At 31.6% G+C, this 72,089-nt stretch overlaps 1 protein-coding gene across 1 annotated transcript; it reads right to left on the reverse strand.

The window, feature by feature from the left end:
• Positions 1-18,537: 18,537 nt before the first annotated feature.
• On the reverse strand, positions 18,538-44,089 carry LOC146531350 (uncharacterized). Its single transcript, XM_085198241.1, has 6 exons — positions 43,900-44,089; positions 27,151-27,321; positions 23,483-23,627; positions 23,047-23,157; positions 19,975-22,967; positions 18,538-19,325 (listed from the first exon to the last, which is right to left on the reverse strand). Exons 2-6 carry the CDS (start codon positions 27,317-27,319, stop codon positions 19,039-19,041), a joined length of 3,705 nt encoding a protein of 1,234 aa, XP_085054367.1. The 5' UTR covers positions 27,320-27,321; positions 43,900-44,089; the 3' UTR covers positions 18,538-19,038.
• Between the last annotated feature and the right edge of the window lie 28,000 nt (positions 44,090-72,089).

Below are 72,089 nucleotides of genomic sequence, written 5' to 3' on the forward strand. Positions count from 1 at the left end.
TTTCGTAAAAAAAACGATCACAAAAATTATGTTCTAAAAAGGCTTTTATAGCGCCTATTTTTTTATATATATATGTAATATAAGAAACTCATTAAGTGTCGGACTCATCCATCGACTCTTTTGTACCAAATTCAAGATTGTAGGCCTACTTCCTATTGAAGTCAATAGGAAGTAGGCCTATAAAAGGGTAGAATAGTTATAAAAGAAGACAAACTTAGGCTTGTGGGAACTCATTTTGTGTAAAATAAATTACAAATATATAAATACAAAATAATTACAAAATAAAAGAAAAATTCTGAAATGTGAAAATTTACATTTCAGAATTTTTCTCACAATTCAATTAAACAATTCTCACTTAGTGTTAAATTTCAGAACTTTAAGTTTACGGGATATCTTATAAATTTTGATTAATATAAATATTTTTTGGATTTTGTATATTAATACGGAATATTCCGTTTTTCAATTCTTTTTTCACGATTCACTCCTTTATAATTAGCACAATTTAATTACTTATTAATTGTTAATAACTGAACGCCGCCCTTCGACTAACCTAAATGAGCAAGCAAAAATATTAACATTCTCACGAATGGGAATTGAATTCATTATCACCACGGGTTCCATGCTATGCTTATAATAAATTATAATAAATTATGATATAAATTATTTTAGAGAAATATATTTTACAGTGGCTTTACAGTAGGATACAGTCATATTTGATTGGCACTAATTGGTTAGTTAAATGTTGTGAGTCTCATCACAGCTGATTACATTTGGTCTCGTGAATCGATGCTGTGAACATATAAGGTTCTCTAGATATTATATAGAATTAATATATATATATATATATATATATATACATATATATAATTACATATATATATATAATTATAATATATAAAAGGCCAGTTAACGCGACAGGTGGTAGGTTCGATTCTCTCTCAAGGAAATTAAATATTTTTTATTTTCGTTTCCTCGCTCTGGTGAATAGGTAAAGCGCGGCGTTGACTTCCGTTACTCAATACGCAATGCATCTACAATTCGGCGGAAACTGGGGGACGGAAGTGTCTTATTACTAAGTTCCCAGGTCCCTTTGGTTACCCCGCTAAGTGCGGGATACAGCGTGAAACTAACCAAATAATATAATTTATTTTGGAAATATCAGTTCTCAACAAAGATATAGACACTCTAAAGATATTATATTATGCTTATGACGCGATGTTTGCAGGTTCAATTCCTATTCGGAGAAATGTTCATTAGAAAATTGTTCTGAAGTTGCACCTATATTTTTTTTTATGTAAATAATATAAGGCTTTTATGCATAGTTAATAGAAATAACTGAAGTGTTATTGAAATTGAAATTTCTATAAAATTTATCAAATTTATTTTTTAACTAGTGGCTATCCGAAAATTCATTTGAGTGGTTTTATGGCTCTTGCCATGTTACTTCCGAATATCACCCGTTGCGGCTAAAACTTGCAGCAAGTACTTGCACAGACACATTTTTACTTTTTTTTATACATAGATTATAAAAGAAGATAAATCTGAGTTTACTTAACTAGTTTCATTTATACATTTACACAAATATTTTTATTGTTAGTCTGTTATACAAACCTAACAAGTTACTAAATAATTGTCACTTTAAATAAATCTAAGTTAATTGCTTTCAATTTGGTACTAAATTTTGTAATGTCGGATTAATAGCAGCTTTAAATAGGCTGTCAGCGACAGGACAGTTACCATTTATCAGAGTTATCGGTGTCCCGTCAATACAGGTAATTACTAAACGCTTAGAAATTTGACAAACTATATAATACTAGTGGACCCGGACGCGGCTACGCCTGCTTCAACTATAAGAATATTTATTAAATATATTCATGAAATTATTTTCAATTCTCAATAGAATTAGTAAGAAAATATAAGCTCAAATAATCAAAAAGAATAATAAGTAGATACACATTATTAGAAAAAATTATCTGAGTTATTGAAATGAACTAAAAAAAGGATTAAAAGTAACTAAAGGATAGGTATTCTTAATATTAGAAAAAGTACCTAAAGTTTTCCGTACGTGCGTACATAGATATCGACTCTACGAAATAACTAAACATTTCTCTCTATTAAGTAGGATAATTTTAGCGGGCAATATCAAATAAAATAAGAAGAAAATCAAAGTGTATTTTAAATTAATTATAAACAACAAATAAAGTTCGAAAATGTATGAAAATTTATAAAACCGTCAACGTCATCTGCCCGTTCGCGTCGGTCATACTGTGCCGCCCGCTAGGTGGCTAGGTTTGGAATCAGTGACATCTCCTTAATTATTTATTAGTATGTTATACAGTAAACTATAATTTCAATCTAGATAAAATGCTAAAAGTGACTATTATATTTATTTTCATAAGGATGAATATCAAAACGTCGCGGTAGCGGTCGCGTAGCAACGACGGGTGTTATTAACATGGCAGAATAAATTGCATGTCAAATTAGAATGTACTTTAAAATATATTAGTATATATGTGTAATGTAATGTTATATAGCCTATAGCACTTCTGAAGAATGCAGCTTTCATACAAAACAAAAACAATGAAAATCGGACCAGTAGATCCAGAGATCTTAGCGTTCAAACAAACAAACAAACAAACAAACAAACAAACAAACTCTTCCGCTTTATTATATTAGTATAGATAGTATAGATATTAGTAATAATGGCTTACTATGTTTACATTTAAGATAAGCCAACGTGGTGGTATATTCTACAAGTTATATATGTACTTACTTTTCAATATATATATCCCTTTATAACTCTACAATATCATTCTGTATTCGTTTAATCAAAGTGGATAACCAAAATTTTTTTAACATCTGAACTGCAGAAAAGAAAAGAGCTGCAAAGAGAAGAGAGAATCAAAATTAAAAACAGCTTCACTTTGTATCCCGCACACAGCAGGGTACGCATAGGGTACCTAATATTAAGACATTCCGTTCCCCATTTTCCCCCATATCAATCTCTGCGCTTTGCCTCGCGACACCAGAACGAAGAGATGAAAATATATATATATATATATATATATATATATATATTTAAATAAATATATCATTTCCCCGAGTGGGGATCGAACCACTAGTCGCATTTACAGTCTCGACGACCAGCCTCAGCTTCAACTGAAGAACAGGTTCATAAATTTGCAGCAGAACATTACTGCAGATACTTTTCGGCCTACCACGCATCGACGGTCAGTCACTCAGTACGGCAGTAGACCCTTTTTGACCGAATTGGCTTGATATAATCAACGAGGCAAAGAGCAAAAGATATAAATAAATTTTACAAAAAAAGTGATATAGAAAGTGTTTATGGGTCATAATCAGAAAAGTGGACATTTTCGAATTCGTAACGTAACTGATAAGTAACAATACTGATATGTTTGTTACGAAACTGATGACATAAGGCATTATACACAACAAAATAACGATATTATATGAATAAAACTATTGTTTTTTTTTATTTAATGAGACACAGATCAAAGTTTTAAAGATTCAATCGTTGAATTAACAGATTATAAATGTAAGAAGAAAACATAACAAAGTGACAATATTAACAATCTAATAATGCTAGTTCGTAGCGTAGTAAACTTAAATTTCTAGTTAGAGATCACAAAGTTAATGATAAAATTAAATTTACTTTAAAATATATCAAAATTTGAGTCGTTATCACTGGAATTAAGTTTAATTCTTTGTAAGTGTTTATTCTGCATATCTCTTATTTAATAGGATTGGTCTTTTTAAGACGTTCTCTATATCTTTTATGTGTTTCAGCATTTGACATAGGAGCCATGACGCTTACTGAAAATACAAAAATATTTATCAAAAAATAATAATCACAAAATCACAACTAATATCAGGAAGAATAAAAAAATATTTTTAACTAAATCGGTTCAGCTGTTTCTGAGATTAGCGTGAACAAACACATAGACAAACACGCAAACAAGCAAAAAACTTAAAAATCATTATTTTTGGTTACTTTACGTTATGAAAAGTCACTAATAGTTTTTTTCATATGCCAGCAATTTTTTTTTTCTTATGTACATATCTTCCATATACAAGCCCCGGTTCGATACAATTTTATTATAAACATATATAAGAAAACATTGGTACCGTAGTTGTGAACTAGGCTTCATATTTTCTCAATTTCGTTACGTAACGAAATATAACGAAATTGAGAATGAAGTCTGAGAAATTCTAACCTTTTTAAATATTTGCTCATAAGCCACGTGTTGCATGTGCAAGCACTGAAGTTCTTTTTTGAGATTTTGTAAAAAGAAGCAAATAACATAAACAAGAAAACGAAATTATAGAATACTTACCAAAATAAAAGCCGTTTATAACCCTGAGATGTAATTTCACGCATTCCCTCTAAAACATTTGAACCCCTCAACTGCTGCGAGAACACTACTGGTTGTAGCTATTGGACAGCATTGACTTTTAGAATTATGGTGCCACAACAAAAAATAATATTAAACACCATCGAAAATAATTGCATTCATAATTTAATTGTCGTATACGTTATTAACCCTGAGTAACAAAAAGACAATATTTTGGGACAAATTTACTTAACTAATATATATTATTTATTAAATTATGTATCAATAAAAATAGTTCTATTTGATATTATGCATAAAGTAAAGTAATATAAACATATCTGAAATCAAATAAAACCATAAACATTCGTAACAAATCAATTCTTAAAAAGTAAAGTGGTGAATGGGACACGAAAAATTGTATGGAAGCATTTTGAAAGGTTTTTTGCAACTAACAAAAAATACTATTATTTGCCATAATACATTTAAAATATTACAAAAATCTTTAAGTTAATAAATAAATTTATCGTAAATGGCAAAATATTTAAATTATCTTTAAAATTGTATTTTTCAAACGCATTCAAAGTAGTGGGACAAGAAAAGACACAAAAAGTACACTTTTTCTGATAGTACCCTTATATATTATTTTTGTAGTGCTAGATGAGTAGAAAAAATTATATAGAAAATAAAAAAAATTAAATTATTAATTGTGTAAATAAAAGTAGCTCCGTAAACACTCAAGAATAGTAAAAAAATAATTAAATTACCTATTTTTGTATTGTATCTATCTCGTGAATGATAAACGTATGAATTTCTCCCTTAAGTGCTATCCCTTGTTGACTGCAGGCGATATGTAGGCTACAAATGGTAATGCTACTTCGATAGTGAAACATTCATGACATCACTTTATTTTGTAATATGCAATACTCATTTAACTCACCTGGAGACCTAAAATGTTATTTTTAGAAAGCAAGTATCATGAGAAATTCAAATCAATAAAAAAACAATTTTCAAATTAGTTCTTTATCTAGAAATAATGACAATTCAATGACACATATTAAATAAACTATAAATGTAAATAATACTTCCCTACATATATCAGCTTCACGCTGTATCCCGCACACAGCAGTGCATGCACTTAACCTAGTGTTAAGACACTCCGTTCCCCTTCTGCCGAAGTCTGGAGGCATTGCGTGTTGAGTGGCAGAACTCAACGCCGCGCTTAGCCTCGACACCAGAGCGAAGAAATGAAAATATAAATGAAAATAAATATTTCATCTCCTCGAGTGGGGATCGAATCCACAACCAGTCGGTCGGTCTCTATTTCATAGTTTAACATCTAACTTGTTATTTACATTATGTAAGTACATAGCGCAGTTAATTGAATGAATAGTTTGTTTCGCTTGTAACGTTACTTGATTAATTCTTATCTCCGTAGAGGAAACTTGGTGATGTGAGGTTAGTCAAGTTGGTTAAAGTTACGACCGAACCAAATTTGTCGACAGAAGTAAAACAAGTCTCGATGTCAGTGTAACTAAAAAGTTTTTTCAATGTTTCTAACACTAATGTAGTTCAAAAATGTTTATGTGGAAAATTCAATAATTTCCAATTTTCCACATAATTAACGAGGCCAGTCGTGGCACAAGCGCGCGATAGGTTGTGGATTCGATTCCCACTCGAGGAAATGAAATATTGAATATTTTCATTCCTTCTCTCTGGTGTGGAGACAAAGGGTGAATGAGTTCTGCCACTTACCACCAGTGCCTCCAGATTTCGACGAAAAGGGGGAGAGGAGTATCTAACACTATGTTCTCCGGTTCCCTCTGCCTCCCCTACTAAATAAAAATTGTATCAAACGAAGTGAAATTAAGCTAGTTATCGTACCTATATTAATTTGTACCTGGAATTTAAACTTAAATTAATAATTTATAGACCACAGTAAGGTTCTACAACTTGGAAACTAAGTGTTATTCAATATAAAGCAATTCCAATAGAAATTCTAAAAATTATTATTTTAAAACTCAAATATCGAGAAGTTGACTTTATTATATGAATTTCAGCTAATTTATAAAAACCTATAGAATTAATATGTACCTACATTTTTCTGTTTTACAATTTTTTTGTCCATTTGTTAATGAGAACCCTCATGTGAGTACTAAAATATATTTAAATGCTTACAAAAGTTTAACGTGAAAATATGAGAGTGCATATCTATAACATAATATTAGACTCAGTAAACTCGTATATTATTACATTGTCGAGAACTTTACGGGCTTTCTGAAAATAACTTTTAATTCCACTAACACCGATGTAAAAAATGCTTCACGGTATTGCAATTTAAATAAAACGCATTCAAAGCGTCCATTTGTAGTTTAAATTATCATGATTTCAAAAATTTTAGTGTAAAACTTGTGCTTCTGTAATTTTTAACTGACAACAGATGAAGAACATTTTAATATTTTTTGAATACATTTTTTTCTATACTAAAAAGTATAATAATGAAAAGAAGTAAGTTTCTTTATGCATTGTATGACGCTTAGAAAGAATCTTCAATATGTCGTCGACTGATAGTTAACAATTTTAATGATATTTCTTTCTCAATTATATAATACTTTCTTGTATACTTCCTTGACTCTGAAGTATTTGCTTTGGAATGTCCGACCGTGATAAGATAACAAAATATCGGTCAAATGCGAGTTCGATGCATTCTATACATGAGTACGTATTTCAGGAGTGTATGTCAACGGGAAGTCCAATTTATAAAAATTAACAAATTTAAGTTTGCAAACGTATGCACTCATTTTGTATGAAACGAACTACAATTATAAGTTTGTAAAAAAATTTCTATCCATAAATTTTCTCTTCTTAGATTCTTTCCTGTATTTACTATACTGCAAATTGTAACTTCTTGCCAAATTTCATAATTGTAGGTCCACGGGAAATACCATATAGAGTTGATGGTTATCCAACGAATTGCATACTAAATGCAGCAGACGCGATGCATAAACGCTCGTTTTTATTTGATTGCATGGATTTGACGTTTAATATTTTTCTGTGCCCCAAGGTACCATAAACCTAAATTTTTCATATTAATTTCAGATCGAGACATCCACACGATCTCGAGGAATGCTCTTGACAGACGGACAACAAAGTGATCCTATAAGGGTTCCGTTTTTACCTTTTGAGGTACGGAACCCTAAAACCACTGTCAATATAATTTTATGCTAATCAAAGGAGTCAGGACGTCATCGTCTCTCGTATCAAATATGTTCCAATTATAGCTTAAGCTCATAACCACATTGAGACATTCCATATTAGCTATAACAGCTGTTTTCCCAACTTCTTGCTACTTCTTAGTTAGATGTATTAAATAGAATGAACCTTACTGTCTAGAAATCAACCTTAAGCATTACAAATTTTAAATATTTATTTTTTGGGTCGGGACTATTATATCGCTAGAGTTACGAATAGCAGTAAGTCTAAACTTGTATAGGTATGACACAGTTCCTGTAAACGCCAGTACATTTGTTAAGTGAACAAATGGCTTTCTAATGGACGCTATTTCAGGGAGAAAACTTAGTTACTCTGCTAAATGATGAAAGCGCATTAACATTAAATAAATGTACAAAATTTAAGAACTCCTCAAAATGGACACGTAATGACTTATGTTTTTAAGCCAATTACATAAAGGAACATGTTATTAAGTCGACTATTTTTTTGTGTATCCCGCATGTAGACAGAGGAAGCCTAGTGTTAACATTACACTCACCACTTTACGCCAAAGTTTTGAGGAAATACGTGTTAGTGATGGAATTTAACGCCGCACTTTGCCGCGACAGCAGTGCGATAAAAATGAAAATATTAAATATTTCAATTTCTTGTAGTGAAAATCGATCCCACTACCAGTTGTGTTTAAACACACTTTATTTCTATATGGACATATTTTAATGTCAGCTATATCTATTCAATACAAAGGTAATTCTACACAAAAAAAATTGTTGAGCCGTGTGTATTAGGTAAATAAATGGATTGCCATTTTCTTGAACGAAAAATGTAAGAAAACAAAAGTCATCGGACGTTCATTTCGGTTTGTTTCTGCGCCATCAACTTTACCGCAAGAGAAAATTACAGCGATTACATGGATGATATTACGGACAACCACCTAATTGCTTTCGTTTTCGTCCATTACTTTTCGAGATGTTTTTTTTTTATGGAAAAAGGACAAGGCAAACGAGCGTTCGGGTCACCTGATGGTGATCACATGAGCAGGCCCCGTGCAGCACCAGAAGAGCTACAGGTGCGTTGCCGGCCTTTGAGGTGGAGATAGACGCGCTTTGACGATAGATGTATTGCCGAAATGCTATATTTTAAGAATACAACATTATTAATATTATTAATATTGTGGTTTTGAACCCGTGGTCAAATGGAAAACTACCTATGGCACATGCCACGAGGTTACTCTAATCGCAAAAATAGTGGGTTAAATAGACACAGTTAAGGTGTAACCTATTAAGGTGTAACCTTACCACGGAAAATGGACCATGCAATAGAAAAATGATTTTTCAATTGGCTTTATAATATTAGCCTATAAATATAAAATTCATATAGATTTATTATTAAAGAAAAATTAATTTTACATTTTTAAATACCGAAGCCGTCTTGGCGCAGCGGCACAAGGGTGTGACTGTAACGCAACGGTTATGGGTTCGACTCGAGGAAGTGAAGCATTTATTTACGTTTATATTTCTATTTCTTCGCTCTGGTGTGAGGCACGCGGCATTGAGGCACGCAATGCTTCCAGAATCCGGCAGAAAGTGGAGAACGGAATGTCTTAACACTGGGTTCCCTCTGCCTACCCTGCTGTGTGCGGGATACAGCGTGAAGCTGATTTTTTTTTATTTTGAAATACAGCTCCACGACAGTTTTGATGTTCCATATTTTATAACAAAGACATGTTTATAAGTTAATTATATTTCAACTAGGCTTTATTTACCTAGCATTTACATTTACCTTCATACATTTCCGCATAGATATTTATTATGAGTGACATTTTTGCACGTGTTATGAAACAAATAAGGGACATTTTATTTTCGTATTCACATTTTCAAGAGAACAAATTTCACTTTTATGCGCATGAATACCTTTGCTTTGTACGACTCTTAATATGACAGGGAATGAAAATAAACTGTGAGTTCAGTATAGTTTAATTAACTTTAAAAATACATCACTATATTTCTACTTTGTTGTACATAGAGTCTATGTATGGCTTATGTAAATATTTATAGTAACTGCAACTTTAGAAATAATAAAAGATTTAGAAATAATAGAAGATAACTTTAGAAATATTGTACATCCAAGTTTAGATATGATATTTTTTTTAAAATTAGTATGTCCAATATTGAGGAATGAATCTGCAATCATAGTGTGTATATATTTTGATGTGACGTTCAACACGTTCTGTTATGAATCGATGAGGGCCGGCGGCACGCATGAAAAAGCATGATTCATTGTCACGTTTCGCCTGAGCCGAGCGTGCAAGCGAGAGCGCGATACAAACAAGAGAGGCACTATCGGTCTAAGCGTTCGGCTTGTGACGCATCTATCCATTCATTGTTTCTTGTATTGTTGTGTTATTTAATATAATTGAAGTAAAAAAATATTTGAATTAACAATATTTATGTTAATTTATAAAAAAAAAAAAAATTTCAATTTACTCGTCTGTTACATCATACAAAATAATACAGTGATATTACCAGAAACAAGTTGTTATAAAAAAAAAACAAATTCCACAAACTCTCAAAATTCAATGCGAACAACTAAAATAGAATATTATCTGGAAACTATAAACACGAACACCGAGGGTACAATAAAGGCGGTCGCTCCAGCTTACGTGCAAAGCGGCGTTTGCAGGACAGTGCGAAATCACGCTCGAGCACACGCGTATTGGCTCCGAGCAGCCAGGCGTATCATATACAGAATACTTTCCACACAAAGCTAAAAGTTTCATCTGAATGCATATTGCTATCGCTTATGCTTACTTCAGGTTTATAACATTTGCATGGATAGCCTGGATATTGTGTGCTCCAGCAGTGGTGGTGTTAGTTCTGCAGTTCAACTTTACATATGTGACGTTTTGTATCGTCTTTCGCTATAGTCGAGTGAACACACTCGGTGCTCGTATATATCTCTCTATCTTTTGTCGGTGAAGTTTAGAATGACGTATTACATAACATTTAACTTGGCTCTTATTTCATATTTATGTTTTTGATGGGATATCATTTCTTTTTGTTTGTAACTAAATTCTTATTATTAATTATTAAAGTGGACGCAATCAAAACATACAAGTATTAATGTAAGTAATTCGTCGTGTAATAAAAACCTTACTACTTTCCGTTGACCTACAGTTATGAAATTTGGCTCGAATTGAGAAATTACATTACAAATAAAATAAAAAATTCGAAAAGTGATAATTTATAGGTATTTCATAAAAAATAACACGAAATAACAATAAACTTAAGTTTGTCAACTTTTATAATATGTAATTGCATTTAATTTTTAAGCACACATAATTTTTTATATTGAGTACTGTGAATATCTAAAAAAATGTTATAGCCGTGGCCGTAAGTATGTTTGTGGGTTCGACCCCACTCGAAAAAACAAAATATTTACTTAAATTTATATTTCCGTTTCTTCGCTCTGGTATCGAGGCAAAAGCGCGACGTTTATTTCCACCACTCAACACGCAATACCTTCAGAATTCGACGGAGAGTGGGAAACGGAGTGTGTTGACACTATATTCCCTCTGCCTATATTCACCCTGCTGTGCGCGGGATACAGCGTGAAGCTGATAATAATATAAAGTAAATTTATTTATTTATTAAATCAATGTCCAGCAACAAAATCTAATTTATTTATTACATTATTGACCATAAATTTATTACTAGTAACTTACTCAGCATATAATCTAATATAATAGAAAAAGCAATAAGAAAAACGACTCACGAGTGAATAGCAGCAGGTATCTCGTTAAATGAATCGCTATTTTCCGCATAGAGAAACATAAGAAAACAGAAGAAAAAGAAAAGTCATCAGACGTTAATTTCTATACATTTATAAAATTGTCTTTCCTCTGTTACATAAAGTAGTACAAATTTTTATTTTTGTTTGTGTAATGGACAGCGATAGCGTCTGGGTTTAAATAATAAGGAGGTTATGGGTTCGATTCTCATACTGAAGAAAGATTTATTTTCGTTTCCCAATTCATTATCATATTCGTCATTAGATATAATAGATCTTAATTAGTTATTGATATTATATTGTTAGAAAACGGAAGCAGTTAGCGTTTTTAAAATAACACGATAAAAATACATACCGTCTATATGTTTCCAACGTACTCGGATAGAGTTTCCACGTAATTACAATAACTCATGTATCACTCAATAACAACACTACACACTAGATACCTTCCAATCAGGGCGTCCGCTTACAAGCAACTGTTCCCGTTTGACACAATTCCACTTTTATTTTCTTTTTCACCTAAATCTACCCACATTTACACGAATATGCTAAAAATATAAGATATTTTTAACCAACTTCTCTATGAAGAGGAGGGTATTTCTATATCTTTGGCTATTTTTTTAATATTTGTAACGTCAGAATTTTTGACTGGGTGAACCAATCTTGATGATTCTTTTTATTTGAAAGCTTGTCCCATTTGGTCCCATTTTGGTCTATTTCTGACAATGTTGTCCATAGGATAATCTTAAATTTGCATTAAATAGAGTCGATAATTCTTTTTTTATTGGAAATATATATTTCAAAGGATAGTTTAATGAGAGTTTCGTTTTTTTTACAATATATTTCACTAACACTATATATTACATACGTAAATCTCATTTAATACTGTTACAAGCTTTCCTACATTGTAATAACTTTATATTAACAGAAACTTTATAATTATTCCCGCTCTGATATTTGATCTACGTGAATGAACCTGTGGAGATCAATAAAATGTATTTTCACTTAATGACCCCTTAATAATCTTTGTAATTATTTATTTCATGTATCCTGTACATATCACCGTAGACAAAGGGAACCTGGGAATACCACTTTCTGCCTGGCAGCATTGCTTGTATAGTAGCGAAACCCAACGCCAAGCATTGCCTCGTTATCACAGTGAGATAAATGTAAAAATAAAATATTTCATTTCTTCGAGTAGAAATCGAACCCACACCCAACAGTATTTACCCCCGCACCACGAGTTGCTATCAATTTTGGGGAAACGGGCGAGTCATGCAAATAAATGACGTGGGCTGTCATTCCCAGGGACTATACGGGCGTGAGGTGGCAATACAACTGTCACAATACGTGACAATTACCTACAGCGAAGTAATTGTATACAAATTACAGCAATTGTATTAATAATGTCTTACGTCATCGCTTAAGTGAATATATATTATTTTTTTATTTTTTATAACTGTATGTACGTCGTTTTTACATTTTTGTAGATAAGTTATTAATTTAAAAAAACCTATAATTTTTTCAAGCTTTTTCAAGCTAGTTTCGTAATTTCAAGCAATGTTTCGTAATGTTCATTTCATAATTAATTATACGTTTTTATTAAGGGTGCAGGTAGGCAAAGAGGACATAGGAACCTAATGTTTAAACACTTCGTCCCTGTTGAAACACTTCTGTTCACCACTTTCAAGAAATAAAAATATTAAATATTTAATTTCCTCGAGTGCGAATCGAACTCACGACCTGACCTGCGCCACGACTGGACTATGCATAGTTGTAATAATAATAATGAAATAAATTTTTATTACATGTCGTTTTATATGGCAATTGTAAAACTTTATTTGTCTGTTTTAGGATTATTGTAGGCATAATAATAAAGATCGTCATTTGATAATTCGACGCTAAAATATTAAATTCAGAGAAATTAGAAATATCGTATGACCTACATACGTAATTTAAAATAATAAATTATCAAATTATTTCGTTTTATTAAATTATATTTGTAAATACATAATTTAAATTGTTTTATATAAAATCTTTAAAAAAAATATATTAATTTCACATATTTTATATTTTTAACCGACTTCTGTAAAAAAAGGAGGTTATCAATTCGACTGTATTTTTTAATTTATTATTATTATTATTTTTAATCTAAAATTAATGTAAAGAATAATAACAAAAGAAATATTTTCGTACGTCAAACACGTATTGTGTGTGCCCTGAAGATTTCTTCTAACGTTCAGTATTCTTATCGGATCTATTAACAAAATTACGAATACAAATGATATCTTAAACAAAAGTCCTTTTGTTTGTATTTTCATTTAATTCTATTACTTTTGTAAGATACAAACGTGTCTAGACAATGTAATAACGAAAGTGGGTACAGTTTTTCAGATCTTAAAAAAAAACAAGGATTAGGACTAGGTTTTTTATCCGCAAAATTTTTAGGATTCCGTACCTTAGATGGATAAATAGTATTCATAAAGGGTGACTTTGTTATAGTTAATTATTCGAGTGAGAATCAAACCCACGACCTGTCATGTTTGTACTTGTGCCTTTGCGTCAAGATAGGCCTCAAATAATTTAATTATTATTATTTTTTTTTTCAAGTTAATTTCTCAAGAAAATATTATTATTGCGTTAATTATACCCTGCACTCACATTGTGGGAGTAAAAGGTCCACTGAATATGTAAATTCCCTAAGTCTTTAAAACTTTTTTCATTATATTTTTCAGTTAGGTGCTTTATGGTATTTTACATTTTGTTACATTTTATTTAGATGGAAAGGGCTATTAAAATTATGAATCTACAGTATATCTTTAAGATAAGGACTTGTATGATACAAAGCCTGGAATAATTATTTCATAATACTAAATATTACAAATAGTACCAGATAAAAATTAAATATTAGTAACCCCTCATTTTAAATTCAGAACGAGGCCATCTTGGAGCAGTGGAACAGCTTCTAACAGTAATTGTGATGGTTGTGAGTTCAAAGAGTTTCATCACTTAGCACGCGAGCGCGTTGCGTATTTCTTCCAGACGGAAAGCGGTCACTTGGTAAGTACTCTCTGACTTCCCAGCTATTTCCGGAGAAAAGCGTGAAATATAGAGGGATCCTGGGAACCTAAGTGTAAGATACTCATGGAACTCAACGCGCTTTGCCTTGTTATCATATCGAGTAAATGAGAATATTTAATATTTAATTCTTCCATGTGGGAATCAAACCCTCAACCATCATGTCTTGAATCATATGCTTGTGCCTCAAATATATGAAAGAAAAAGTAGTATTAAATATTCAAAAGAAGATTTGAACTTATGGTTTTTAAAAAAGATAAAACCTACAAGAAAGTAGCTTTTTTAATCAATCGTTGATTAATCGAAAGTAAAATTGAAGTTTAAATTAAATTTAAAGATAACAAGTGAAGTATAAAAGGCTCGTTAGTTCATGGAGATTGTAATTTTTGTGTGAATATTAGCTTTCTGTTAGTACAGGCCTGTTTGCGAAGCTTCCGGGTCTGGCGTCCTATGTCAACACACTAATGGCATCTGTTCACCCAGTACGTACTTTAGGTGCCTTGGAATATGTATACAAATATATAAAAAATGAATTTAATTATTTTAAATTATAAATAGGTTGATTAAAATAAATATGCTACAAAATTACTCAATTATAATTTTGTTACTTTTAGGGTTCCGCACTTGATCGGTTTTTCCTAATAACGCCAGTATAAAATATTTACCTAAATAGATAATATAATGACAATGTAGATCCTAAAAAAAATAAAAAAGAATATAAATAATAAATGATCTATTCATTTTAAATAGATTACAATACCGTGGTCGCACCTATAAAGAAACTATAGGATTATTTTTGGAATGGTAATTTTTTCTGTTAACTACCACCATACTCTAAAATAATTATATAAGATAAGATAAAGGTTTACGTTTTATTGCCCGAATTAAAAGTATTATTTCCATTTCACGGCGTTTCCGGTATTTAATTTATTAAAGTAAACGTTACCTATGTTATAAGTAGGCTCTAGGGAAATAGGTTTGACACGCACCTCGATGATAAATGCGAGGGATATGTATTATATATATATAGGAATACTATATATATATATATATATATATATATAGTTTCCTTTTCCAAAAAAACCGTCGTGGTGTAGAGACGCAAGCGTGTAAATGCTACGTTTGTGGTTTCTATTCCCACTAGAGGGAAGTAAATATTTAATATTTTCATTTCTTCGCTCTGGTACCAAGGAAAAGCGTGGCGTTGAGTTTTACCAGTCAACACGCGATGTGTGAAAATTCTCAGTTCTTGGTTGTGAATCCAACTCAAATCCGGGAGAATGAATTATTATTTATTAATATTTTCATTTCCTTGCTCTAGTAACGAGGCAAAGTGCAGCCTTCAGAATTCAAAGAAACTCAATGTTGTGCTTTGCCTCGTCAGAGAAATTAAATTTAAATTTAAATAAATGTTTTTTCTGTTCCTCGAGTGGGGATCGAACCCACAATCAGTCGCGTTTACCGCCACACCTGCTGTATGTTGAAATTAAAAAAAAAATGTTTGGTTGGTTTTTCAATTTACATATCTCAATAGCCTTAAAACATTGTTTATACAAGACTAATTCTTCAAAAATATTCGTTAAAAAATTAATATATAGCTATAAAATTATCTGTTTACAAAAAAAAAAACAAAAAGAAAAGTCATTGAAAAATTACGTTTCAATAAAACACCAGTTCATTTCATACAAGACAATTTCCAGTTTCATCGCAAAAGAAAATGCATACGATAGCGTTTTTCAAAAACACATTGCAGATATTTTAAATTTGTATGTGTTCGTAGCGAGCGCAATTTTTTTATGGGTCAACGCGCGCGCCTTCACTGCGACGGTTGAAAGCTGCACGGAAAATATTTTAATTTACTTTTCAACGTCTTGTATGACAAATATACTTTGAATTTTGTTTTTATTTATATTTGTTGCCATATTTCATTTTTTGTCACACTTCATAATTTTTCACCCCTAATTATATGTAGGATTTTGAAAGGCCTAATAGAATACCATATTTTAAATTAAATCGTTATAAAGTTTATTTTTAAGTTAAATATTAGCTTGTTTCGCATATTTTATTTTTATAAGTGATAAGATACCAAGGATCCTTTTTTATGTGATACTGCTTTTATATTTTTTGCAATATGATGTAGAATAGATATAAATATGCAAGAGGAGCAAGAGATTAGTAAGTCTAAAAATAAGAAATAATTTTGAGAAAAATAATTCTATATTGTTTGCTGCTTTCAGACAGGTAAATCTTTGATCATAATTAAGTATGATATTCTTTCAACACAGCAACTTTATTCAGCTCAAAATTCCAGACCAGAAATGACGACCATTTTGAATCGAAAAAAATTACCATTTTGGGTTTTTTTGCCAATTTACCATTTCCATAGCCCTGAATTCTTTTCGATTCGCTCAGGAAGTGCCATATGCAAAGTTTATAGAGACAATGTTATAAATCTATAAAACAAATATCAACTTCTTTGCAACTCATTTCAATCGCAGGCGTAGATCAGCAGAATTGTTTCCAGTTTCTAAGTTGAATTTAGGTTGACTATAAATCGTGGTAGACGCGTGCGGGATGTAGGCACGTTCAGATAGAATGGTATATTAAAATACGTACGTATATATGTATGTATACTACTGACTGAAAGGAAATATTTATTTAAATTTATATTTTTATTTCTTCGCTCTGGTGTCGAGGCAAAGCGCGGCGTTGAGTTGCGCCACTCAACACGCAATGATTTTATACTACTCTAAAATAATAATTTAATAAAAATGTGTCACTGTGTTTTTTTTCTCAATTTTCTTAATCAACAAAAACTTTTCTTGTAATATTTAAATTTTCTTGGCAATATATTTCAAGCATGGAGCATTGTTGGTAGGTAGAGAGAAATTTAGCGTTCACCACTTCCGAGCAAATCACCAAACAACTTTGCACCTTATCTAATAGAGTGAGAATATGTAAATCCATACTTATAATAAAATCATAACGAGTCAGTGTCTGTAAATCTCCGTACAGCCGTGTACAGCCTCACGCAGTAAGGTACGCAGAAGAAACCTAGTGTTAGGATACTTCGCTCCCCATATTGCCCTGGAGGAGATTTGTCTGGAGTGCTCTGTTACGACACCAGAAATGAAAATCATCTCATTTTCTCAAGTGGGGATCGATCCCACAACCTGTTGCGCCAAAACTGGCAACGTTTAATAAACAGTATAATATTATTAAATTAAAAATCCCAACTTATTACTTATTTAAAGTTTTCATTTAAAAAAATACATACTACTATTAATCTCATTGTTACTTAGAGGGATGAAACCGCTAATTGTAGTCACGTCTATCACCGTGGTTTTAATTAAGTTAACAGTTATTTAAACGTATTACGGGATGGGGTGGGCTTCTGATTTGTAATTTAGATGTCTAATTTACTTTTGGAATTATATAAATGATTTGAATAGAAGTCATTTTAAAATTCAAATTAAAATAGGTTATTTATGTGTTAACATAGAAGAGCGTATTGTTAAAGTTTGTTTACATATTTTTTTTCAGCTACACGCTGTATCCCGCATGTAGTAGGGTAAGTAGAAGGAGCTCCCCACCTCAACACTAGAGGGAACAAATTAAAATATAAAGTATTTCATTTCCTCGAGTGGAAATCGAACCCACCACCACGTTTACAGTCACGCGCCTGTGGCTCTGCACTACAACTGGCCTAAACTCTAAAATATTCCATTGATGCATTTCCTATTGAAATCGGTAGCAATAAACATTACCTTTAAAATCTAATTTAGCATATTGAAATTCAATTAACGTCGAAAGTTGAAATAGTTCCAGTTCAAAACATATAGAAACTCTCTAAGTTAAATATGTGATTCGATAAGGTATCAAATTTTCCAAGTCGGAAATTACGTGTATTCATTGTTGACATTTTGATTTATTATCATTAACATACCGTACGACCTTATTTCAGCAGTTTTTCTAGTGTTCCACAAAAGGTAACAACTCTTATGTTGTTAGTACCTTCATTTTAACCTACTTTTGTTTAAAATGGTGACACAATTGTTGTTTATGTTATATTAAAAGAAAAAAAACACAATTTATTTGTAAAAATATTTATTGTTTATACATATTTACATAGTAATTTCCCATTTTCATTATACATTGATGAATGTTGTTCTTTTAAAATTGATTTACCACATATTACACATGTAGGCTAAAATAAAGTTATTAATAAAATTAATTTGAATGTAATTTTGAAATGTTTTTTTAAATAAAAATAATATAACATAGGGATGCAATCAGGTAAATTTATGAACAAAAATAATGAAGTCATAAATATATATAATTTCTACAAAGTTATTAAACGCAATATACAAGCTATAATTTCAAAATACGACGTATAAAAATTTAGTTCAGTAGCTTACAGATACATCACTAGTACTAGTAATTTATATACATTTAATTATAATTGAATAAATTGCACGTGTCCCACAATTGTTCTATAAATAAATTAATAATCGATTTCGACATTTAGAATAGAAATTAATTATTAACAAAATTTACATCTTAAATTCGTCTAGTTTTATTAATATATTTATCATCTAAGAGCTATAGTCCAAAAGGTTAACGTTAATGTGTATACGACGTTCGTGTAATTAGGTTGTGCGTCACTAGAGAGCGCACTCGCGTGGCACTCAGCTTCGTCCGCCCGAAGTTGTAATAGAGGAACTCTCCGTCCCAGAGGATCTTTACAAGTGGCACTCCGGACAGCCCTCCTCAGCTCAGCACCGGCTTCATTTTCTTGCAGCCACCGCCTCAACCAAGCCCCGAGCCACGCCAACTCACACTCACACCGTAGGGGGTTCCCCGTCAGAATTAAACCTCCTAAATAATGACAACGAAACATACGTATTTATAATTCAAACGCAATTTGCCAGCGGAAAATTTGGGAGTCCATTAAGAATTAAAACTCATTACAAAGATGATGCTAAAGTAGAAGGTTGTTAGATCCTTATAAAGTATGTATAAAGTATAATACCCGCGTGAGCTTCAGTTTCTACAAACATAATATTTTTATGCCCAGCGACTTCCTGCTTCAGGTACGAGTAGTTCTTGTAAGCTTCTTTAATTTTTTTTATAAATTAGTAAGAACTAATATAAAGAAATGCTATAATGCATAATATAAAAAAAAAAGAAATAACTATGCATGTTAGGCTATCATACATTTTTATCATAGCATTTTTTTAGGCCAGTCATGGCGCAGGGGCACCAAATGTGACTGTAAAATCGACTGGTTGAGGAAATAAAATATTTATTTACATTTATATTTTCATTTTTTCGCTCTGACGTTGAGGCAAAGCGCAGCGTTGAGTTCCGCCACTCAACACACAATGCCTTCAGAACTCGGCAGAAAGTAGGGAATGGTGTGTCTTAACCCTAGGTTCCCTCTGCCTACCCTGCTGTGTATGGGATACAACTTTCATAACATATATTAAATAATAATACTACACTATACGATATTACTATAATATACCTGAAAGCAATTTAGTTGCTACGTGACTCCAGCTTGTGAAATTGGGGTAGAAGACTGCTGGGTCAAGCCTCGATATTTGATTGTAGCTGACGTCGATGCCTAATTGAGGAACTTGTGAGAGATGTTTCATAAATGCCGCTGGTAGTTTAGTTATCGAGGTTTCGCTTATACGAATAAATATTTCTTGTCTATTCTTAAATGGTTCAAATGCGTCATCTAATATTCTTTTTAATTTATCCCCTCTTATTTCCACATATCGTAATCTTCTTGATTCTATTCCGTGCAACTGTGCGTCCATGACTTCGTCATTCCAGTGTATTACCAACTTATGTAAGGAAGGGAGGCAGGAAGTGATATTAGCTAGACGGAACGTGGAGCGATTTATTGTAGACCAAGTTTGAACGTGTAACGATCGTAAAGATATCAAAGGACGGAAAGAATCCTGGTCGATCGCATCCAAGTATTGTAGTCCGTTTAAATTCAAATAAGATAAATTATTTAAGGATTTAAAACTATTTGGCGTTAATCTTATGATAGGATTGTAGGAAATATCTAGAATATTTAAATTCTTCATATGAATCCACATTTTTGGCACTAAAGAGGTAAAACGATTGTGGCTTAGATCTAAGTGGCGCAGGTTCACTAGACGCTTAACATCAGTCTCCTTAAAACTGCTAATGTAATTTGAAGTAAGATTGAGACTCGTCAAATTTGTTAAGGGTAGATAAGGCACTGATTTTAAACTTAAATTTGCAAGATTCAACTGCCTCAAGTTGGGAAGGTTATGAAACAATTCCTTAAAGTTTGCTTTAATAGAGTTAAAGCTGAGGTCCAATAGTCGCAGAGCTCCGAGACTTGAAAATGTGTTATCGGATAAAACTGTCAATAAGTTGTGCCCCAAGTTCAAGTTTGATAAGAACTGTGTATTGCGAAATATGTTACTATCCAAATATTCTATTCTATTGTTTGACAGGTCGAGGTACCGTAATGTAAAACCGATCTGGGAGAGCGCCGTTACTGGGAACAATGAAATCTCATTAAAACTTAAGTCTAAATGTTCGATAACTGTATTTTTAAATACATCCCTCGGAAGAAGCCTTAAATTATTGTGGTCCATTTTTAAATATCTTAGTTTACGTAAATTATAAAATTGCTCCACCGACAATTGATATATAGTGTTAAATGAAAGATCTAGTATTTGTAAGGACATTAAATCTGTAAAAGATTTTCTTTTTATAATGCTTATGCTATTTCTGTGCAAATCTAATATTTCTAAATGAACTGACTGCCCAAATGCCTCACCTGAAACGTGAGTTAATTTATTATGGGATAAAATAATTTGTCTTACCGTCGATTCAATTGCAAGAAAAAACATATTTGGCACCTCATGGAAATTATTGTATGACCCATCAAAAATATTTATGGAAATTGAAATGTCTCCTTCTATATTCTGTATGTTATTTTTGCTAATATTAAGTGTAAATGTTGTATAGGAATTTGACACGTTATAAAAGGAGTAAAGCGATAAATGTGTTAAGTTGTTTCCTTGGAGCTCTAATATTTCAAGTTTCGGTAAATTAACAAATGTTTCCACTTCTATGGAATTGATTAAGTTCCCGGCAAGAGATAAATATCTTAAGTTAGGCAAGTTTATAAAGCTGTTCTTAGTCAAGTTATTGATACGGTTGTAAGATAAATCTAAGTTTCTTAACTCGGGTACATGTGAAAATGTCTGAGCCTGTATAGAACTCAGAAAATTATAAGAAATTCTTAAATTGTTTAAGGACAAAGAAATGTTGGAATACGCAACATCGACAGTGATTTCTACAATTCTATTGTAATCTAAATTTAAATATTTTAAGTTGGGAAATAATGAAATTTCCGACAATTTTAGAATATGAAAATCATTATTATCAAAAGATAACCAACTAAGATTTTCTAACCCGTCATCCATTTCAAATGGAAAATAACTACTAAATATAGTTGCAGACGATTCCAACACGTGCAAAGATCCCGTCAAGTTAGAAAAAGATTGTGGGTGTATATAGTAAAGGTCGTTAAAACTCAAGTTAATCTCTTTTACGGGCATGCTTACAGGAAAAACGTTTTTATATATTTGAGCTATCCTGTTGCCTTTTAGATTGAGGGTGCCAAGAGAATAGGACCATTCCCGGAATTCATTTGGCAACAAATTAGATATCCTGTTGTAACTTAAGTCGAGATATCTAATAGAACCGGGCTCGAGAGTTTGGAGTGCAGAGGGGAGCGAAGTTAAAAAGTTCCCGGCCAGCGATAACGTCTGTATTCGGCTCGGAAGTGAGGGCGATTCTTCCAATTGATTGTAAGCCAGAGATAAATGTCGCAGTCGGACGACCTGCGCCAAACTGTCCGGTAAATGTGTCAATTTGTTGTGCTCCACTTCCAAATGCTCTAGAGAATTTTTAAGCGATATAAATACATCTCGGTATATTGAATTTAGTTTGTTATACGATAGAGACAATCTTTCTATTCTGTTATTTGTATATAATAACCGAGGTACTACTGTTAATTCATTTAAATCTAAAATTATTTGCCTAATTTGCATTTCACGAAATATGAGTATCTCAGATGTGTCGTTGATGTTATTATTACTTAAATCTAATTTTTCTAATTTCTTTGTTTTATTATTGAGACTAGTGGTATTAACGTCGAACCAAATGGAATTATGCCTCATGTGTAACATTTGTAATCTGGGAAGGTTAAAAACTAAATCGCAGGAAATTTCATGAAGGAAATTGTTTGAAAGTTTTAAAACTGTTAGCGAGGTTGGTAAGGAATCAGAGTTAATTGAACGAAGATAATTTCCTTCTAAATCCAGTTGCAAAAGGTGACTCAAAGATGTAAGTGCTTGAGATTTCAATTGAGTTATTTGATTATTGCTCAGCGACAAACTCGTCAGTGTGCTTTCCAAGTGTTGCCATCTGGTGTCCGGGCTCACTTCCGCTATATAGTTGCTAGAACAAATATATGAATTAAAAATAAAATAAATAAAAGCTATGTATGTATATAACACATACTGAATTATAAACTTACTTTTGCAAGTTCAACCAATTAAGAACTTTTAAATCTTTTAGGCCTTGTTCGGGGATTTCGGTAAATTCGTTGTACCCAAGATCTAATGAAGCTAAAGTATTAGCCATAGAACTGAAACAAAATAACCGTAATAAATGTTTCGTCTTCTTCAGCTTCACGTTGCATCCTGTATATAGTAGGGTAGGCAGAGGGAACCTAGTGCTAAGACACTCTGCGTATTGAGTAGCGAAACTCAACGATGTGCGTTGCTACTCAATTTTCCAGAACGAAGAAATAAAGATAATAATTATTTAATTTTATCTAGTGGGAATCGAAGCTTCAACTGTCGCGGTTAACAATCGACTGGCACAACTGGTTTCTGTAATAATATAGTAAAAATATTTTACATTATTAAAAAAGATATATTTTAATATATAATTAAATTATTATTCTTTACCTAAACGCATGTGACTCGATATAATGCAACCTGTTTGCAACGAGGACCAGAGTTTGCAGCCGGAGCCCGTCCAGCGCACTTTCTGATATTACTTCAAGATTGGACATACTTATGTCCAAATGTTGCAACTCTATTCGTGGCCATTCTGAAAATAAATTTCTTTTCAAATAAAATATATTGTGCAAATTCTATTTTTGTACCTGACTGAGAGAGGTTTAAAGAATATTGCTTTGTTGGAAATGCTTGGGTATCTCACTTGGCGGTAGTGACAGGGTGAATTTTAATTTCCACTTACTCGACTACGTAAAAGAATGTACGTTTGTAAGTATATATGTGGGTATATTTGTAGATTTGTATATTTTTGTTCTTATGTGGCGTTGTAAGACTAAACAAGTTTCCTAATTTTGCTTATTAATTTATACGTCTACGTATTCGTAATACTAAAGATTTACCGTAACAGAGGCCAAACAATCAGAGGCCAGTCTTAACGCAGAGGCTGTAAAATCAACTGGTTGTGGGTTCAATCCTCACTCGAGAAGATGAAATATTTATTTAAATTTATATTCCCATTTCTTCGCTCTGCTATCGAGGCAAAGCGCGACGTTGAGTTCTGCCACTCAACACTCAACACGCTTTGGGAGTCTACCCTGCTGTGGGCCCTCCCACAGCAGGGTAGACTCCATGAATACATGAAGCTGATTTGATTTAATTTTGAAAATCAGACGGCATATAGTTTGCCAATATTTATTTTTCGCAAATATGCCGAAAAAAAAATTTTAACGAACAAATATATCAAATGGTCGGTATATCAGTGAATAGGTGTATCATAGACGGATTAACAGACAGGCCCGAATCTTTAATCCATCAATTTTTTCTCACAAGCCCTGTAAATTTTAAATGGGTTCCGGCAGTTTTCCATTCATTCCCTTTTTTTTTCTTTTTTTTTATGTATTGACAAAAAAATCGTTTTTAATATGAATGGCGTTATTGAATGAAGTTGTTTAGTATTACATTCGATTGAATGAGAATATGATATACTCGTATATGTCTTTTTTTAATTGGAAGAAACGAGTTTTTTTATTTTCATACAAAATACGAAATAATAATTAAGAAATTTAGCTAACAGCATACATTATTGTTCAAAAATATTACTATTAACATTTTCACTTTTGAGAGTATGTGAGTTATAAAAGTTGTAGAAGTGAAAATGATATGAATCTGTGAAGTACTAGTGAAAAAACTCGAGATCTAAACTCTCTGCTTACGCAGAGAGAGAGAGAGAGAATTTAGATGCAGAAAAAAATATGGAAGATGCTTAAAAAAAAAGCAGGTTATCTAATAAACTACGGCTACCTACTTTACGTATACATCTATACTTAATATAATAAAGCGGAAGAGTTTGTTTGTTTGTTTGTTTGTTTGTTTGTTTGTTTGTTTGTTTGAACGCTAAGATCTCTGGATCTACTGATCCGATTTTCATTGTTTTTGTTTTATATGAAAGCTGCATTCTTCAGAAGTGCTATAGGCTATATAACATTACATTACACATATATACTAATATATTTTAAAGTACATTCTAATTTGACATGCAATTTATTCTGCCATGTTAATAACAACCGTCGTTGCTACGCGACCGCTACCGCGACGTTTTGATATTCATCCTTATGAAAATAAATATAATAGTCACTTTTAGCATTTTATCTAGATTGAAATTATAGTTTACTGTATAACATACTAATAAATAATTAAGGAGATGTCACTGATTCCAAATGACCTAGCCTACGGGCGGCACAGTATGACCGACGCGAACGGGCAGATGACGTTGACGGTTTTATAAATTTTCATACATTTTCGAACTTTATTTGTTGTTTATAATTAATTTAAAATACACTTTGATTCTCTTCTTATTTTATTTGATATTGCCCGCTAAAATTATCCTACTTAATAGAGAGAAATGTTTAGTTATTTCGTAGAGTCGATATCTATGTACGCACGTACGGAAAACTTTAGGTACTTTTTCTAATATAAAGAATACCTATCCTTTAGTTACTTTTAATCCTTTTGTTAGTTCATTTCAATAACTCAGATAATTTTTTTAATAATGTGTATCTACTTATTATTCTTTTTGATTATTTGAGCTTATATTTTCTTACTAATTCTATTGAGAATTGAAAATAATTTCATGAATATATTTAATAAATATTCTTATAGTTGAAGCAGGCGTAGCCGCGTCCGGGTCCACTAGTATATAATATTTTATAATAGCCATTCGAAATTCAAATATAAAAGCAATATTGCATAAAATATAAGATAGCTAGGAGTTGTTTAACAACTTCTACTTAATACAAATATTTTGCTAAAAATAGTCTTCTTGGGAAATATGGGCAAGTTCTGTGGAAGTCTAAGAATATATCTACATTGATAAATAAAACTTGAATAGTAAAGACTTCTTATATATTTTTTCTTTTATATAAAAAGTATAATTTTAACATGATGTACAATAAAAATTTTTTCAGTTACCTATAATATATTAGACATATTATAAAGAATTGGTAGTTTTCTTTCTTATGCATTTTAAAAATTTGTATTATTTAATTATTTATTATTTGTTATATTATTTGTAAGTGTTTATAAATTCCGTTTTACAATAAAATATAATCATAAATAAATCTATAATCATAACCGACGCCTTTAAAAATTAATTAAAATAACATAGGTAATAATTTCAATTCTATAATCAAGAATATTATTTAAATAAACACTAAGCAATTATAAATGATACATTAATTATAATAGTAAATAATAAACCGCTATCCGACCAATGAATAGATTTCATACAAAATAGTATTTATATTTTCATTCAAATTACAGTTTATGAACTTAATAATGATGTATCGATATATTTCTATACTCGTAATTATTAGTTATTTAAATAATTGTAACACGAAAACATTTTTCCATAGCCTTTTGATATTTTTTAAAACGAAATATGTATTTAGTATTTCATTATTTAAAAATTGTAGGATTTTATTTATATAAAACAAAACTGAATAGGCTATTTTTCATAGGGAGAATAGGTTAGATATTACAATAATAACCTTCCCCAGTTTTGACGTTTTGACGTCTGTCAAAAAATTGCTGATCACAAAGTAGAGCGGAACAATAAGATGAAAAGAGTCTTTAAAAAAATTTTCATCTTACGGTGTACATAAATATGCGTTATTTTTGCTTTCCACACTTAACGAGATATGAAAAGGGTCTATCTAATGTTAAAATATGATATTCTCCTATTTTATCAATCACTGTAAAAGTACATTTTTATGTATAAGCTGGAATATTTCCAGATATTATAATGCTAGCGTACAAGTGTAAATGTGGGTAGGTTTGGGTGAAAAAAACAATAAAATCAGTGGAATTGTGTCAAACGGGAACAGTTGCTTGTAGACGGAAGCCCTGATTGGAAGGTATCTAGTGTGTAGTGTTGTTATTGAGTGATATATGTCATTTATTGTAATCACGTGAAACCTCTATCCGAGTACGTTGGAAACATTTAGACGGTATGTATTTTTATCGTATTTATTTTAAAAACGTTAACCGCTTCCATTTTCTAACAATAAATTATTTCTGCTTTCCGTGCTACGAGTGAATAAGCTTTTTTTATTATTTACCTGGAAACCTATGCAGAGGTACAGCGGTGCACGACATATGAGCTATACGGCAGGAACAGAGGGGGCTTCCGGAACAAGGCTCCAGGCGCTCTGGTGCGAGTGCCCCCACGAGCAGGCACGCCAGCGCCGTCCGCAGCGCTTGCCGCGCCGTCCCATCTCCCAACACCATCACTAAAACAGAAATATCAATTTAAATTCAAATTTATAGAGAAAATATTATATATTTGTTTTCTTCACGGTGTAGCTCGCATTTGGCAAAGTAGATAAATGGAACCTGGTGTTAAAACACTCTGTTCCTTTTAAACCACTTTCAGTCCACGCCTTTCGCCTGTGTTAAGTGGGGGAACTCAACGCCACGGTTTTGCGTCGTTATCGGCTTGGAAATCGAACTCACAAAGGGTCGCGTTTACAGTCGCAAGCTTGTTTGTGCCCCTGCACTACGACTGACTTCAAAATTATTTTTCTTTATTTTTATTGGTATCACACAATGAGTTATTACTAAGTGACAAATTCTATAACTGACCTCGCTGACAGATCTGACTGACTGACAGATCTGGAGATAAATCTTGAGATAAGTTTCCAACTATTTAAATAAAATTATATTAATTGCTTTCACAGAGTGCAATAAAGAGTATGTATATAAATTATTTTGACAGACTAAGAACAAAGTAAGAAGTGAGTTCCTAGAAGGATTCCGTTTGTTTTCTTTTAATGTAATAATAATAATTGTAAAGATCCAATAGATGCAATATAAACCAATAAACAGAACAGTTTCATATTTATTCAGTTATTCATGCGTGATAAATTAATTTTACGCAAATTAGTGGTTTCAAATCATACGTCCACAAATTTGTATAGCTCTGCTACAGTTCTTTCAGTATATCATTATATACGAGTACATAGTTTTTTTATTAGCTTCCCGCTGTATCCCGCATATAACAGGGTAAGCAGAGGGAACTTGCAACCTAGCAGCGTCGGCAGAGAAACTTCTGGGAGTAAGAGTGTAATTACACTTTGTTTCCCACTTTTTTTGCATCTATAAAGTATTATTATTATTATTTATTTAATATTTTTAGTTTTTTTGCTCTGGCACTAAGGCAAAAGCTCAGTTGAGTGCATTCAACATGCAATGCCTCGAAAAATTTGGCGGAAAGTGGGGAACGGAGAGACTTAACACTACGTTTTCTCTGCCTACTCTGCTGTTCGCAGGATAGAGCGTACAACTACGGAAGCTACGGAAGATACTTTATAGAATACTAGTGGACCCGGACGCGGCTACGCCTGCTTGAACTATAAGAATATTTTCGCGTCGATCATACTCATACTATGTCGCCCGAAGGCTAGGTTATTTCGAATCAGTGACATCTCCTTAATTATTTATTAGAATCTTATACAGTAAACGTAACGTAAACGTTGCGTAGCGACGCGACTGTTGTTATTGACATGGCAGAATAAATTGCATGTCAAATTAGAAAATACTTTAAAATATATTAGTTTATATGTGTAATGTAATGTTATATAGCCTATAGCACTTCTGAAGAATGCAGCTTTCATACAAAACAAAAACAATGTAAATCGGACCAGTAGATCCAGAGATCTTAGCGTTCAAACAAACAAACAAACAAACAAACAAACTCTTCCGCTTTATTATCCTACTAGTGGACCCGGACGCGGCTACGCCTGCTTCAACTATAAGAATATTTATTAAATATATTCATGAAATTATTTTCAATTTTCATTAGAATTAGTAAGGAAATATAGGCCTTAATAATTAAAAAGAATAATAAGTAGATACATATTATTAGAAAAAATTATCTGAGTTATTGAAATGAACCAACAAAAGGATTAAAAGTAACTAAAAGATAGGTATTTCTTAATATTAGGAAAAGTACCTAAAGTATTCCGTGCGTGCGTACATAGATATCGATTCTACGAAATAATTAAACATTTCTCTCTATTAAATAGGATAATTTTAGCGGGCTATATCAAATAAAATAAGAAGAGAACCAAAGTGTAGTTTAAATTAATTATAAACAGCAAATAATTACATAAACATTTACAATAGTTTGAAAATGTATGAAAATTTATAAAACCGTCAACGTCATCTGCCCGTTCGCGTCGGTCATACTATGCCGCCCGTAGGCTAGGTCATTTGGAATCAGTGACATCTCATCAATTATTTATTAGAATGTTATACAGTAAACTATAATTTCAATCTAGATGAAATGCCAAAAGTGACTATTATATTTATTTTCATAAGGATCAATATCAAAATGTCGCGGTAACGGTTGCGTAGCGACGCGACGGTTGTTATTAACATGGCAGAATAAATTGCATGTCAAATTAGAAAGTACTTTAAAATATATTAGTTTATATGTATAATGTAATGTTATATAGCCTATAGCACTTCTGAAGAATGCAGCTTTCATACAAAACAAAAACAATGTAAATCGGACCAGTAGATCCAGAGATCGTAGCGTTCAAACAAACAAACAAACAAACAAACAAACAAACAAACTCTTCCGCTTTATTATATTAGTATAGATATCTTATAAAACAAAGTCGCTTTTTGTGTCTGTCTGAACTTTCTAACTCTTCTTCTTCTAAACCACCCAACGGATTTTTATGCGGTTTTCACCATTAGGTCGAGTATTTCTCAGGGAAGGTTTATATATAGTTTATTATTTGTACATTCTTATGTAAATTAACATAAATACGATAAATGTGTATAAAGTCCTACCCGCTGAGACACTTAGGCGCATGCGCTGCTTTAATGGTAAATACTACATGAAAAAAATGTATTGCAGTATTGTTCCTCTTAATAAGATCTACAAAAAAGTCCGCGAGAGCATATTCGTATCTTTTAAGAATAACGTGTAGTGATCATATTTCTGTCTAAAAATAGTAATTTCAATATATTTTTTATTGTGAGGGATATTTCTCCATAATGGTATTAATCCTTATCCTTTAAAATACTTTATTAAATTTCTACGTTAAACGAAGATAAAATTTGCTTTTTAAACTATTTCGAAATTGGGAATAGTTTTAGAGAAAAACGCATTTAATTATTGACACATCACGCCGTTCACACATCAGCTGTATCGAGTCAAGTTTCACTTATCCCTTACTCTCAGCATATAAATAAGTATATTAGTTACGTTGGCCATTTAATGTAGATCAAAACTGTCTTTTCTGTTTTTCATTTTAATAAGTACTTTAGAAGTTGTTACAATATCAAAAAATCCTTGCTGCGAAACGCGCCTCGCGACGTTATGCTTATACAAGCGAGTCCGCCGCGCCCGCCTGCCTTACACGCATCAGTGGTTCAGTGGTAGAATGCTCGCCTGCCACGCGGGCAGCCCGGGTTCAACTCCCGGCTGATGCATTCTATTTAATTTTCGTCACAGGCAGCCACGTAGTGCTTGCTTTTCATCAGGGACAGAATACCCTCTTCAGCACTAACCACAAGCTCGAAAAAAAAACCCGCCTGCCTTTATAGCAACGAAGATTTAGATGCGTTTATTATTTAATGTCATTTAACTATCTAAAAATAGTCATTTAAATATATTTTAATAAGTACTCGAAAAGATTAGTAGCACAGATTTAAAATTACGGTACCTACTAAAAAATCCTTGCCGAGTAAAACAATTGGAAAATCCTTATTGAAACTACGAAAATGCGGGTTGCATTAGGGTTTAATTAATTTTCACATTATCTTAAGTGCTTTGCAAACATACATTATATGAATAATCCAGTAGTAAAAGCGGGCGAAGCCGCAAGGGGGTCGCTAGTATTAGTATAGATTCAACAATCAATCCATTATATAATAATGTGTAAAAGTAGAAAATGCTTATAATTTAATAATTATATTATTTTAAACTTATTGAATAACTTTAAGTATGCTTGTTTGTTAATTAAAAACATATTGATACAAAGTTTCATCAGTCGTGGATATAAGATAATAAAATACCGGATATAATTAATTATTTATATAAAACACTATAAAGAAATAAAAGACCCTTGGTTAATCGAAACCTGGCAATGAGATAAAGTTCTATAAAAATAATATATTTTGCTTCTCTATAGTGAAATTGAAATTGCTTAACATTTGTTTATAATCAACTAATCGCTTATTCATTTTGATATATATACATATATCAAAATGAATAAGTAATTAGTTGAAAAACAATAAAAAAGAAGAAAGAAAATGATGAAAAAGTGAGTGGTAAGAGAAATAGGGGCAGACCTCGGTTCACCTTCGATAACACAGTACCAAATACCCTGGAGGACAGCCACGTAAAAAGTTTGTCAATTTTTATAAGTTGTACTTCCCATTGACCTATAATCCTGAAATTGGTACGGAACCCTCAGTGGGCGAGTTCGACTCGCACTTAACTGGTTTTTTAATCATCATTACTTTTGTTACAAAGAAATACAACTGTAGAGTGCAAATAGAAAACTAAAAGACGGCATAAACTTAAACGTAAGCAGTAGGAAAGCTATTCCAAGAAAAGAGTTAGTATAAGAAACAGAAATGACTAGGGCGTACAAACTAGAACAACGGAATATTTCAAGAAATAAAGAGCAGTAAGGGACAGCACTGGCGTGCAAATGTAAACGTTGTGGGTTCGATTTCCGCTCGAAGAAATGAAATATTTGGTATTTTCATTTTCTCGCTCTGGTAACGAAACAACACGCGGCGTTTAGTTCCGCCACTTAACACGCAATTCTCCCAGAATTTAGCGGAAAGTAGGAAACAGTATTGTCTTAATAAGAATGGAATGTTTTAAGACAAGGTTCCCACGTTCCCTTTGCATACAAGTGAATCTAAATAAAAGAAATATTTAAAATTAGCAAGTAGAAATGTCAAGTTATTTACATCGCAAAAGATAAATAGCTCTTCATTCACAATTTCACAATAAAAATTATATTATTGTCATTACCTTCATTTACAAAACAGTTTTGTTTACATTCCGCTCGTTTGTGCTCGTTTGAATTGTTTTATGTATGTAACGATTTTTTATACGTCAGTAGCTCTTTGAGTTAAATGAGCTTTGAAACTTTAGAAATAAAGGCTTTATAAAGAAAGATCCTAATTATAATTGGTTAATCTAGTTATTTAATGGTAATTGGTATGGCACTGTTATAAGAAAATAGAAAATAATGGAAAGACGCGACGGTTAAGAATTCGATCTCTACTTTAAAGAGTAAATTATTATTTATTCATTATTAATAATTTCGGCGTTGTATTCCGCCATTTAATACGAAATGGATCGAAAATTTGGTGGAAGGTGGGGAATGGAGTTTCTTAATACATGGTAGGCAGGGTAGAGTAGGTTCTATCTGCCTACCCTGCTGCCTTCCCGGCCACAGACCAGACCAGACTAGAGAGAACCTAGTGTTCAGACACTACCTCTTTCACCTTCCGCGTGAAGCTAAAAAAACATTTTAAATACAAATTGAAATTAATACGAAAAAAATTTGAAATATAAACACCAAATGTCTTTCATAATACATAGTGCTCCAACGTCCCAGGTCGTTAAAATTACATAAAACAAATTGAGCCATTTCTAGCCTTCGGCAATCTTTGCTCTAATATAATATGGACTCCAGACGGTCTACATCTCCAGCCCGATACCCTATATTAGGTATTAACAGCAGAATTCGTTAGCTGGTCTGGGATATATAAATTTGAATAAGAAATTGAAGCACATTTAGAGCAGTCGTAGCCATTTTAAATTCGTTCGTAGTTTAGTTCGTACTAAATATAGACAGATAGATATATCTAATTTTAGATCGACGTTTGCATATTCCAAATGTATGAAATTAGATAGATATCATTTGCATTAGTTAAATGCTTTGAGTCTTATTTCTGTCCAGCATATATATATAGAAGGATGAACACGTGTATAAACGCATCAGGTTGTGTGTTCGATTCTTCATTTCATTCTTTTGTTGAGTTCACAATTCAGTGGAAAATGGAGAACGGAAGTGTCTCAATGGTAACGGAATATCTTAACGACCTAGCGTGGGAACCTATACCCAGGTTTCTTCTACCGGCAAGCTAAAAAAAGAAGAATAACGGTAGAGATCTGAAATTTAAAATTAATGCCAAAACCGTAACCACATGTTAAATCGAAATATCCAATAAAATGTTGCTATATGCAATATCAAAGCGGTCTCTTCAATCTATTGGAACAATCTGGGATTGGTTGCAATATGCGGCTAGAAATGTGAAATTATGGTAATATATTCATGACATCATGTTGTCTATGGTTACTAAATTATTATATATATATATATATAATGCTAGTTTAAATCTAAATTATAATAAAACATTTAATTTACTTAATATTTTCTTGGAGGAGGCAGAGGGAACCTAGTGTTAAGAAACCTCGTTCTCCACTTTCCGCCAAATTTTTCGAGGCATAGTGTGATGAGTGAAGGAACTCATAGCGGACTTTGCCTTGTTGACAGAATTAAGAAATAACCTCAACCCTCTACGTCAGGAAGAGCTAAGCTATAATGTCTTGTCTGATTTTTCTCTATTAAGACATTAACTGAAACGACTACTGTTACAATTATCTTTATCAGTATGAATAATAATATTAGATACTAGTATATTTGTGTTAAAGGTAGCAATATTTACTTAAAATCGCAAAGTATCAATTATTTATATATAAGTTTATCTACGGTTAAAGTTAAAAATATACTTTACAAATAAAGAACTGTGCCGTAAATTTCTCTTTAGAATTCCGCGCATATCCAATAAAATTATTTACCCTGCCAAAATCCAGGCCCGTGCACTAATTAAAATTCCTATCAGAAAAACTTTATATACGTTTACTTTTCATCGATAGGCTTTTATAATGTTTTGAAGTAGCTATGGCCTATCAATTTTTTAGATATCCATACATTTTTGATTATACCAAAATTAATTATTCTAACATAAGAAATCTCTGTTAATTAATGAGAATGCTTCGCTGAAATTGCTAGCCCTATACCTATGAAGTTTTTTTTGCAGAGTCAGCAGAGAACTTAAGAATCTAGTGTTAAAACACTCCGTTACCCACTTTCCGTTGAATTCTTCAAACATTATGTGAATGATGGCAGTCAACGCCAAAGTGAAAAAAGGAAAATAATAAATATTTCATTCCACCGAGTGGGAATCGAAACCACAACCTCCGCATTTACAGTCACACACTTGTTTTCCTATGCCTCTACGGCATGAAAAGTTAGTTAAAGTTATATAAATGCAAGACCTTATTTTTCATAATCAGATAACGAAAATATTCCTTTAGTTCAAAAATATGGAATATACGGTGAAATATTTTTAATTGTAACATTTTTTTATTATTTATTTATGTTTATAGGGATGTAATTGTTTAGGAACACTTTCACCAGTAACAGAAAATAAAAAAAATATATAGTCATTCCCTCAGAAGAGTTCGGGGGTATAACCATCGCATCTATAATTACTACTGTTCTAGGATAGTTCTCAATTATTATAATATAAGAGTAACCTAACAAATTAGGGGGACTAGTGAATAAATTAAAAACCTGTGGTCAAAGTTCAACTAGGTTGCCGCCTGAACTACTTCGAAAGCTCCGTTAATAAAGTAGAACTGTCTGAACGAGGTCATCATCCATCGCTGTCAGTCCACAACTTTCCTCAGCCGGCGGTACGTTTCTAAACAATTATTATTATAAGTTGGATTACATGAAATCGTGCTTAGACTTTAGAATAACACCAACGTTTAGCGTTTCAATTTGAATTGTGATATTTGAAATGTTCGTTATTTTAAATATTACATTAATATATCTAATATTAATTATATTATAAATATATTAATTATAAATATATATAATATATTAATTATATATTAATTATAAATTTATCAATATTACTTTAGGAGGCCAGTTATGTTGCAGGGGCCATAAGTGTAGGTTCGATTCCCACTTGAGGAAATGAAATATTTAATATTCATTTCCTAGCTCTGGAACTGTGGCGAAGCGCGACGTTGAGTTCCGCCACAGAGGACGGAGAGTCTTAACACTTCGTTCTGTCTGCCTATCCTGCTATCTGCGGGTTACAGCGTGAACCTATAAATTATATAATATTGATCATATTCTATACAGAATATGATTTTAACATGTAGAATACACAATTATTTTAATAATCACGATTTAGATAGTAATACAAATATATTATAATCAAATATTATAAGCTAGTATATTGAGGCTTAACTGTTTGATTTACGTCTTGTATCTATACTACGTATAATAATATATTATGTATGTCAACCTGATTTTATGTTAATATAGCGGCTAGTAATTTTCACTTAAAAATAAAGTAATGTTAATTTATTTGTTTAGGTTCACGCTGTATCCCGCATTTAACGGGGTAGGCAGAGGGAGTCAAGTGTAAATACACTCTGTTCCTCACTTTCGGTCGAATTTTTGAAGCATTGTGCTTTTTCCTCGGTATCAGAGTGAAAAAATGGAAATATTAATAAATAATAATTCATTTTACTGAGTGAGAATCGAACCCTCGACCCCTTGTGCGAAGGGCTCTATATAATAAATATTAAAGTATTTGTTAATGTATCTAGCATGTTAGAGTAGGCTCAGATAATTTAGTAAGACTCTGTTCTCTACTTTTCACCGTTATAAACATTGCGTGTTGAGTAGAGGAACTCAAGATCGTGTTTCGTATTACCTAAGTAAGACCAAATGCGTTAATTCATAAACTTACTATATTATCTTTTCTTCCGTTTTTCTTAGAAATAAATTAAGGAATTTTAGTTAAGGATCACATTACTTCATGTTCATTATTTATAAAATAATTATTTACAGTGAGGAAACTTTTCTTTTCAAAACATTGAAGAAAAACCGGAAGTAGACTTCGTAAGTTTTCCTCTGGGAGCTTTATCAAAGGGAAAATGCCGCACGACCTTTATTAAAAGGCTACCTAATTATAAATTCATTATTATTTATAAAACTTTTCCACTTTCCGTATTGCTACTTAACTTTTTTGTTCTTTAGTGAAAACTTGCTCCTAGTAAATTACGAGTTGTAAACTGACTTATGCTCGATTATAATTAGGTATCTTTTGGACTTTATAGAGAAGTGTTTGGTTCATTATAGTATAAAAGAGTGTTAAAAAAATAGAAGGATGATGTAAAAAAATAATTCTATCTCCCGTTTCACGATGTATCCTGCACACCGTAGGCAGAGGGAACCTAATATTAAGATAGTTCCTTCCCTCTTTTCCGGTGAATTTTCAAGGTATTTGTCAAATTTTTGGTAAATCCTATATCTTATAAAACAAAGTCGCTTTTCGTGTCTGTCTGAACTTTCTAACTCTTCTTCTTCTAAACCACCCAACGGATTTTTATGCGGTTTTCACCATTAGGTCGAGTATTTTTCAGGGAAGGTTTATATATAGTTTATTATTTGTACATTCTTATGTAAATTAACATAAATACGATAAATGTGTCTAAAGTCCTACCCGTTGAGACATTTTCGCGCATGCGCTGCTTTAATGGTAAGTACTTCATGAAAATAATGTACTGGAGTATTGTTCCTCTTAATAAGATCTACAAAAAAGTCCGCGACAGCATATTTTTATCTTTTAAGAATAACGTGTAGTGATCATATTTCTGTCTAAAAATAGTAATTTCAATATATTTTTTATTGTGAGGGATATTTTTCCATAATGGTATTAATCCTTATCCTTTAAAATACTTTATTAATTTTCTACGTTAAACGAAGATAAAATTTGCTTTTTACAATATTTCGAAATTGCGAATAGTATTAGAGAAAAACGCATTTAATTGTTGACACATCCCGCCGTTGACACATCAGCTGTGCCGACTCAAGTTTCACTTATCCCTTACTCTCAGCATATAAATAAGTATATTAGTTACGTTGGTCATTTAATGTAGATCAAAACTGTCTTTTACTGTTTTTCATTTTAATAAGTACTTTAGAAATTGTTACAATATCAAAACATCCTTGCTGCGAAACGCGCCCCGCGACGTTTTGCTTATGCAAGCGCGTCATGAGCAGTCATCGGTGGTTCAGTGGTAGAATGCTCGCCTGCCACGCGGGCCCGGGTTCGATTCCCGGCCAATGCATTCTATTTAATTTTCCTCACAGGCAGCCACGTAGTGCTTGCTTTTCATCAGGGACAGAATACCCTCTTCAGCATTAACCATAAGCACGAAAAAAAAAACCCGCCTGCCTCTATAGCAACGAAGATTTAGATGCGTTTGCACGTATTGGATAATTGGAGTTGAATGTATTATTTCAGCGCGATATATTTAGTTTCATATTTTTTGTAGTAGTTATTAGTAGGTAGGTTTTTGTTTATAATTTCTTCCGTTTAAAAATAGTCATTTAAATATATTTTAATACGTACTTGAAAAGATTAGTAGCACAGATTTAAAATTACGGTACCTACTAAAAAATCCTTGCTGTGTAAAACGATTGGAAAAACCTTATTGAAACTACGAAAATGCGGGTTGCATTAGAGTTTAATTATTTTCACATTATCTTAAGTGCTTTGCAAACATACATTATATGAATAATCCAGTAGTAAAAGCGGGCGAAGCCGCAAGGGGGTCGCTAGTAAATAATAAGTCATTGTCTGCGAGTAGAAAAAGAACCCATAACCGTCGCGTTACAGTTACACGCTTTAGTCCTTACGCCACGACGGCTCCTATATAATCTTTTAATCTTAATGGGCCAACGAAAATATGTGAAAAACAAGATTTATACTGACCTGTTAACACTGTTGCTTATTTCTCTAGAAAGTTGTTTGGAAAAATATTTTGCGATAAATTGCTATGAACATATTCTGTTTACATAAAAATAATTATCGATCCATACCTATATTATAAATTCGAAAGTAACTCTGTCTGTCTGTTTGTCTGTCTTTTACGCAATAAGGGCCAAATCGCTAATTTAATTGTGATAAAATTCTCATATAGAGATACTTGAGGGTCTCGGGATGAACATAGGATACTTTTTTTTTCTCATATTTGTAATATTTTCGATATATGCTAATATATTAAAATATTTATTAATTTGACATGCAATTTATTCCGCCATGTTAAAAACAACCGTCGTTGCTAAGCAACGATTTGCAAAGTTTGTTGTTAGAAAACGTCACCCACGTAGAAAATGTCTCTATTGAAAACTGAAAATAATTTCATAAATATATTTAATAAATATTCGTATAGATCAAGCGGGCGTAGCTGCGTTCGGGTCCACTAGATGGTTATACATTCAGAAAAACTGAAGAGACAGACAGACTGACTGACTATAAAATAGAAATAAAAATATTCTATGCACGCGTGAGAAAACAATAGTATCATTGATATAGGACCAGCGTAACTAGACCCATTGACTGTGAGTAGAAATTCTACATAGAGAAATATATGTATTTGTTTTATATATGTTTCTCTTGTATGGTTCGCGATATTGGCAACCCAGCACGCAGTATTTATATAACCGTCGGTCTACCTCCTAAAATGTAATTTTAACATTTAGGTAGGTATAGTGCAAATTAAAATGAATAATATTAAAAAAGTCCTATCTTTTTAAATGCACAATAAGTTTTCATTTCTGAAATTGAAATATTCAATTTCATTAAGTAATATAAGCACGCTCAAAAATAGCTTAGTGTGTTACGTACTAAATTCTTTTTTTTTATTTTCATGTTATCTACACTTTTATACCATTCGAAAGCCTAAAATAAATATAGAATTGACCTTTATTTTACTATTTCTTGACTATTGTCCGGAATATAAATCATTTTCGATATTGCAAAAGCTTTCTCATAATACATATATGTATACCTACTCGTCGTTTTCTACAGACGTTTTTGTCTCTCCTTAGACTACGACAGGTAGTGGGTTCGATTCCTTTTCGAGAAAATAAAGTATTTAATATTTTCATTTGTTATAGGTCTAGTCTTCCTTTGCCCACTCTGGATACAGTGTAAAGCTGAAAAAAAAAATTATACAACTACGATCAACAAAAGGCACGTAAGTAGAGTAACGTGAAAGCTTAGTTAAACAACCTAAATATTCGCGTTAAAAACCCAATTTCGAACTTGTATGAAATTTAATTTCGTCGGTGTAATTATATTCCTTTTAACCAAAGGTTAATTAAAATTTGGACTTGGAGAACCGCGTAAGAGAAAAAGTACAAAAAATAATCGAGCCAGAGAAAAATTTATGGATGAAGCCAACCATAAGCGGGGTGCTTACGATAAAAAAGTGAGAAAAATTATGTTAACGCACCTGAAGCATTAACGGGTTCTGTGGGGGTTTTATTTACCGAGTTTTAGTAATAAATTGTGAAATAGAAATAGAAATTTACCCGACTAGATTAGAAAAATATTATTTATATTTATACTTGTGGGCTGGTTTATTGCTATTGAGTGTAACTGACTTAGAAAATTGCTTTTCCCCGCGTAGTTCATGTAATTCAATATTTATATTTCATAAATAAATGTGAGTGTAGACCAGGAATATATGGTTATTTTTTGCGTAAAGCTGTATTCTATATACATCAGGGAAGGCAGAGGGAACCTAGTGTGGGGAACCCCATTTTCCGCCAAATTTTGGAGGTATTGTGTGTTGAGTGACTGAATTCAACGCCACAATGGAAATATTAAATATTTTATTTCCTCTTTGGAAATCGAACCCCCAACCTATCGTGTATACCCATAAAACCCATTAAATATAATCCTACATCATTATACTAAAGAATACTCCGATGAGATCAAGGATAGCCTTTATAGGTTAACCTATTTTCTTTAACAAACCGTAAAGCAGACAGAGATTTCTTGTATAAAAACCCTCTTATTTTTTCCCACAGTAGTGAAAAGTAAAAAGAAAAAAAGAAAAAATGTAATGACGCAAGCTGTTAATTTTCAAGCTTACAGTCCACAGAGCTTTTTGAACGCTGACAGAACTTTTGTATGAAAAGGACGCGTATTTGTCTCTACGTTTTGTAATTACGATATAATTTCATACAAATAAAAGTACTTTTGTAAAGCTCAATTAATATTGCAAAGATGTTTTTGCTTGTTTTTGGTGTAATTTGCGACGGTCGGTCCTATAACTTTAGAGCGGCACCGCCTCGGGCGATACGTGGAGCGAGATGTAAAAGGCAAACATCCATCTTATAAATACAGCTATAGAAATTTGTTCTTTCATTTCTTTTCGTTTCGTTTCGTTTCATTTCATTTCCATTTTAAGTTACTTTTGTTTCATTTATTATATACTATGTTAAATATTGGAGTGTTGATGAATTATAAATAAGAGTATAATATTAATATCTTTAATGCTATTTATACTAGCGGTTCGCTCGCAGCTTCGTTCGCTTTTCCTTTTTTTTATATTATAGCCAAAGCATCAAATGTTTTTTAATAAAATTTCTGTGTTAATTTACTGACGTGATCTACATTCACTTATATTTCCCATACATATCTAAAAACAGAAACACCAATACAGTATATTGATAATGTTACTATAATTATTTTGTATTTCTTCAGTCTAAAGAGGCGGAAATGGCGCAGGGTGCAAGGGTTTGACGCGACGGTTAAGAGTTCGATCCCCACTCGGCGGAATGAATTATTATTTATTAACATTTTCATTTCTTCGTTCTGGCCCAAAGACAAAAGCCCGACATTGAATTCCGCTACTCAACACGCAATATCTTCAAAAATTCAGCGGAAAATGAGAAGTATTTTAATATTAGGTGCCTTCCTGCTATGTGAGGGATACAGCGTGATTTATTTGAATTATTATGACTTCGATCGTGTTTTCACGTGATAAAAGAAAGGCTTTGTTTATTTGCCTGAAATGCAAGCTACGTCGGTGCCAAATTCCGTCCATTTCACTTAAGTGCTCGTGTCGTAAAAATAGTAGAAAAAGTTACAGGAAGGGTTACTCTTGGATTTATAATACTTTGGAGCAGAATACATTAAAAGAATATTGTGAAATGTGGTCGTGTCTATTTGAAAATGAATCTATTGAGAATCTAATACAAGAGAAATAATTTTTTCAGTTTTAAATGTAAAATGTTATAGAAAATACATTTAAAAAATATATATAAAAACGCTCTTCCGACAGGTCCAAGCTATTAATTCTTTTTATTTTTTTTTCAACTTCACGCTGTATCCCGCATGCAGCAGGATAGGCATAGGGAGTAGTGTTAAGACACTCAGCTCCGCTCTTTCCACCTTGTTACCAGCGAAGAAATGAAAATATAAAAAAATACAATTAATTCCCCGAATGGAAATTGAACTGACAACGTTCGCATTTATAGTCACTCGCTTGTACCACTGCGGCATGACGGTCTGAGAATATTATAAATACAAATATTAAAGTTGAAAAGTTATATAGCCATAATCCTAATACATAACAAAGTATTTTGCAAAGAGAATAAAAGTAAATAATTAATGTTATTCATTAACCTTTTCAAAGTTTCTTACTATTTTAAGCTCATAAAATGTAAAAGTTCAAAATTATAATTAAAATGTTTCAAAGAAATATTTACAACGTGTTTTTCATACTGAGTCGTAGTGATCGTTAGCTCTAAACATTTTATCTTCAGCTTTACATTATTCCACATAGAAGAGAAAGAAGAGAAAACCTAGCGTTAAGATTCTCCGTTCTCCACTTTTTGCTGAAATTCGAAATATTACATGCTTTTCATCTTCAACTTTAGTCATAATCCCATATAGAAGAGAAAGTAGAGAAAACCTAGAGTTAATATTTTCCGTTCTCCACTTTTGGCTGGAATTCGAAATATTGCGTGCTGAGTGGTAGAGAGGTAAAACAAAGTGATTTAACACTTAGCTAGATAAATGTTTGAGGCGTATTATAAATAATAATATATGAGAATTTTCTTCAACAAGTACCTACGAGCTACCTCGTATTATATAAGCCTATATGCTACAGCTACCTTCAGAATTTTATTTTTGTTTAGTGGCAGTATTGGAGAAGAATAACGATTTAAGACAAAGAATTCTCAAGATAGTGAAGAGATTTTAATTAACCTAGAAAATGTCAAAGTTCAAAGATGGACAGATTAAAAGCTTGATGACTCCTCCAGTACAAAGAAACAAAGGGTACGATACTCGTTATAGTTCATACTTTGTTTTCCGTTCACTATGTAGATGTGGACAAGGTGTCTTTTGTTAAGTTAAGGTATCTTTTGTTAAGTTGAGGTATCTTTTGTTAAGTTAAGGTATCTTTTGTTAAGTTGAGTTCACCAATCACATATATGTGCTAATTATGTTATAGTTACACTCAGAGACGTCAATTAAGGTGTAAATAGAAATCATTAATTTTCGATATGTATTGATTAATCTTTATTAATCAGGCTAGTGCCTGAGGCTATTCGTGGAGCAGGGGCGTGCGACTGTAAATTCAACAGGCTTGGGTTCGATTCCTATTGGAGGACGTGAAATATTTTATATTTTCATTTCCTCACTCTGTTGAAGAGGCAAATCGAGGCGTTGAGTTCTTTACATCACTTAACACGCAATGTGTTAAACACCAAGTGCTTGACACAAGGTTCCCATTATCAACCTTGCTTACCAGACACAGCACCAACGCCACGACGGCTTACAAAAGTGAAAAATATATTAAATTTTTATATGATGTTCTTTTTAAATAGTTTTTTTATCAAAAGGTTTTTTTATAAAGCTAAAACTGACATTTCAACCTTAAATATGTAGCTTAAGCCCACAAACGATGCAAAAATGATCCGCAAGATAAAAATAAGGTAAAATTTCCAGACCAGAATTTAATAACGTAACTCACAGACCTAGTGTTGCAATTTACGTCTGTATTATGCCTTTATTATGTACAGCCAGTAGTCTGGAAGAAATTCGTTCTTAAAAGCAATATAAATTGCATATAAATCATGTTTTATTTTTTACCGTAAATATTTTTAATAATTTAAATTAAATTGTTTCATATTTTCATTAAACTTTGATATTTAACATAAAACATTTAAATATTGTTGAAAAATATTATTTATTTGAATTTATTGATTATTCTATATGTATAATTTATATATTTATACTAGATAAAAAAATAGAATTTATTTTATTAATTGCGTTTGGTAAAAATCTTTATTTATGTGATAAATTAAGTTGGGGCTGTCTTAGCGTAGAGGCACATTCATTCGACTGTAAAGGCGATGGTTGTGGGTTCGATTCCCACTCGGTGGAAAGAAATATTTAATATTTTCATTTCCTCGCAAAGAGGCAAAACGCGGCGTTCAGTTAAGCGACTCAACACAAAATGCTTCAAGGCTCCACGTAAAATGAGACATTAGGTTCCCAGGTTCCCTTTTATCCTTGCTACGCTTTGGGATTACAATTGTAGTGTAATAAATTAGATAATATACTCTTATAAAATGAATACTATTTTATTTCTATTTATTGGAAACTGGCAATTGTTGTCAATTTAAAAATATTGAATACTTCACATTTTAACATTATTAAATAAGTCATATTATTTAAAATAAAAATAAAATACGAAACTTTTTTTATTTAAATAATTATATTGACGGCAGGTTTAATACAAGAAAGTGCATCTATAATTATATACATTTTTTAATATGTATAGTTTTTTTTTACGTTTTAACATTTAAAAAAGAAATACCTTATACTATAAAATATATATAATTTAAATTACACAAAAAAACAATACTTACGAATTATATTATAAATCACATAATCACAATCAAACAAATCCTCGATAAACGTAATTTCTTATATATATAATTTGAAACTTCATTAGTCACTTTCAGTATAATTCACTATGAACCGTGTACGGAGGAACATTTTAGGAGGACACCTCGCACGACCTCTCACGTAGGGAGTTGGGTACAGACTGGATGCGTCCCCGAGGCTGCCTACGATTCTCGGCTTACAGCCGTGATCCACCTGAAACGCTCAAAATGTATACGTATTTACATAGCTTAAAGAATTTTGGGTGAAATTTTACTTGTAAGCTGTTGAGTTAGTTTAAAATATTATAAAATCGGGTGTAAAATTTACTAAATTTAATTATAGAGGGTGTGGATATGAATATTTTTATTAATATTTGCATTTCTTCGCTCTTTGGCGTTTAGTGTCGCCACTCAACACGTAATGCCTCGAAAATTCGACGGAAAGTGGGAAACGGAGTATTACTGGGTTCCCTCTGTCCCCTGATATATGCGAGATACAGTGCAATATAAAAAAAATAAGTAATTAAGTTTTGTATTTATTTAATGTAAAAATTTTATATATTTTTTATCATCCAGATAGTAATAATTTAATTATACATGATTGGGACTTGCGTGTTGCGTGACGGAACTCAACGCTGTACTTTATCATACAGTTTATCAAATGCTTGGTATTAGATAATTGTGTAATAACGGTGGGTTTTTATTATTTTTTATAAATATAATATGTACTTTTGTATCATGTATTACTTTATTATGAAAATATTATTCCATACTAATGAAAATACTATTGCTTATAATATTAATTATTTCATTTGCAAATTATAAGTCTAATGAAAAAAAAAAAATTATTGAAAGTTCAATTTTGTTGTTATCCTTCTTTGGTATGAGATTTTAAAACAAGCAGCTTCACGTATTTTCCCGCATAAACCCCCTTTTGCTCACTTTCTGCCCAATTTTCGAGACATTACGTCTTAAAGCTGCGCCTGCAAAGCGGGAATTTGAAAATAAATTAAATATAATTATTACCCAAGTAGAGATTGAAAACACAACCTTCGATTTTACATTAAGAAGCTGTTCCATTACACCATACCGATCTTTTCATATTAACTTGTAAATATATAAAAGGTAAATATTTGTAAAACATATAAAATTTTATTTCCAATCCAATACAATTCTACTTCTCTACCAACTTTGGATACCGCCGTACACATTGTAAGGAGATTGTTCACATGTTCTAAGTGTTTTGTTGCAAGTTCAATACAATGTACGTTTTATATTTCTGTTTCCGGGATTAAGTTACCCTTTATGGGGTAAATGGGAATCTGTGTAAACCCCAGTGTGTTTTATATGGAAATAAGTAATTTGAGGTTGTAGTGCAAGGGCATAAGTGAGCGCGACGGGTTGTTTGTTCAATTCCCACTTTAAGAGCTAAACTAAGTAACTTAGCGAGGTAGTCAGAGAGAACGGAGAGCTAAACGCTGTTTTGAGTCCTGCCATTCAATACGCAATGCCTCTAGGATTCGGCGGAAAGTGAAGAACAGAGTGCCTTAACACTAGGTTCCCTCTGTCTCCTACATGCGTCGTGAAGCAGAAAACTGACATGGTTTTTTTTTATAAATGTGTCAGTTGAAAGATTTTTTATCTGTATAACATTTTATGTATAGCTTTGAGTGTCTTAAAATTAGCTTCTCAGGTTCCCTCTGTCTTTCCTGCTAAGTGCCTGATACAGCGTGAGAAAAAATGTACCAATTTATATATATTACAATTCAGTCGTAATTGAGGTCCATTATATACATATTATATAGATTTTTTTAGTACACATATAATATTTTAAAAATTTAATTTGCTAAAACCACAACAACGATGTTAGAGTATATTAATTAACTTTTCAGTTCACAGTTTCAAATGGATCTGATCGATATTCATCTATTTTTGCCACGTCCAAAAGTTTTTCGCTTTTCGAACTTTTCCTATTTTTATATTGCTTCAGAACGATATTGTTCCAAAAGAGCAGTGCATGCATTTTGTAATCAATTTAAAATGTTATGAAACTTATTTTTGTTGCAGGTATTTTTTTAGCTTCATGCTGTATTCCGCATATAGCAAGGTGGTCAGAGGGAAATTGGGAACTCAGTGCTTAGACACTCCGTTCCTTATTAAGTCACTTTCGTTTCCTATTTTCTGCTGAATTCTGCAGACATTACTCGTTGAGCCTTCCCAATGCCGCGTTTTGCCTCGTTACAAGGGAGAAAATAAAAATATTTATTATTATTTTATTTCTTCCAGTGAGAATCGAACCCCCAACCGTCGCGTTTACACATTCGACAGTATTTTTTTTAATGTTCATTATATATAAGTTTTATTTAAAAGCTGGTGCTTCCCGTGTGATCCCATTTTAATATTGTCTATCTCTGACAATATTATCTATGAAAAAATCACATAAATCTTAAATTTGCATTAAGTATGTGCGCGACAAATGGACGAATAACTCAACATAACGCCAACCGATTTCGATGATTCTTTTTTTATTGGAAAACATACACTTCAAGAGAAGCTTAAAAAGAATTTGGCTAGGTTCTGTTTATAGGATCCGGTTGAGGTCAGGTTTTTTTTTTCATAAAAATAATAATTAAAATATCTTCTACTAAGAAGATTTTAATTTAATAATGAACGTAGCTTTTCCATATAGATGCAATACAAAACAGTGTTAGCTTAGACAGAGTCGACACAACTACATTCCCCTATGTCTCGCCAGCATATTGCGAGCACTTTCATCTCGACAATTATGTGTTTATTTTGCTAGAACTATCTCACCTCCCTTTTAGGTTATTACCATTATACTAAAACAAGATGCACTGAGGTACTTAAGTGTTGTAGAAATCTAGTTATGAGTTTAGGAGGTTTTATGTCTGTAAGCTTGTAGATATTATTATTACTTAAGTATAAAAAATAGGCGTATCTGTGAACGCGACGGTTGTGGGTTCAATGCCCTCTTGGAGGAGTTTTTTCGCTGTAGTAACTAGGCAAAGCGTGGCGTTAAGTTCCGCCACTCAGCATGCAATCCCTCCAAAATTTGGCGGGAGCCAGCGAACGAAAGTGTCTCAATGGCAGTGGAGTATGTTAGCACGAGGTTTTCCGGCTCCCTTTGCCTATCCTGCTTATTGCGGGATACAGCGTGAATATAAGTAAAAAAAAAAAAGATTTATTGGTGTGGATTATGTTAGCAAAAAAACGTAAATCACCATATTTCCACTGCATACTACGAACAATTGTTAAAAGGCTATAGCCAGCAGCCATGGAAGCGAACACAAACGACTTGAATCTTCAAAGCCGGTACTGCAGTGTTATTATCTCAGCCATGCATGAAGTTTTACTACTAAATTGGTTCTAGCAATACATTTGTACTGAGTTAATCTAGCAAGGTGAATTTAAAATGCTTAAAGTTATACTATTAATATATGGTTCTTTAAGATATATTATAGTAGTACGTTAGTTAATTTTTTATAACATCTTATTCCCTTATTGCACTGAAACTGTACGGCGACATCAAAATGCATTTTTTTTTCAGCTTCATGGTACATAATCGTAGCAAGCAAGGTTGGCCGGTGAGCTAGGTGTTAAGAGAATCCGCTTCTCACTCCGGCGAATTGTAGAAGCATTGCGTGTTGAATGCGGAACTTAACGCCGTGCTTTGCCTGATACCAGAGGTAAAGAATGGAAATATGAAATAGTTCATCTCCTCGAATGGAGATCAAACCCACACTTTGTGCTTCTACGCCACGGCTGGGCTAAAATATTATATTGGCACATATTCAATATTAAAAATATTGTTTTAATATACTTACAATGTAAACAAAATTGGTATACAAGTTAATTCAATTAGGTTAAAAAGGAGAAATTATACACTAAAATCCAACTTATTTCAAAATAAATAAAATAAATAAATAAAACTTGATCAAATCCACCATTTACAACGAATCGGCAATACACGATAATGAATAGATACCTAAAGCTGCCACAGAAATGCGGTTTCTAAAACAAGATTTATAAAACCTTCTCGATTCGAGTTCAATATAAAAAAACGACTGTACATTTCTAGGACAGTCTAAGGCGACTCTACTTAGGTCTTAGAAATTTTGTAATTGAATACACATCCAGCAACGTTGGGGAAATCAGAGAAAGTTTATCTAAAGACTTTACATTTTTTAGTATATTTTATTGAAGTAAACGAATTCGCCATAATATAATATGTATGATGAAATGAAACGAAAATAAACAGCACTAAAATAAAAATAAACACCATATTCTTTTGTAATCTATAAAAAATTGTGACTGTTGACGACGTGGGTTCAACTCTTATTCTAAGACGATAGAATTGCCTTAATGGGAAAGAAATTAATAAAAACATAAATAAAAAAAAAAGAATTATACGCATATAAAATATTATTAATTATTAAAGAAAAATTTAAGATATATTCAAAGCAAAGAGGGTAAAATTTTTCAATCTCTTATGTCTCGTAGAGCACATAAATTTGTAGTCTTGCTGACCTCCCTCTGGTCGTGTCGGCTTACCGTCAAATAGAATTCTGAGAGTAGATAAATAGACAAGCCAACTAGGATTGCACCTTACATTATTTTTTTATATAATATACTATAGTATATTTTTATTTAGTAGCCCCTTTAGATCTAGAAAACGAGAATTAGAATATTCATGCTGTATCCCGCATACAGCAGGGTAAGCAGAGGGAACCTAGTGTTAAGGCACTCCGTTCCCCACTGTCCGCCGAATTATAGGGGCATTGCGTGTTGAAGGGCGCAACTCAACGCCGCGCTTTGCCTTGACACCAGAGCGAAGAAATGGAAATATAAATTTAAATAAATATTTCATCTCCTCGAGTGGAGATCGAACCCACGACCAGTCGATTTTAGAGTCACACTTTGTGCCTTTGCGCCACGACTGGCCTAAGTATCCGACACATAGCAGAGAGATACTCCTTTCTCATTAAGACACTGCATTTCCCACTTTTCGCCGAATTCTGGAGGCATTCCAGGTTGAGTGGCGCGCTTTGCCCCGTTATCAAAGGAATGAAAATATTTTCTTCATTTTTCCGTTTAAACAAAATAAAAAGCGAAAGTGCTAACTAGTAATCTATAAAAACAAAAGTATCTTTTAAAAATAAATATAAAATAGAACACAATATAAATTTATTTGAACCAATTTATATGAAATAAAACAATACGGCCAGGCAATTATTGTAACACAAATATAAAATGCTTTCTTAGTATTACATTTACGAACGAGACGTTTTTAATTTAGCCCCAGGTCGTGAGAGCCGTGCAGTGGAAAGATAATAGCGGTTCTGAAAAAAAAGCCTTTGTGTCATTATTTTGTGTCATGACATCATTCTTGCTCCACTTACGTTGAACGTCTACCGCGTATATTTTATTCTTGGATCTTCTTACTTTATTTTTATTACCCGACACCTGGTCAGCTTTGTTTTAATTCTTTTACCTTTGTTCTATGTGGTTTTTTTCATAAAAAACATAGAATCCTCTTACTGTGTAACTATTTATGGTATTAAAAATAAAACTTTTAATTAAGCATATAAAAAAAAACATGAGAATTCAACAAAGTTGCATCTATTAAAGTAACAATTTCTTTAACTATCAAAGAAAGTCATTACCCGAATTTAAAGCGTAATTGCATCCGCTTCCACGTAATAAGACTCGAGAGTGCAAAGCAAACTTGGCGAAGGCTAGATCTGAAATGTGCATCCGTTTGTTCGTTAATTTCATCCTTTATCTTGTCGACTGTTTCGTCCAAGCTTTGGTACGGAAATGCGACTGCACTCAGAGATGAACTCGACTCATAAATTATTCAAGTAGCGAGACACTTCAAATATAGAGCAGCTGAACGCTATTCTGAATACGCCGGTTGGTCTGGAATATCGCGTGTTTGACGATTCGTCAAATTTACACCCAGGATATGTATTGGGTCTATTGCTATATTTCTATATTGATTTTTCATAAAATAAAAGATATGTGTGATATAAAGCTATAAAATGTAATATATGGTTGTTATAATTGTGTAATATGTAATTTGTTACTAATTGATAAATAAATTAATTTTTAACAAAAAGAAAAACCGACTTCTAACAACGAACTAAAAAGTGATAAATAATTATACAAAGATTTTATAATTTTGAAGTCGAAGTCGAAAAAATTATCAAAATCGGTTCACCCAGTCAAAAGTTATGAGGTAACAAACATAAAAAAAAAAACAGTCGAATTGATAACCTCCTTTTCTTATCAACAACACTTCCTTAACAACTTTATTGTCCTCTATAGAGACAGGGTTTTTTTTGTTTCCGAAAGGATTGGAGAAATTGCGTGAAAGAATGGTGAAAATCAATACCGCGCTTCGAGTTGAGAATGAAAATAATTTATTTTTCTGATTGGAGATCGAACCTAGAACCAACGCATTGACAATTCTACAGTCCGATGGTATTCTCACTGATCTATAATGACCTGTTTAATTGCAAATGATCAATTTGATTTGATGATTTTAGTATTAATTTTACACACTACAAAGTTATATTACAATTTATCATAATTAACATGTTTGTAGCTTGTTTTAATTATTTTGTATTAAACCATATTACGAGTGCCAAAAACGTATGCAATAATCCACTCGAAATATAATAATAAGTATCATTTGGTTCACATTAATTTGGCGTTGTCTGTTTGTTTGTATTTATAGTTTAATTTGTTTGCTTAATTAAAAATATATATTAAATATATTAAAAAGTAAATAACATAATAATTTTTTGGTTCTTTAACATATTAAACAATGCATAATGTATTGTTTTGTGTTTTAATTTTTTTTTTATATTTTAAATATTTCATTTTCTCGAGTTATAATTAAACAATAGTTTGTTTCCACGCACATAGAACAAAGGTAAAATAATTAAACAAAGCTGACCAGGTGTCGGGTAATAAAAATAAAGTAAGAAGATCCAAGAATAAAATATACGCGGTAGACGTTCAACGTAAGTGGAGCAAGAATGATGTCATGACACAAAATAATGACACAAAGGCTTTATTTTCAGAACCGCTATTATCTTTCCACTGCACGGCTCTCACGACCTGGGGCTAAATTAAAAACGTCTCCTTCGTAAATGTAATACTAAGAAAGCATTTTATATTTGTGTTACAATAATTGCCTGGTCGTATTGTTTTAGTTCATATAAATTAGTTCAAATAAATTTATATTGATTTAATTTTTATTGGAAGGTACTTACTTATAACATATATTTTTAAATTTAGGGGGTTGTAGGGTTTTGCGGCACAACATAAAATTATGAATCCCAGTGTGACGATTGTGGGTTTGATTCCCACTCAGAATAATAAAGTATTTTTAATTTTTGGCTCTGGTACAAAAAAAACAGTGCTTGAGAAGCGGTGTCTTAACATTAGGTTGCCCCTGTTTACTCTACTCTTCTTCCTCCTGGCAATAGTCCCAGCTATTGCCAGGGTCTGTCTTCCTACTCAACCTACTCCACTTGCACGGTCTTTTGCGTCCTCGGTGATTAGACCATTGGTTCTCATGTCCTGCATCACGACATCCAACCAACGCTTCCTTGGGCATACGGGAGGTCTCACTCCAGGAACTGACATAGCAAGGCACTTGCATCCGACATAGTTCTTAGGCCGGCGCGTAACGTGGCCAAACCATCTCAGGCGGCGCTCTTGGAGCTTATCCGCTACGTCACGGACCCCAAGACTACCTCGAATGAACCCCTGTTTACTCTACTATAAGCGAGATACAGCGAAAAGCTAAAAACAAATATTTCTTTTAATCTGATTTCAATTATGAAGTATTTAATTGTATTAATAATACTGGCAGCCTTTGTATAGTCTTCGTTTTTATTTTTTTCCGAAATAAATTAATGGTAATTTGTGAAAAAATCTAAATTAATTAAATCTTGAAAATATAAGCTTATAATACAAGCTTATCTTATATTTAACATTCAATTAATTATTTACACGATTACCTTTTTGTAGAACCAAGCGTAGATGTTCTACGCCGTAGGCTGTGAAATCAAAAAAAAAAATACACTGCTATAGTTAGGTGCTAAAATATGTGGTAAATTAAGATTTTTTATTCAGATTCACGCTGTATCACGCATATAGCAAGTTAGGCAGAGGAAACCTGGTGTCAAAACACTCCTTTTCCGACTTTCCGCCGAATTTTCGAGGCATAAATGAAATAATAAACGTTTTGTAACGAGGAACGGAATGTGGTGACTGGAAGTGTGTTATTGGGAACAGAGTATCTTAACACTAAGTTCCCAGGTAGCCTCTGCCTACTGTACTATGTGCGGGATACAGCATAAAGTTAAATAAATACAATAACAAATATATATAGTATTTGAACTGCTTATATTTCTCAATATTAGAACTAAACAGTATGGCAGCAGATAGTACGGATAAAGGCTTAGACGAGTGTGTCAGAATTTATTTATTTCTATAATAAAAATATATCAATAATAACATATAATATATAATATTTATAAAAATATAAAGTATTAAATAATTTATATTATATAAAAATAATGTATCACTTGTTAGAATTTATTAATTTCTATAATAAAAATAATATAAAATCTATAATATAAAATATTTGTAAAAATATATAATATTTAAGTGTTTAATAATTTATAATGTATAAAAATAATCTATTACTGAAAAGTCATTTAAATTCTTATAACTGCTTTATATGGACGGGATAAGAGAAACAAATAATAAATTCAAAATAATATTTATTCAAATAGACTTTTATTATAAGCACTTTGAATTGTGGAATGAACATATGAACAAAAAGCTACTACCGGTTCGGAAAGCAGTTCTGCCGAGAAGAACCGGCAAGAAACTCAACAGTTGCTCTTTTCAAAATCAATGGTACAATTTATTACATTAACTAATAGCTATCGTCTATTACATTTAATAGACATTAATTCCATACATGTTTGTCCTCTAAATATTCTTGAATATATACCAATTTCATAATTCATAAACTAATTTATTATGTTTCCTAATTTATTATATTTCCCTTATTTAGTAAATTCAGTAAATACATCATTATATATTTGATAATTAAATAAATAATAGAAATATTAAATAAAAGCACAAGATAATTTATGTTCAGTTAAATAATAGAAATAATAAGCAAAAGCACAATAATTTATTTGTAAATAGTCATTTTAAAAAAAGAATCAATAGAAAGCAGCACTTACGTCTGTTCAGTCCGGCAGCTCGTCACAGGATGTCTTTACAAAGCACTGCACTTCGATTTATAAACTACCGACCTATGATGGTGGGGAACCACCATCATAAATTTAGTCAAAATACTTCTAATAAATTGTATTATTTTAAGATACTATCAAATTCATATTTTTTTTATTTTAGTATTATAATATTCTTAACGATAAAATTTAGAATAATGCAATAAATGTATAATTTTAAGATACTATCACGGCCATACTGACAGTACTTCGCTCCTCGAAGTACAAAACTTAATATTAAAACATAACAAAATAAGTAATATAATACAGTAAGTAATATAATACAGTAAGTGATATAATACAGTAAGTGATATAATACAGTAAGTGATATAATACAGTAAGTGATATAACACAGTAAGTGATATAACACAGTAAGTGATATAACACAGTAAGTAAAATAACACAGTAAGTAAAATAACACAGTAAGTAAAATAACACAGTAAGTAAAATAACACAGTAAGTAAAATAACACAGTAAGTAAAATAACACAGTAAGTAAAATAACACAGTAAGTAAAATAACACAGTAAGTAAAATAACACAGTAAGTAAAATAACACAGTAAGTAAAATAACACAGTAAGTAACATAATATAGTAGGTAACATAATATAATAGGTAACATAATATAGTAGGTAACATAACATAGTTAGTAATACATAGTTAATTGCTTTTACAGTTAATTGCTTTTACAGTTAATTGCTTTTACAGTTAATTGCTTTTACAGTTAATTGCTTTTACAGTTAATTGCTTTTACAGTTAATTGGTTTTACATATTAAATCTATACAATAATTCTTAAACATAACTTACTACTATTAACAATTCTTAAACATTAATCGCTGCCGCCAGACCTCTCACATTAGGTTGACAAGACAACGAACAACTCGCAACTGTTCTATCTCTCACATTAGATGAACATGTTAGCGATCCTCTTATTGTCATACCTCTCACATTAGGTTGACATAACTCGCAACTGTTCTATCTCTCACATTAGATGAACATGTTAGCGATACTCTTTTCTTACTATCTCACCTCTCACATTAGGTAGATAAGTTAAGAAATCACTCTTGCTGTTGCCCCATCTCTCACATTAGATGGACAATCTAGCAATATCCTCGTGTCCATCTTTCACATTAGATGAACAAATACCATAAGATTAATAAGCAAATTAGGAAGCAATTAACACATATTACAAATAACAAAAATATTAATGAAAAGAAAACACTTAAAACATTTTCACAGTAAATTAGTAATATCATAAAAGACAACATTAACAAAAGGAAATTAACATAAAACATTATATTCACAATAAATAACAAATATAACAGACAACATTAATAAATAGGAACTAACATATAAAACATTATATTCTCAATAAATAACAAATATCATAATAGACAACATTAATAAATAGAAAGTAACATATACAACATTATATTCACAATAAATAACAAATATAACAGACAATAAAAGAAAACGACTACCTAAGGACTTTAAATTTTAATGGACCCTTAATTTTGTAACTCAGTTTATCACGACGTCTATGGTCTTGGTTTACATAAATTAAATTGCCTGGTAGCTAGCTCGCGATCGGCTCTTAAATCAATACTGGACCCTAAGATACTAACATCGTTTAAACGAACTTGTATACAGTTTGTAGCACAGTATGTTGGTATTTAGACCTTTAAGTAAGTAAATCGGAGCAAAACCCATTGATTTTTGGACAGTGATATTAATAGACTCTTGGACCTTCCACAAACCGCTTGGCCAGTCTGACTAACCATTACAGGTAGTATTCGACAAATTGATAAGTGTCGCAACATACCGCTCTACCTGACCATTTCCTGTTGGGTACCGGTCGATATAATATGATGCTCAACTTGTAATTCCGTTAACAGTGATCAACTTAGAGAGAACTAAAGTTAGTGCCTCTATCCGTTATTTCTTAACAAATAGAAATATTCTCCGAGACCAGAATTGTTCACGAAGCTTATGTAAAAGCTTCTCAAATCCTACATGACAATTGTTGTCATGATAAAGTTGAAAAAGACTAAATTTAGATCCTTTGGTACATACAATTTGGCTCACTAGATTTAATTTTATAAAACAATAAATGGTTCGCTAAGAGATATTTTTTATCAAGGGCACCTTGAGTCAGCTTGACTAAATGCTGAATTTCTGGATTATTTTGTTGATCAATTTCTAACCAAGATGATGATTCAGTAATTAAATTATCATTTAAGAATTCAGTAGTTACTGGAAAGCAGAGAATTTTAAAGATGAAAATATTACTTGGGGTATTTTGATGGGTAATTTTAGCAAAGATTAACTGAAACAGGAGTCCCAACAGGGTTGCGACTAAGGAAATCAACGTGTCCAATATTTTTTTTTTGCCCTTTTATATACAATATTAAATTCAAAATCCTGCATAAAGGTCTAATAACGGGCTACACGAGGAGATAAAATTTCAATCTGTACCGATTTAAAATTTGATATCTAAAAGGTATATCCTAAATTGTTTTAAAAGGTTATAAATAGCTAAAGTTTCTAGGTCATACAAACAATATCTAGATTCTGTAAGAAATGTTCTTTTACTAAAATAAGCTATAACTGATTTCACATTACCTACTATTTTCACTAAACCTGCTGCATAGCCTATTGAACTAGCGTCAGTTTAAAGCTCTGCAAGTAGGTAATTTTAGGTCAAATACAGTTAACAGGTTTAGATTGTCCTGTTCAGGCTCCCGATTGAATTTGAAATTATTATTTTTTTTAGTTAAATTCTTGAGACTTAACTAAGCAACTAAAATAACTAACCAACCCAAGAAACTGGCGCACCTGCTTGACATTTTGTGCTGGAAAATTGACCTTTGCTTCACTAGGTCTTACACCTTATGATATGTGTCCTCCGAGATATTCAATATTGTCAACAAAGAAAAAAAAATACATACAACAATAAAAAGAAATACATTTCGCCAAATTAATAGAAAACCCTGCAGAACAAAGAGCATCAACTTTTTTTTTCTAAATAGTCTAGTCCTTCGTCGATTGTGGAAAAATGGGATACTGATGTCATCAATGTATACTAAAATATTTTTTAAGTATTGTCCTTTGCTTTTGTCCTTTCTTTGCCTTTGTGATAGATCTTTGATGTTAGATCAGATAACTCTTGTTACCGAATTATTCAAATTCGCCTATATTTTCGATAGGTTTTCCAATTAAACGACAACAAGTTGAGTCCGAGTTGTATTAAATTTCTACCTATAAGGAGGTCATACTGAAAATCAATATCTCCAACTTCATGTATATCGAGTTCTAAATTCACATTATTAAACTTAACACGAAACGGTAATTATTGTAAATACATGTAAATTAATAATCCCTATTCCTTTTAAATATAAGGATAAAGGAATTAGGCGACACCCCAGTCTCTTGGCTACCGATTCTTTTTTTTTAAGTCACAATTTGCCCAGGTATCTATCAGGGAATTAAGTAATAAACCATTAATAGAAACTGGTGTGAGGCATAATTCAGTTTTCCTAAAATAAATACCAACAACAAAAATATATATATATATATATATATATTTCCAACATTGAACTGTATATGTCCAATTTGGTTACAAAAAAAAATAATTTTCTATCCATGACAAACTTATTGCCATTTTGTCATCAACATCACTTATGCCTCCACAGTTCAAGGTCCATTAGTGTAAAGGTTACTTTAGTGTTGCGTAGGCGGCAATAATGTCTGGACGCAGATTATCCCAAGATCTGCCTTCCGAAGGCTCCCATGACTCAAATCAAAGTAAATCAGAGCCCTTAAGGGCCTTACCGGCTTTAGCTGCTGTTTGAATATTGCTCCAGTTAATTCTTTAACGAGGACCTCCACACTGTTGCACTAGCTGGCGGCTCCGTAGTCGTTGTGTTCAGGGTCAAACATTGGTATTGCGATGTCATCATTCTTTTGATGGGTAGCGGTAACGACATCACGGAGAAGACCACTTATTGCTTCAGCATCCATTCTGAAACTTGTACAAATAGGTGTTAACAATTATGGCTATACGATCCCACTTCTGATGTCAGAATTTATTTATTTCTATAATAAAAATATATCAATAATAACATATAATATATAATATTTATAAAAATATAAAGTATTAAATAATTTATATTATATAAAAATAATGTATCACTTGTTAGAATTTATTAATTTCTATAATAAAAATAATATAAAATCTATAATATAAAATATTTGTAAAAATATATAATATTTAAGTGTTTAATAATTTATAATGTATAAAAATAATCTATTACTGAAAAGTCATTTAAATTCTTATAACTGCTTTATATGGACGGGATAAGAGAAACAAATAATAAATTCAAAATAATATTTATTCAAATAGACTTTTATTATAAGCACTTTGAATTGTGGAATGAACATATGAACAAAAAGCTACTACCGGTTCGGAAAGCAGTTCTGCCGAGAAGAACCGGCAAGAAACTCAACAGTTGCTCTTTTCAAAATCAATGGTACAATTTATTACATTAACTAATAGCTATCGTCTATTACATTTAATAGACATTAATTCCATACATGTTTGTCCTCTAAATATTCTTGAATATATACCAATTTCATAATTCATAAACTAATTTATTATGTTTCCTAATTTATTATATTTCCCTTATTTAGTAAATTCAGTAAATACATCATTATATATTTGATAATTAAATAAATAATAGAAATATTAAATAAAAGCACAAGATAATTTATGTTCAGTTAAATAATAGAAATAATAAGCAAAAGCACAATAATTTATTTGTAAATAGTCATTTTAAAAAAAGAATCAATAGAAAGCAGCACTTACGTCTGTTCAGTCCGGCAGCTCGTCACAGGATGTCTTTACAAAGCACTGCACTTCGATTTATAAACTACCGACCTATGATGGTGGGGAACCACCATCATAAATTTAGTCAAAATACTTCTAATAAATTGTATTATTTTAAGATACTATCAAATTCATATTTTTTTTATTTTAGTATTATAATATTCTTAACGATAAAATTTAGAATAATGCAATAAATGTATAATTTTAAGATACTATCAAGTGCTCCTGCAATAGAATATTTCTAGCAAAGGTTCTTATTTTATTTTATCTTAGATTTTAAGTAGATTAAGTACTTAAGATATCAATTTCATGCTCTTGAGAAAATAAAACACTTACTATATTATATTATATAGGTGGTAGTTGGTGATATATACATATATTATATTGTACGAGGCTGTGACTGTAACGGCCGGTGTTGAGTTTCGCCACTCAACACTCCTCGAAAAATTCGGCGGTTAGTGGCCAACGAAGTGTCTCAACACTACTTTTCCTCTGCCTACCCTAATGTGTGCGGGATACAGAAGGATAATGAAGCTGATTTAGTTTAATAAATAAAAAAGTAACATTCAAAGCCAAAAATGCATTATATTCTATTTTTCATAATTGAAATCAGTTTTTCAGTCACTAATTAATCCAGTGACGGTTACTTAAGCAATTCTCGTTCCTTTTCTTTGTGTCGACGCTAAAGCTTTTCAGTTTCTACTTACTTGGAGTTCCTTTATAACGATATTTCTTTGATGGGTTATGTAATTATTTAACTAAAGGAGAAGATTTTGAGAAAATTTCTAACTTCGAAATTTTGGAAATGATTTTGCCTGTGAAGCGAAGAAATGCATTTGTACATACTGTATGTTCACGCATATGCAGGAATTTATATAGTTCCTTATGTATATATAGCAAAATAATACGATTGTTAATAACATCAGCTTCACGCTGAATTACAACTTTAAAGTCACTTATTTCTCCATTTTTCGCCCAATTCTGGAGGCAGAACTCAACGCCGCGTTTTGTCTCGACACCAGAGCGAAGAAATGATATTAGAAATATTAATTATTTCACTTCCTCGAGTGGGAATCGAACCCACAACCAATATAGTTAATAGTAAGAATATATAAGTAAGAAAACTATTTCGCTATCAACAAATTGACTTAGAGAGAAAGATAATTCTTCAAAATATATTATTATTATAATTAATAATACTAGTGAATTGAGTCACAATATTACATATATTGATATCATTTAAAATAATTACATTTAATTTCCAAGAATATTCCTTTGGGTAATTCAGAAATTCGTAAAAGCTTTTAGAGCGTATATGGATGTAATTGCTTTAAATGTAATAATTTAGTATTATAATGATAACTTCATTTATAAATTGTATATAAATATTTATTTTCTATTGTTTTTTTTAGCTTCACACTGTACTATTTTATAATAGGCTGAGCAGATATATCTTACTGTTAAGACACTTCATTCTCCATTTTCATCAGAGTTTTTGACACAACGAATTCTACACCGCGCTTTTTAAGGAAATGAAAAACTTCATTATTACTCCGAGTGGAAATCGAACCCGCTACCGTCGCATTTATATATTTTCTATAAATATATATTTCCCATATTATTTATTAACATCGATGCAAAGTGGTTTCTCATTACAATAATGACCTGCCCAATGGACATTATATAAAATGAATAATTTAAATAATACATTTTATAATAAGCTCCTATTGTTTTTTTTATTTTAACTATTTTATTTATTTTTTATAGAAGATTAATTAACATTAATGTCCACTATTATTTAAGAAAATGGTAATTCATCAAATTGTTATCTATGCTAATATTAGAAAGCTTAAGAGTTTATTTGATTGAACGCACAAATCTCAGGAACGATTGCTCCAAATTGAAAAAAAAAATTAAAGCTAAGGCTATATTAGTTATACGGTTGTACATTAATCATTTCCTTGTATCTTATATAACTCTTACTTATTTCCACGAGTATAAAACAAGTGTAGAATATTACCTCTATGCTCGAAGTAATAAAGTATATAGATAAGAAGGAAACCTCTACAGAGATTCGCGATAGAAAGAATTAATTTCTCTAATGTATATATTTTTTAAATATAATGAATAGCCAAGTCAAGCCCGTCGTAGCCCACGGGCACAAGTGTGTGACTGTAACACGACGGTTGCGGGTTCGATCTACACTCGAGGGAATGAATTTTAATCTTTATTATTTATATAATTTCATTTCTGCTTTCGCTCTGACACCAAGGCAAAATAGCCCAGAGTTGGTTCTGTCTCTCATCACGCAATGCCTCGAGAAATTCGACGGTAAGTGGAGAACGGAGTGTATTAACTCTAAGTTCCCTCTGCCTATCCTGTAGTGTGCGGGATACAGAGTGAAGCTGATTCTTTTTTAAAATTTCTACGGACGGAGTAATGCGCCACAAAATTATTATATTGATTACGTACATGACTCGTATTCTTAAAGTACACTTCAGGCTAATTAAATAATTTATAGCCGTAGTTCGTATTTGAGCGCGCAGCACTTCCTGTCCTGACAGAATCCATCGTCGGGAACGAAAACAAAGAATGAAATTAATGAACGAATGCATTTCGAACGTAACGAACTAAAGTTGTTCGATTGCTGTCTTAAAATAAATTGTACGATAAGCAGACTTAATAAATAGATCTGTAAAACGTTTACATCTTTGATGGGTTAACTTGTTGTTAATATATTTAGAAATAGACAGTATTAAAAGAATATATGCTAGAGCTTATACAAAATTTACATGCTTTAAAAAATTCCAGAATAAAATGAGAAAAAAGTACTTTTAGATTAGTCACTTTTAGATTTAAGTATAACGAGTTCAGTTCCACCAAAACTCAGTGCCTCTAGAATTGAGGAGAAAGTCAAGAACGTAGTGTCTTAACACTAGGCTTCCTCTGCCTACCCTCCTGCATGCAGGATACGTGAAACTGATATTATGTTAGAATATATATTATAATGGAAATCGAATTCACAACCGTGAGACGCTGGCTGTGCTTTTGGTCTTTAGGGGTACATAAACAAAATTTAAATAATATTTATTAAAATATGAGAATGCTTAACTTATCGTACACGAAGAAATACAAAGTAAATATATATTGTACTAAATATAAAGAATGACTTTTATATTTTATCTGATTTACCTTATTTCTAGATACCAAAAATATACGTAGCTAATTTAGCGTGAAATTTTTTGAGGCTATTCATGGCGCAGGAGTGCATACGACTGTAAATATGGTAGGTTGTGGAAAGAAGAGAAATTAAAGATTAGCGGGATTCAATAACAAAAAGTTCCCAAAATAGATTATATTTCATTTTAAACTCTGGAAAAGTCGCAATTTTTCTTTTTAAACATAGTAAATTTTAAATAACTTTACAATGCGCGCCTGAAAAAAACGAATATAACTGAAAAGCTATTTCGAGCTGCTCTCTTATTGACTTTTCGTCTATCGAAGTAGGTACTCGAGAATTTAGACGTGAAATAAAAATACCTCTTTCATTCATTCTGGCATAGCAGGTAAGGAGGGAGAAACTATAGTTCAATTTCCACCCTCAGCAGAACCAGCTCTGGCAAGGTAACGGCGTTCTGTTCCGCCGCGCTGCGTGCACAAAATAATAATAATTATTATAATTTATTTCAATCTATCCTCACAAATTTCCACATCTATATAATAGTAGGATATCACATAGGCTTATTTAATTTGTGTGTATGTTACAATTACATATTTGCGTGACGGCAATAATTATTACTTCCATTGAAATTTCATATGGAACACGTAAACTAGAATTCTGTAATGATCCAATTATGTCTACCGTCTATTAAAATAATATGTACAATATTTTTTATGGTGTTTATAAGAGACAGAGAGATATAGAGAGAGTATAGAGTTAGAAGTCAAAGTCAAAGATAAAGTCAAGACCAGTTTTAGGCTAGTATTGGCGCATGGGAACCAGCGTGTGATTGTAAGCGCGATGGGTCGTGGCTTCGATTCCCAAAGAGGGTTCGAGGAAATGGAATATATAATATTTTGATACGCTTGCTCTAGTAATGAGGTAGAGCCCAGCGATGATCTTCATCATTTACCATTAGAAGAGAAGTGGTTAATGCAATTCTTTTCCCCCACATTTTCCTTCAATTTTTGAGACATGACTGAGTGGTGGAACTCAATACTCCGCTTACTTTTGTTATTAAGACGAGAAAATGAAAATATTTGTTACCCGAGCTAGAATCGAACCGAGAACCGTCGCGAACAGCCACTCGTTGTGCCTCTATAAAATTTTCTTTTTAAAAATTCAATTCGTAGTTAAATTTGAATATGAAAACAAAAGTTTTATAATATTATTTTAAAGCTCGGCGTCATTCTTGCTCTACTTAACTCGAATGTCTGACCACAGTCGTTTATTTTAAAACGTTTCGTTTTACAATTCACTATTTCATTCTTATTGTTGGTGATTATTATTGCTTGGGTACCTACTACTGCAAGCTTGCTGCAGTTCTTTTAAGTGGAATGAGTTTTAAGATCTTAAAAGAAAAAACATATAGATATATGTTGGGAGAAATCGAATACTTAGAATTGAATTTGTTAATTAATTTACGATTTTTGTAGTACTCAGTTAAACATTTATTTAATCAATTGTTGTAATTTTAATCCTTTTCTATTAGATGAGCTACAAATATAAATTTGTAAAAACATTAACTTTTTTTAATACAAAATCTAGCAAAGTCGATGTATAAATGCTCGTATCTTTTATTAGACCTAGAATCTTGATTTTTTCTGTGTTTTAAGGGACCATAGCATTAAGTATTTCATATTAATTTTATCTACCTGTAATTCGAAATAAATGGTTTTAATAGACGAATAATAAAGTGATCCTATTAGGATTTCGTTTTTACCTTTTGATCTACGGAACCCTAAAAAGAATGAAAATATGATTCTAGTCTTATTAACTCATTCAATATAAAGTAAACGAGCATAAATTACATAAGTAGTGGATGAAAAGGTCTCGGTACCTTTTCATATTATATTCTTATTATGAGCTTTATTAATTTACTGTACATATTTAATATTACGAGTTTGTAGAAATAAAACAGCGAGTACTTGGTACCGTCGAGGTATTGTTACTTTCATGCATTAAATATATAAAATTAAAAAAGAGATCCTTAGAGTAATATTTTTTAAGAGGAATTATAGCGAAAAAATGTAATGGTAGAAATATAAAATCGTTGTTAAAATCTTAGTGTGAAAATCCTCGTTTCGAATAATGATAGAAAAAAAAAACAATTATAAATACTTGCGTTACGATCGTACCCAATGTGACACAGTGTAATAATTCCCCCGAGTGGGAATCGAACCCACAACCCTCATGCTTACAGTTGCACGCTTAACAGCTGCGCCATAACGGCCTCAAAATAGTCATATTTAAACTTAATAATTTCTCCGATCTATTATGACAAAGCCCATTCAATTCAGCACGCAATGTCCCGAATTCAGTAAGTGGAGAACAAAGTGTCTTGACACTAGGCTTGCTCCCTCTACTATGCTGTACACAGAAAAAAAAGTAACAAGAAAATATATGAAATAAAAGGATTAAATATGAAATTTTCATATTAAAGTTAAACTTTTCTTCTCTACGACTAAGCAATGCATTTGGCCGCAATCTCCTTAGTATTGTGCAAAACATATAGAGAGTAGAAAGTACGAAACAAGTTCCAAACAACCTTCCAGACATAACGGCTTCTAACAGTTGTTGTAATACCAGTTACAAATGTTCCTTGTGGACAGCAACAGGAAGTTCTGATGATATCACATTAGTGGAACGACAAAACGTTATAGCAGGTGCCATCCCTAACGCTTGAAGTTAAACGGTTTCAATATATCAAAAATGAATTTCAGAACTGTTGATGGCCTAAACAACTTGAAGTTTAAGATGTATGATGAAGTTTAATAGTTATAATTGTGTATATAATGTTGTAATAAACATAATAAAGTTTTCGGTATATATTATGTAAATTTTTGTAGATTTTCTATTAAGAAATTACCTATAAAGCTATTATTTTTCCTTTTTGAGGTACGGAATCCTAAAAAAGAAAGAAAATGGAATGGAAGGGGAATGAATTATTAATTATTTATTATTAATATTGTCATTTCTTCGCTCTGGCATCAAGGCAAAGCGCGACGTTCAGTTGACTCAACGCGACATACCTTAAAACAATCAGGGGAAAGTGTTAGATGGAGTGTCTTAACACTAAGTTCTCTCTACCTACAATATAGGTATAATTATGTGTAGAACGTTGTATAAAACAATATAATTTTCTATATATATGTAATAATAAAAAAATGCTAATAAATAAATCTTCACCTAATAAATAATTTTATTTGTATTTTCAATGGTCGTATTTAAAATGATTCCCTACACGTAATAGGCTATTACATTTTATAATACGATTAAAATGCCAAGTGTAAAGCCTAATGAAAACATCTCATTAATTGGCGTACGAGATTAATTGTGGTGGCGTAATGAGATTTTAAATATACATTTATGTAATTATAAAAAAACAATAAAAGAATATATCAGCTTCTCGCTGTATGCTATGAATGTATTGTTCAGACACTCCGTTTTCCATTTTCCGCCGAATTTTTCGAGGCATCGTGTGTTAAGATGTGGAACTCAACGCCGGATTTTGCCTTGATTGAAAATATTAATAAATAGTTATTAAATTCCCCGGATTGGGATTGAACCTACAATCGCCTTGTTATAGTCACACCCTTGTGTCCTTGCCTCACGACCGCCTATGTACATATATATCATATTATATACGGCTTATATAAATAGACTCACAAAATCGGTTCTATGGATTAATAGTTTCAAGGGAACGAAAGAACAGACATACATACACGCTAAAAATACAACCCTCTTTTTGAGCTTCGTCGCAGTTAGGTAAAAAATCTTACTAGGAAAGGAATTTTACTCAAAAGAAGTCGCAGACAATAACTTGAACAAAATTGCTATACATATTCACATTTCTGTAGTGATATATTTACACTACTACATACATTTTGAACATCACTATGATAGGAATATGGAGAGAGAAGTATCTTAACACTAGGCTTCCTCTGCCTACCCTATTCCATACGGGAAAAAAATCTATGAAAGGATATTTTTATGAAATATTTGAATAATCAAATACTTATTCATTAAATCAAAATTTAAGCCCGTACTAATGAACCTAGCAAAGTAATGAGATTTTTATTAATAATTCAGTATTATTCCATCTGAAATGAAAATGATGAAATAGGATTTTTACTTTATAGCCCTTTTTTATTTAGTATAGTATATATATATATCTGTATAATAATTAAATTATACCACAGTAGAAAATTTTATGTTAAGAAATATCTCAAGTTTTATACATTTTGAATGACTGGACTTACATAATTTTTTTTCTCTAAACTATCAGTTTAGGTACTAGTTATAAAAAATATTTAGGTCAGTCATAACCGACCTATTATTTAGTAAAGCTTTATTATTTATTTAATAAAAATCGACAATATTTCCCGTAAATCTTAAGGTTTTCAAATAAATATACTTTTGCAAACAACAACAGAAAATATTTATATGAATTGAAATAAGAACGAGATTCATTCTCGCCGCATTGATAAATATAACCAATAAAGAGGAGCGCAATGTCCACGAAAAATATTACTCACATTTTTCATAAGTTGCCACTTCTTTTAACAAATATAACATTCAGTTTCTTGAATTATTTAAATAGCTTTTGTTTTGTATACATTTGTTTTTCATAAAATTTTCTTTAGTTTTGTTATATATTTTTGGATTTCATAGTCTACTATAAACTTTACCATTTTCTTAATAGAATTTTAATAATATAAATTTAATACCTAATGATAAATCACTGCGTTCTCCTCTTTGTCCGCTTAGCGGCATTATGAGTCACGTTACACTTAAATTAGATTTATTATTTTTTTATAAATATTCTAAAAAATCCAAAAATTGAGATTGAACTCAAAAGGGTTTTGGTAGTAGATAAATACTTAAATTTAAACATATACCATAAAATATATTATAACATTAATTTCTATATAACCATTTTAAATAGAAAGTAAAACTAACAGACCACAGAAATGAAATGAAATGGAAATCTCTTATTATAATGGTTCTGTTCAAAACTATTCTGGTCCATTTCAGCTTGGGTTTTTAGTTCAGCGTGGGAAACTTTAAAATATAACAAACTACGAATTTCATATCCGGCACGTTCATTGTTGTTCTGGGGACTATAGATCGCTTTAAATTATTATGTTTAAATTGTGAGATGTTATTGTTGAACTTATCATATATAAACTTTAACTAAATTAATCACGACCCGGGAATTTTAATGACTTCCGATGTTATATATACACAGACTAGTGGACCCGAACGCGGCTACGCCCGCATGAATTATACGAATATTTAATCAATATATTTATGAAGTTATTTTCAGTTTTCAATAGAGAGATACGTTAAGTAAGCTCATTTTGGATGACGTTTTCTAACAATAAACTTTGCAAATCGTTGCCTAGCAACGGTCGCATCGCGACGGTTGTTATTGACATGGCAGAATAATTTGCATGTCAAATTAACAAGTATTTAAATATATTGGTACATATTGAAAATATAACAAATATGAGAAAAAAAAGTATCCTATGTTCATCCCGAGACCCTCAAGTATCTCTATATGAGTATTTTGTCACAATTAAATTAGCGGTTTGGCCCTGATTGCGTAAAAGACAGACAGACAGACAGAGTTACTTTCAAATTTATAATATAGGTATGGATGTTTCATTAAATACAGGCCGTTGGGGCGCAGCGGCACAAAAGTGTGACTCTAACGTGACGGTTGTGGGCTCGAACCCCACTCGAGCAAGTGAAATATTTATTTACGTTTATATTTCCATTTCTTCTGGAAGTGGAAATCCAGAAGACGGCCTGACAACATTAATAAAAACGTAACTGAAACTTTAATCTATTTTAAATATCCTCAGGGGAAAATATAAGTCTGGCATACCTTTAATATTTGTAGAGTAAGATGAGTGCGGCTAGACAGCGTCGTATTTATTATTCATCGTTTAATACATGTAAAACTAGCTTACTATTCGCTTAACTTTTTTTTTGCTTGTCTGTACTAGTACTTTAAAAATTTAAGTTGAAATAGAAAATTTAAAAAAATAGTAAAATCGATGGTATATGATGGTAGGTTTAATTTCCAGTTGGAGAAATACATTATTGTCATTTCGTAGCTCTAGTTATGACATTGCGCGGCTTTTAGTTCCGCCACTCAACGTGCAATGTATCGAAAATTGGATAGAATGTGAGAAACTGAGTATTTTAGCACTAAGTTTTCTCTGTCTGCGTTGCTGTATCCAGGATATAGGAGCATGATGCCAAAAAAATATGGATCCTCTACTTCACTAAAATTAGATTTCAAATAAAATTAGTTTTATACGTGTCATATTTCGAGGTTAAGTGAAAAATGGAGGACGGAGTGTTTTGACACTAGGTTATTTCTGAATACACTATACAGAACAAAACATGAAAATATTTTTTTAAAATAATTCAAAATATAACTTTATCCTGTTTTCTTATAATATCAAAAAGATAAGACATACGTAAACCAATTTCCATTTAATCAAAGACAAAAAGACTGAAAGAGGTATCCGGGAAAATTTTATATCTCAACTTAAAATAGAAAAGATGTTGACATATTGAATGCGAGTGAAGCGGAAATTAAAGTTTTATGAATATCGTGAACCATTTTGAAGATTATATTTTTTCTTTGAAGCAATATCCTCTAAAAATATTTATAAAATCTGGAAAATCATGTTTAGAAAGTAGATTTAGCACGAAGAGAGCTTTATAGAATGCGATATATATATAGATGAAAACACTATTAGTTATTATAGGCCATAATTTTAATAATGTTGGACAATAGAAGTCCTGGCTGTTATTTGGCTAAACCATAGAAAAAAGATAAATCTTGCAAAAAAGCAAAAAAAAAATTGCTCTATATTTTTTTTTTTTAAAAATGGGAGAAAAATTAAATACGTGTAAGTAGTAAGTATAAGAAAATTTAGACATACAGTAGAAACACGATTAACCTGACTAATAACTGTTGTCGTTACACATTTGGATAATCGAAAATCCGGATAATCGAATGTATAAAGAAAAGCTACGCTACTCAATATTATATTTCAGCTCTACGCTTTTTTTCGTATAGCAGGAATTTAATACATTTATATAGCGACAACATTGCGACTTAAAATAGAATATTTATAATAAATACCACAAATTAAAAATAAATGATATTTAAAAAAATTATTTACTTATAATAAATTTTTATTTTCATAAAAACTTTATTATATAACGTTGAAGCGAAACACTTTAGTCGTTTAACAAGTTTTCCTTTAGTACCACTCATAATTAGCAGATAGTTTATATTTTTCTAGTAGAAGGAAGAAAATATTAGTTTATATTTTTCTGCCTCTTTTTTAGTAAAAGCAAGAGGAAAATATTAATTGCTATAAATTTAAAGCAGGGGCAGGTTCCAAATGAAATGTTGATTTTAAGCTTCCAGCTCGAGACACAAAATATACGTTCATTAGCGTGCTACGAAAATTATATTACTACAGTACTTGATTATATCATTCAATTCTGTATTCGGGACTGGCTCGTCTTGATTTCGTACAATTTGTTGATATGTTATGCTATTTCCAATAAATTCTGATTTCGATTTATTACATTTACTTACTAATTAGGTAGATTTATTCGTTTTATTGGATGGGATTTAAATTCTATTTTCCAATTTATGTTTTATTGGGTGAATTTTAAATTCTATTTTCCAATTTATGGGTGAGAAAACTGGGTTTTAAGATATTTCGTTCCGCATTTTTCGTTCAATTTTTAAGATGTTTGTGTATTGAGCAGTGGAACTCAGCGCTGTGGTTCATCGAACAAGGGAGAGAAAATGAAAAACACGTCCGTTTACAATGGTCATTTACAAATCCAGCACAAACTCACTGAAACTAAAATTCAGCTTTTATTTTTAAAAAAATATTTATACGCATACAATATACGTATTACGAAACTTTAAAAACAAAAAGTACATTTGAGTACTTGAACATTTATCTTAAAAGAAAAAAAATCTTAAAATGTCATCAATATGGAGGCAAAAAGAAAAAGATAAAATAAAAAACAGACAAACAGACTCCAATCCAAAATTATTGTAAAAACCCAAATAGTTGCTGTTGACATAAAATTCTACAACCTCTGCCATATACGGATTTTGCCTCGTCTATCTTTAAACAATAGCCAGCTTTGTCTCTGAAGGACCTATTTTCAGTCAGTCAGTGAGTGAGTCAGTGAGTGGGGGGGCCGCCCCATCAATATCTCCGCGGTAACTATTACTCAACATCGGTCAAGTGGAACATACCAATTTACAGCTACATTGAACGAAATCGATTGAATCTTTGAAACGCTATCGTCTGAATATTGAAAGCGAATAAGAAAGGGAAGTCAAATGAAAAACTGTAAAATTATATTTTTAGATATTTTTATTGGATTCTTTGAATGTTTGAAAGTTATTCCGAAATATCAATATTAAAATCGGTTAGAAATTCAAATATATAATAATGCGCAAGTAACATTTTAAGATAACATAAAGTAAATATTCGAGGGCGTCGTGGCGTAGCGTAGGGCCGCAATCGTGTCGCTAACGCTATAGGCATGGGTCTATTCCTACTTGAGGAAACGAAATATTTGGTGTTTTCATTTCTTCGCTCTAGTAAAGCAGGAAAAGCGCGGTGTTGAGATCCACCACTTAAGAATTTTTAGATGTGGGGGAATTTTTTGGAGTGTATATTAAACTAGGTTCCCTTTGCCTATCCTGTTATGTATAGGGGATACAGCGTGAAAAAAAAATACCTAAAAATAGTCCATGGATTATGAAGTGTAAAATTACTTTTCGTTCCCATTGGAATTTCTAAATGCTAATCCAATCTGCCTGAGGAATCCCTATTATATCAAGTTTTAGCTTTCTACGTCCAGTCGTTTCGGTTGTGGGTGTTAGTTCTCTGTCAGTCAATCAACTCAGCAGTCAGTCGATAATATATTTAATAATGATATTAAGTTTAAATACGATCATTATTATTATTAAATATCTCTAATCTCATGGAAAATAGCACAAGTATTTTTAATAGTATCTAACGTAAAAAAAAACAATTTCACGCGGTATCCCGCATATATCAGAGTAGGCACAGGGAACCTAATGTTAAGACATTCTGTTCTCCGCTTTCCACCGAATTTCGGCCTCATTTCGAGATTCCATACCAAAATTCTATGATAAAAAATTCAAACAGAAATCTGCAAGAAACTTCCGAGTGCTGCAAACTAAATGAAGCGAAAACGGTACTATTATTTAAACGGCTCTTTAACGGCGTGCATATAAATGCAAAGATAACAGTAATTTTGAACAAATGAGAGACAATTCTCTGAGGCCCTCGTGGCGCAGGGTCACAAGGGAGTGACTGTAGCGTGATGGGTGTGGGTTCGATGCCCATTCGTGGGATTGAATTATTATTTTTTAAATTTTAGAATTTTTTCGGTCTCGAACCAAGATAAAGCCTGGCGTTGTTCCACCTTGAAAAACTCGGCGGAAAGTAGAGAACGGAGTGTCTCAACATTAGGTTCCCTCTGCCTACCCTGCTATTTGTGGGATACAACTAAAAAAAAAAATAAGCAGAAATCTGCAAACTAAATGAAGCGAAAACGATACTATTATTTAATCGGCACTCTAAAGGCATGCATATAAATGCAAAGATAACAGTAATTTTGAGCAAATGAGAGACAATTCTAGTGCGATTTATCTTCGAGCTCGAATAATACTGAGAAACGAACATTGTTTTCGATTGCTATTTTATATTAGAAAAGCTTAAACTGTGGATACGTTGGTTGGAACAAAGTTCTATTTCATAGTTCTAGTTCTAGTTGAGGTTCTCATAGTTCTAGTTTTAGTTGTTCCATTGCTATCATGCGTTAACTTTTTTTTATATATTGGTCAATATAGACTTTTTTAATTTACTTAGGTAAGGTAAAAGTCTCAAATATTATTTTTCTGGAAAATCCAACTCTACTAACCAATTAAAACAAACAGGCTTAGTAATTTCATATTGTACCTACTAAGGTTATTGTAGCATTAGTTTGACACCGACTTCAAAATTATAAAAAAAATTTTTTTATTATTTTAGTTTAACAAAATCAAAGTACGTTTTACGTGTTTATGAGGTCTTTGTCTCGTTATTTAGAGCAAGGAAATGGAAATTTTACATATGTAACTCCCCGAAGTGAGAATCGAACATATGACCATCACGTTCACAGTGCCTCTGGGCCTCGACAGCTTCAACATTCTTGAAAATATTAAAATGTATCTATCTACAATAAAAACACTTTTAAATTGTAATAAAATTTGAAATATTCTTTGTTGCTAATCTTAGAAACTATCTTAAACAAACAAAGAACAATTTTATAGTCAGCTTACAGTAATACTCGCAGTTACTGTATAACTTTTAAACTTGTAAATTCTATAGTTTTTCTCAGTGGTTGTTTATTCAGAGATAAAATGTTTTAACAATATAAAAGAATTTATAAAAGTTGTTTCAAAAGCTTGTTAAAATATATATATATATATATATATATATATTTTTATTTAATAGTTTTTATATTTTTATTTAGTTCATGTAATCGACAAATATTTATATCGTTTTCTTTTTTTACGTATACAAAAATAATATTTTTAGTTTTTACGTGTATTGGAAATGGAAATATCAGTATTTCATATTTGTGAT

Source organism: Heliconius melpomene, chromosome 15 (genome assembly GCF_056956725.1).
Source record: "Heliconius melpomene rosina isolate 202511_hmr_F chromosome 15, ASM5695672v1, whole genome shotgun sequence".
NCBI classification, from domain to species: domain Eukaryota; kingdom Metazoa; phylum Arthropoda; class Insecta; order Lepidoptera; family Nymphalidae; genus Heliconius; species Heliconius melpomene.

Bases quoted from the DNA above. Each gene is read 5' to 3' on its own strand.
- LOC146531350 (XM_085198241.1), bottom strand. From the start codon at position 27,319: ATGGTGTTGGGAGATGGGACGGCGCGGCAAGCGCTGCGGACGGCGCTG. The intron at 23,628-27,150 runs GTAAATAATAAA...ATTTATTTTCAG, and splicing joins ACCTCTGCATAGGTTTCCAG to AATGGCCACGAATAGAGTTG. The intron at 19,326-19,974 runs GTATATTATAGT...GTCATTATTTAG, and splicing joins AGCAACTAAATTGCTTTCAG to GAGGTTTAATTCTGACGGGG.